Below are 72,089 nucleotides of genomic sequence, written 5' to 3'. Positions count from 1 at the left end.
GCTTTTATTGGCAAAATCTGTTAAGACTTGTGATTTTCCTTCAACACTGATGCCTACACACACACACACACACACACACACACACACACATTAACTGTCAATGAAGCCTTGTGTTCTCATTATTCTCACTGACGTGAAAAACATTACAGCATTACAGTTTAAAATTTACAGTTAGTTCCAATCAACTGAAAAGCACTTAACTTCACAGCATTCTGAGATAAGCTGTCATAGCAGTATAAGCTGACATAAGCTGACAAAGCAGTACACAGACACAGGTACACACACCACAATTTGGTATTGAAAATAAATTCACTGTTACAGAAATTGCTGACACAGTAAAAGACATATGATAACTTTAAAAACACATATCAATGGTACTGAGATATTGACAATGACGATGCAGTTAATTAATTAATTAATTTTATGTTTTTTTTGGAGAGGGAATATGAAAGACTGTTTTCGGTAATACGTTTTTAGGGGATGAGTTTGAGCTCTTACTGGAACCCCCTCCACATCCTCATTCGCTCACCTGACAGCTCAAAGTGCCGTGGGTGCTGGACTCCTGCTCTCTTGTGTCTTTAAGGCCGGGTCTGGAGAAGGGCCAATGGTAAATCTGTCACTGTGCACAAGTTGTTAAAGAAATTACTTAATCTCCAGGCAGGGGTGACTCAGTCAGCTATGAAAAAGTAAGATGATGTTGAAAACAAAGGGCTCTGGGTGGGATTAGGACGAGGCCCTCTCATGCTATGGAGCTGGGAGAATGTGCCACTACTGGTATAGAGGTCTCCAGCATGACTGGGGATTAGACAGGAAGACTAATGGCTTTAAAGTTTAGCCTGTAAGCAGGACAGCGCTTTTTTATACACCAGGTTTATGGTTAGTGCATCTCAGCAAGCTACACTTTCTCAATTAGACCTCAGCTCCCCCATGGGACGTCAGATCCCAGTCCACTGCAGTGATTACAGCACTTTGACTTTCATCCTCTTAGCACAACTGGTAGAATACATAGCTAAGCATGAGTCCGCTTTATTTCTCTTTCATCTGTTCCACTAATTTAATGTCAAACATTTCTCAGATCTTTATCTGTGTGTTTTCTGACATTTCTCCTGTAGTGAGAAATATGGGGTAAAGCAGTCAGAATTTGATTTTTATTAAGTGTCTTTCCTGCCTCCACTGTTCAACATATTGAGTCATAAGTGAAACATAATTGATAGCATATCTTACAGCCTAGTTGACTGTCAGGTCAGTAAGGACCAAGGCTCTAAAGACAGACCAGTGTCAGAATCAGCAATACAAATGGGAAGCAATTAAAATGTTTACAGGCTCATGGTTTCCTCTGAGATGTCTGCAGCCATATCCTATGGTCACTAAGATATCAGCCATGTGTTACTGAAAAATTACCTCATATTACAAACTTCATTAAATTAAAAACCATGTTGTTGTTCCAAACAGCACTCTAGCATGGTGATGAAAGCAGTTTGCCATTCCTTTCCATGGCAGCAGTTAGCCAGCTAGTCTCCATGGTTGTCAGAAATGCATGACAGGGAAAAACCACCTTTACTTTCAATGGCATTAGTGAGTGGATGCACACCAGTACCACAGAGAACACACAAGAACATATACACTGGAGTTTTAGTTGCATTAGGTCCATGAGTACCAGTCAATACTGCAAGAACATTTTTTAAAAAAACATCCTTTAAAAATTTGTCTGTCTTGCATGAACTTCCATAGAGTATAAAATGACACAAATTACATAAAAAATCTGTAATTCTGTTAAAAAAGGCGTGCCAGTCCTGACCAGCAAACAACTTTGTATCAGGCAGAGAAATAATACCCTGAAATTCATTTCATGATGAGGGGGAAGAGAAGGTAGACAGCCAAGCCATTGTGGAATCACAGACAGCTTTCCTCATTGAAAAAAAAGATTCCTTTGTGACTATTTTCATCCCAAAACAGTTCTGGACCAATACATTCGTGCTACTTTCTCTATCAATAGCAGATGGAGAGCAAAATAAACATCCCAACACAGAGAAACATATAAAAATAACTGAGCTTGCCAATCAGTTTCTGGTATTGCTAATCTTTTTCTGAGTTTTTAGTAAATGGATTTTTTTTCACAGATTTCACAGTAATCTAAAAGGCTGAAAATCTTAACTCAACCAAAAATGTGAATTTTTTTACCCATAAAGAATAATTTCTCTTCTCAGTTTTTATTTTGATGAGATGGAAATCGATACACAGTTATTCCTTGTTGTTCACTTGGTGTTTAATCAAGTCTTGTGGGTTTGAGGATATTTGTAACATTCAGATCTGGAGACAGTCCCTACTCATGCAAACTTTAACTCTCTCTAAGTGCCAACAGACAAACCTCTCAGTGAGAGTATGGCTTATTCTCAGCTTCATAATTACACATACATGTCATTTTCATATCCTCAAACCAGAAGTCAAGCCCACTGTTGTATGACATTTAAAGAGCTGGCACATGGAGATTCAGAAGGTGAGAGAGGCTATCCCTGATGCATCATATTGTCTTCTGAAATCTTATGAAAAACAGTACCATGTGCTGAGGATGCCTCTCATGCTAAAGGGTGCTGCAGAAGGACTAAAATACCAACATTGAAACTCTGCCTTGAGGGTTACAAAAAGCACAAAGCTTTCCATCAATCATTCCCTTGTTTTACCTCAGTTTACCACACCACATAACATGGACGTTTCATTGTGACACTCAGGCCTGTGAGAAAATTACGCTGGGTTTTCAAGTCAGCAGAGTAAAAATGGAATCAGATGCTCATATCAAAAGGATTTCATCGCTTTAGTGATTATTCAAGCCATTTGCAGCTCTAAACAAAACCATTTCTGTCAGTGGAAGACTGTTATGGATCAATCCTAAACCTGTTTTATGAGTTATTGTGGTATGCTCTAAGTGCATTCACTGGGCTATACGACAAGGGAAGCATCAGCTAAATCTTCTGTAAAATGAAAATGAGCCACAACCACATTACGAGCCCTGATTCATGAACAGACCTAAAGCTAAAGCCTTAAGAAAAAGAAAAAAAAACACTTTTTTGCCTATTAATCGTGGGTGACTGTATCCCGTGGAATGCTAAAACCTCAAGTTTTTGTGGAGTTCTGGGTGACTGCATTGACATGAAATGAGTCTGGGGTGGTCTCAAACTGTGTCCCGCTGAGAAGAACATCCTAAACACACCCCGCAGCACTTTTTCCTCTGAAAAAAAAAATTCATTTCAGACAAATCTGAAAGGAGTTACTTCCAGAGAGCAAACTAAAACCATTAGTCCACTGGCAAGAGAAACAGAGAGGTCATTGTGAAAGATGTGTGAGCCTAATTAATGAGACCAGGGAGTGTGGCACTGTGATCACTTTATGAACTACTGTTCATGTATTGCATGTCTTACGTCTCCACTGTAAATTCCATGGGCCTTTTTAGCGTACGTTTGATGTAATTGCCAGATGGATTTGTGATGGAGACTATTAAAAAAAAAAAAAAAAACAGAACATAAAAAGCCAAACATTTGTGCTGTAAAACGACAGCGAAAGAAAAAAGGCCAGATGTAGCGCAGAGGTTCTTGGTGAAAGTGGGGGAGTCAGTGTTTTTTAATGAGATGTGATTTCTGTAGGTTTTCTGCACTAATTACCCTGCCTACAACATATTCAATGCCTCCAAACATCCCCCTACTGCTTCATCTAACATGTTCAAATACCCAAAGAATTTGGATTGGCCGTCACTCTGATTGGGACATCTCCGCTAAAGGGAGGTCTATGGATAAGTGATATGCAATGTATTGAGAATCCCCAAAAGAGTAATACCCTTTTAAATGCAATAAAAAGAAATATCAAGTAACATTGAAAGTAATGTGTTCCAGCCTCATGAGCCAAGATTTTCTATCAAATTGCAGTATTTTTCACTGTATTTCCATTTTGGGATAAGTAGAACAATAGTTTGCTTCCTTCTTCACCCCTCCTCTCCCCATTCCAACCCCATCACATTTTTTTCACAGCCACTCCAGGGGAAAATTACAAATAACTAAATGGACATAATAGTTTATCTGAACCACAGCCACACAGCACACAGACTCAGTTATTGCAGAATGCCTAGACGTATGGGTTCAAATGAGGTGAGAATAATCAACTGTATAGGTGCACACACTTAAACCATATATTACAGGGATTGCTGTGCAGCCTGTCTGCAGATGTAAACAGATGTGTGGTTTTAGCTAAACGTGGGCATAGATGGATACATTAGTGAGATGACTGACTTCAAAATGAAGACTGCGCTTAAGATCAGAGGTCATTCTGGTACTTTAGGTGATTAAAATAATTGGGGTTTTATGAGCAGGCAAACATAACACTGGCTGCTGGTATCATCTGGAGTGCTCAAGACAGGTACATTTTGGATTTTGCATGTTTACAGACATCCAAAGACCTCTCAACAAAAAGACTCAGCTGCTTGTCTTCAGGGAGATCCACAAATGTGTGAAAAACCCACACATAAGAGGAGGCTCATTTAGCAGCATGACTGTCAAATTTTGTTTTTCAAAAAACAAACATTACCTAGACTTAGACAATTTACCAACACTGCATCTCAATCTAAACAGAAAATATTACAGGGCTTGTGAGTGAGCAGACGGTTATTCCGTCACAGTGCGTTTGCACCGTTCACCCTAAATTCCAGTAAGACTTTCCTATGTGTCACTGACGGATGAAATGAAACTTTGGCCGCTGAGAAGGGCTGCAAATCTAGGACAATAGGAAAGAGAACAAAATGTGAACAAAATATTATTATCTGGATTTCACACGAGCCATGTTTTTTGGACAATTTATGAAGATAAAATAGAAATAAAACCAAATGACAGATTTTTTTTTTTAAAACCACATCTTTAGAAGGTAGAGGTAAAAGTGTAATAAATCATGATGTCACTGTGAAGCAAAGAGTTATTTCAATAATATTTACAGTTTTATCCAGCTTTCTCTCCTGAAAAAGAACAGTCAGTTTCCACACACTCAAGTGTGACAGCTGCCAAGTCCCAGCTTACACTGAAGACACACACGGATGACCCAGGGTACCGACACACACAGATGACCCAGGGTACTAACAGTCACCCAGACCATGTGTGACCACAAGAGTCACATGAAATGTAGATTGACAACCCCCCCCCCCCCCCCCCCTCAAAATACCCCGCTTTTTCCTTCATTATTCTGATGGATAGAGTCATGAGTCATATGATAAGGACAGCTTGAATGTTCACACTTACCGTTAGTGTTATAACACCCATGTGCCATATGTGCTCCACATAAACATTAAACATTTACTCAATAATTTAGGTGAAAGAATGGACTGAAATACACACTAACTACTGAATACAGTTACATTGCACAAAGACAAGTTCACCTCGTACAAAAGTGTGAACACATAGATTGAGTGAATTGTTGTCTGCATAGGGGTTCTGGTATTTCTATCATTCTCTGGACTCGCAGGTGGTTTTGGAAAGGTATCCCGGTGGGAGGAAAAGCAGGAGACAGTACAGTAGCATTCCCATATAAACCACCAGTTTAAGCATGATAAGCCCCAAGGCCTGTGTGATCCAGGCTGCACTCTCCAATATTGCTGCCTTGTACTGGAAATCCTAGGTACCAAGAATACATTGGCAAGAGTTTGACTTTTATCTCCTGAACAAATAAGCTGGAAGAAATCAGTGTAATGTAGTAATTTCTGCGGGAATTCAGAGTCTTGTGTAGGAGGTTGCCAGCTGAATGACTGCAGAACTTTTTTCCCCATGACTAAATTAAGGCATGATTACTTAAAGGCAGAAGGGCAGTAAGAGAGCATTGGAGAGAGAGTGGCAGACAGACAGAGACAGAGGTAGAGGGAGAGAAACAGGGAGAGGGGAGAGAGGGGAAGAGAGAGAGTTAGGACCAGGAGTCTAAATTAATTTTAGGAGATGCTTCCCTTGTTAGCAGATTACTGCTGAAGGACAAGGTTAATCATTTTTGACCCTAGTGAATTTTAAGTAAGTAACTGAGGCATGACTTCCATTAGATGCTCTTGACCAGATGGGTTTGTCAATGAGAACATTTTAGCTCTGATGTTTAAGGAAGTGCTTTTATCAGGACTAATGTCTGTGCTGTGCTAGCAGTGAGAGTGCTATAGTTCAGAAGACAGTGATGCATTATTGTTTTTAATGCATTAGAGAGAGAGAGGAGAGCTCACTGAATCTCACTGAATCAGTGACACTCCATTTTATGCCTTTTCAGCCACACACCACACTGCTCTGAAGGAAGAACATGTATTGTTGGTATTGCCTGTTGCTCAAAAGCATGTCTTCATACAGAGAGTGTGTGAGATAATGTTGCCATACAGACCTGTAGATCATATCCTCATTACCTCTCAGAGGAAAAAAGAACAGCACGACAGAGAAAGGGACATAATTTAAGATTCCTGCCTGCTCCCAGAATACCTGTACTGACCACACACCGTAGGATAACAGCATTACAGTGCATGACCTTTAAGATGCAAGTTAAGACACTGCCATAATCTCTCAGTTCTTAATGTTTGCTTTTATTTTTTATTTTATAAACACATATAGGCACATCTTTCCTTTTGGGATCAATAATATCAGAAATCTCTCTTTGAAGATACCAAGGCTCTGAATTGACTTAAAAGGGAAGGAAACATTGGAGAGATGTGACTATGAAGCTGCAATAGCCATGTCTGGCCAAACTATAATGGTCTCCACAAACATTCAAAAACACTGTTATGATTCCATCTAAACCATTAAAGTGTGGTGCATGGCAGTTTACAAAATCTACTTTTACACTTATATTTCCACTTGGGAAACAAATTATTTTAATGATCGAAGATCGAGCTTGGAGAGGGCAGCAGAGCTGTTCAGATAACTCTGTACACATTCGACTGGGCAATCACCGTTCTGCATCCTCCACACTTCCACTGTCTTCATGGCCAGATTCATTCTGTGATTACCACTGTGCACAATTAACCCTATCTGAAGAGGGCAGGCACTTTCTGCTTGGTTTGTGCATCTGAACGAGACAAAAGGGGGCATGGGATTTTTTGCCTGGGAAAACGTGAAGAGCACACTGATTGTGAACTTGGACTTTGACACTAGTTCTTTTGAGGGCCTCCATCGCTGGCAGTTGTGCCAAAAAACAGGAATAAAAAGGTCTTTCTGCTCTCTGTGCACAGCCACTGAGTGTCCCTGTGCTTCCCAGGGTCCCTGTGCAGCCTGGCAAATCAGAGCACCACATTCTGTGACAAAAAAAGACAAAACTACACACTTATGCCCTGCTCAAAGAGATCCTAATACAGAGCCTAGCTTTAGCTCGGCTAAACTCTCAACACCTGAGAGAGGGCTAATGTGGTAATCATATCAAATAATCAGTCTTTTACAGAACACACTAATTTAAAGACCTACAGCAGTTTGAGCTTAGTAAAATGTATGAGGCTGCTCACTGCGTGATTGTATTAGCCTGTCCTGTGGAGAAACGCCAGGAGATGATGATTTGTCCTCCTGTTCCAGTCACCATTTCATTCATCACAGCTGGGCTATGACCTTTTCCAATGTTTGACTCGGCTCGATTAATTTGTGTCATACTTGCTAAAAACAAATAGGATGGTTTGTGTTTAAAATGGCGTGATCTATGACAGACTGGATTTGAGGAGTTCTAGGCCTTAGGTAAGGTGCTGTAAGAACAGACCGACATGTTTCCTCTAACTGAACTCAGCTGGAGTCTGGCCTCTGCCCGTCTCCCGCTGTTCTTTTTCACTCTGACAGAGACCTCAGAGAAATGTAGTTTTGTCCGCACATTAACATCCATAATGTTAAAATTATCTAATGTTTTCATATGATAAATGTGACTGTGGATAGTTGCTACTAGGCCTGGTATGAATCAACACTTAAAAAGCATTAAACGAACAATGCAAAGTCATCTTAAAGCTTGAAAACCAACACTGCTGTGATATAAACCTAAAGCAGTTCATGAGATGAGTATACTACAGTAGGGTAAGATGTGTTTTAAATTATACTCAAGGTATTGCAGTGTCCTCATCCGGCCTCTTTCATCAAAAGCAGTGAATTGTTTTTGCACAGTCCTGCCAAGCCTGGACGGCTTGACCCAACCCACCAGGCCAGATCAGAGAGGCCATTTAAGGTCATGTTGCTGCAGTCCAAACAATAGACTCTTCTGAACAGATACAAAACTCCACACGACTAACACAAATGAAGCTCTCCACCACCTGAGAACCACGTGATCCATCTGACCCTAACTCCTTTCTCTCTCTCTCTCTCTCTCTCTCTCTCTCACTCTCTTGTCTTTGTGCTGCCTTCCTTTAATGTTCACCCACAACCTCCTCTTCTTCTCCTGCCCCCCGCACCCCCCACCCCCACAACACCCACCCACCCTCTCCGTGCCTTCCACCCTCCTTTAACCCTCCTGCTGTTCTCTCATCCTCTTCCTAAACCCTCCTCTCCCTCTTTTTTCTCCCATTCTCTCTTGAAATCTTTATCCCATTCTCTCCCTCTCTGTCTCAGTGAGAGACAGGGCAGGTTGCTAACCTTGTGGGGTTGCTGAGGTGCAGTGGGAAAGAAATGTGTGAGGCTCCCATTGGTCCTGGGCTCTGCAGCGGCTTGTAAAGCCCTGTCCGCCGGACATGCCTTTCTGACTGCCATGCTAATTGAAAACAGCACCGTTCCCCAGTTCCTGGATTTTTGCCCCCTCTGAGAGTCCCAGAACACATGCCATAACGTGGCAACAGCTTGAAAATAGCATTGTTAGGTACGCAATAAAATTGTTCTTTATACCCAATTTAGCATTCTAATATATAGAGTCTTGGTGAATTCCCCCAGTTCACTATATACCAATAAACTCTAGCTCTATGTGACAGGGTGGGATAATGAATAAAGAGTCCGTCTGCCAGAGTCCCATTTCTTTTAATGGTCTGATTATTTGGTGTTTTGGCTTGAATACAGCTGCAGTCTGCGAGCACGTTGCACCTTTTACCCATCCAAACCGAAAAAGTGACACACGGCTTCCATTTTATTCTCATCTCCTGAAATAGCTATTACGCTGTACTAGAGCAATGCAGCAGACAGATGCAGTTGAGATAAACTGGCTGGTGGTTCCTGGGATGCCAAAGTAATACTGAAGAGATCCACGGGAATGAACCAACCCTGCCATGTAAATGAGCTCGGTCTGTAGCATCAGCACAGCTGAGAGCTTCATTAACACCACTGACAACACTGCCTTCCTTAACACCACTTCATTATCACCAATGACAACACTGCCGTCCTCCAGACACACGACCGCTGCTCAGCTGCTGTTCCTCCATGCATCTGTCTGCTCGACACAACACAAATATCTCACAGCCAGAGCTGTCAGGGCAGTAGGTGAGAGTCAAGGTCAATGAGAGCTTTAATGTAAGGAGGAAATGAAGACAGTGCAGCTTTAAATAGCTAGCTAAAGGTAGCAGCTAAGGTAGCAGCTAAAGTCTTGGAGACTTCATACGAAAACAGCGTAACCCAAAACAACATGCAGAATAAACATAAACAAGATAGAAACCCGATTGCTCCCCAGGATTCCCAACCTTAAATATTTCTTTTTTCTTCTGTTGGCACCTTTTGAGATTGCCATTTTAACTGACTTTTTTCCTGACACCAAGGGCACCACAAATAACATATACATAAGGTAACACAACAAAGCCTTGGACCTGAAGTCATGGACAATGTCATTTGTTAGCATAGCTAAATATGTCAGCTAACATTTTCTGATTGACAGGCATTTTGGCCTATGGTCTTGTGAATCAGTGTGTGTGGTTGCGCCCATTTATGTGTGTGGGTGGGTATTCATTGGCAGGGATTAAACATCATCAGTATTTAGACTTCCCATACAACTGTCCACTTGAAGGAAAATAATCAATTTTTAACCAATTTTACGATGTTATGATGCAGTCAAACTTCTTAAAGATTCATGAGCAGGCTTAAATTTAGTTAATTTTTTCATGGAGTGTCCATAAATCTATGCATGACTGGCAACCCTGCTGATCCCACCTTTGGCCTTCTGTTAGCTTGGAATTTAGAATGGAGGGAACAAAGCTTTGCAAGACCAAGGCTCAAGTCATGGTTATACAAACTGATACCTCATATACCTAATATATGCAACTTCATGTGTCTTTAGAACAGTCAAGCAGGTGTGTTAACAGTGACACACTGAGAAAAAGTAGGAGTGCCTTGCTGCAAAAATTCAGGTGTACTTTGCAACAAAGTGTGTTTTCTTACTCGGTTAACATGATGCTAGTCCTATAACTGTTTTCATTCCCTGACATTTCATTGAGCAACTGTACTCTTTTGAATCCTGCACCAGGCTTATACCTCTGATGAAACTGCTGCCACGTTGTTGTTCTGTGTTGGACACAGTAATTGTGGTTTTTGTCTCTGTGAGAAGCCAATGTTCTCTTGTTCTGTCCATTTGTATGATGACACATAGCCAAGGAGGTATCACTCTGAAGAGTCAACACTGACCACTGAAGCTGAAAGAACTGTAGAGCAAAATGGAAAAAAGAGAAAAAAAAGAAAAACGATGACTCATGAATCATGAAAGCGCAACAACTCGGACCTATTACAGTAATTGTTGAGTTCTGGTTCAGGCATATGAATGTATTAAACAGTGGTGTGCCGTGGTGGTAGCCACAAATATTCAATGAGCAGGGGCCCATGTCTGGGTCATATATATTTTATAATATTTATATAATTGAGAATGTATATATATATATATATATATATATATATATATATGTGTGTGTGTGTGTGTGTGTGTGTGTGTGTGCGTGCATACATACATATATATATATATATATATATATATATATATATATATATATATATATATATATGAGAGAGAGAAGAAGAAATAAAAATTGAATTGTAAATCAACATAGATAGATAGACATAGATGAGGGTATAAGTAGATATAGATGTATTCACTAAAAAATATATACATACAAATATATACAACTTCACTGTTAGTTTGGTCTGGAAAAGAAAATATATTGGCATTTGCACATACTGGCAAGTCAACTACGAACCAGATTTGGAAAAATGGAACTGAGGTGAATAAATTAATGGTCCTTGTTTGAATCCTGGTCACATGCTGTACATTTCTGTTGTTAATGGATCCATATAAACACAAGTTCACGATAAAGCAGTGTGTCTATAATTACATACTCCCTCTCAGTGTATGGGAGATTCTGGTTGTTTGTGTAATTAAGTCACTGGCAGCCAACAGCCTCTGCACCTTGGACATATAAGGATTCATTAAACAAAGCCATGGGTGTGTGAGTCACAGGCAAGCAAATAGCCTAGAACTTCTCAAATGATAAGGAAAATGGGAAAAGACGGAGAACCCATCAATAACAAGCTGCAGAATTCTTTGGCTTTGCCACATAAATGGTCATACTGTCCTAAGCAATCAGCAGTGTATCGGCAATGCTCTTTGGTGACTAACTGCCTTGATTTAAAATCTGAAACAATCTGAAATTATATCCAGTAACTTAAGCCTTCACACATGCCACTTCCCTGTGGGGACAGTTGTAGGTTTTCTCTGGGCAGATGATAACCAGCATTGGCTGAAGTGGCTCGTATCAGAGGACGCAAGCAGCAGTCCTTGCCCTTCCGGACTGATGCAGGCCATTCAACACTCAGAGAAAAAGGGGTAAAAATTAAAAAAAAAAAAAAAAAGAAAGAAAACATACATATTGTAACATTTGTGTGAGACCTTGCATTTAGACCATCTGTAGTTAGTATGACATGACACTAGCGCTCTTGTGTTTTCAGAGGCCATGAACATTCATAGCAGTCAAACTCAGCTCATCACATCTATTATAACAGCCAGAGCAACAACATTACAAGCATAAGACAAGGTCAGTTATGTCAGTTTGTCGGTAACCTGTGTCAGAATTTGCAGTACAAAAAGACAAGCTGATGTTTTCATATGTGAGTCAGGCACATGCTCATGGTGATAGCCAGTGAGTCCTTACATAAACCCTGGAGAATCCACTGACCAAATTTGGCCGCCTGTGCCATAATGCCCTATATCAAGAGCTCCAAAGCAGTGTTATTTGACAAGATATGTAATTTCAGCCTTGTGATCAGGAGGTGAAACCAATTGCTACACATTACACCTACAAATATCAATGATTTGGTCAAATTAAAACTAAATATCACGTTTGATTTGAGCTTTTTTAAGAGCCCAGATATATTTGCAGTTCTTTGCAAAATTGAAACTTTTGAGTGGTGGTTTTGTATGTCAGTGTTGTGGTTCTGAAACTATGACAGGACATAAAGGAGAAAAAAAGCCACCCCAGAGTCATTTCTGAGACAAAACCCCGCTATTCAAAGGCACAATAACTTTAACAGCAGGAACATGCGAATGACCTTGTGACAGCCAGAACACAAATCCAAATGGTTACTACCAATGAGTAATGAGTCTAAACACTGAGATTAACCAGTCTAAAACCAGTTTAATATCAGGTATTTACGTAGATCACATGTACTCAAAAAATGTCCCAAAATTGCTCCAAAATTAACCAAATACTGTTCAGTCCATTTGCCTCAAGGCCATGAATTTCAAATCCAAAACCAAAATGTGATTCAAACAAAACAGTTCTTCCAGAGAAACAATTCCAAAAAAAAAAGAAAAGGAAAATAGTCCCAGAAAAAGTCCAAAAGAAGAATTATCAAAATAAAGAGGAGCTCTAGCACAGAAAAACCCCAGTTCAGATGGATCTGACCAGAGAACCAGTCCTCTGGTTATGATCCACACACAAGCTTCTCTGGAAAGCTAATCCAGAACTATTTAAAGTTAGTAGATCACTGGAGTGCAAATAAGGGTTTCAAATAAGATGTTTCTTTAATATAAACATGCAAAAGATTTAAGATTTAGGCTGTAAACAGGTACAAAATTCTTTTATCTCCAGGCTCTCTGCACAATATTTTTTCCTTTCCTCTCTTCCTTTCTTCCTTTCTACTTGGCTGACTGCACTAAATACTGCTGACTACTCTCTATTAATTCTACAACGTGTCACAGCAGATGATAAAAGGTACAACAATGAATATCTAATTCAGTCAACCTATAAAAAGGATCCACAGTATAAATAGTTTTGAGGTAGCATTTACATTATGTCAATATAATGTATTAATATTATGTCACACTTTTGCACTGAAACAGGGCATACATTAGACATGAGATATCATCAGAACCTCAACAAACTTTCCATAAACTAGCACCATAAACTATGTCCCTCTGACAGTCAGCTAGGGAGGACCTGGGGGAAGACAGCTAGGGAAGACCTGGGTAAACTAAACACAGGTACGTTGTAGGGCTGATGCTGTTGTACATCTGAGGGAAGTTGCATGTTGGTATGTTGTGTTGTATGTACGTATTCGGAGTCATCTATTGGTGTTATACCTGACTTTTTTAGCTTTGGCTTTGCCTCCCTTACATGTCACCTTAACTTTCCCATGACTGAGTGCTATTCAGTCCTGATTTTCTGTCACAGCTATGCTCTCATAATAGGCCTTCCACACAGCCTGTCTGCACTGGCATGCTGACCAAGCACTGGAGGAAACTGGGGTTCATTCATCCAAGCTCCGCATTCAGCCCTCCACACCTCCCCTGGGAGAGCACTCTTGAGGAGGCCCAGAGTATGGCAGGAAATCCGGACACACTCCCTCACTCTCCCATGCTGGTCTGACCCAGCTGTCTGGGCCTGGTGGGGAACACAGGCAGGTCGGCAGGGCAGCCAGGCACCCGTCGAACACTGACATTCTGCAGCAGGAAAAATAATCTGCCATCAATTCCTGGTGCTGAGCAGCAGCCACGCTACAATCTCTAAAGAGCATCTCCTAATTGCCTGCAGACCTACACAGTGCCAGTGTAACAAGGAAGCAGTGTGCATTTAATGTTTAATATGCTGTTTGCTGACTTTTCCAACGCTCATAACTTTAGGAGAGTATTTTTATGAATGTATTTTGAGCATTTGCTGTCAGACAGTCACCCAGCCTGAATGCCATGTGTGTTAGGACAGAGGCTGGGTCTGGACGTGTACTGACTCATACTCCGACTGTTTTTAGCTTTTATATGGGTAAGTGGCCAGTGGGTGCCAGCGTGAAACTAGCATCTGATGGTCAGTCTGATGGACTGAAACGTCTTCCTGCCCAGTGATTCACCATCCATAAGAAAACACGTGTCAAGCCACACTCTGCTCACCCCAATGAACAGGAAGGGCTGGGAATGACAGGGCAGTCTGACAGGAAGTGGCTACCGCTAAATCATTAAAGGAAAGCTTCTGGTACAGCTCTTAAACTGCCCATGTTCTATGGTCTTATTTTACATGTAGAGGTAAAGCTACTGTGGAAGCCTGCAACAATAACAGCATACACACCACAGTATTCATATAAACAATCTGGAAATTATATAGTTCCTTCTCCATGTTTTTGCTTTTAACATTTAGAAACAGACATGAAAAAATAAAACTTTTTCTGTGAATACCAGATCGGTTACATAGAATGTGTAGAGTGAGGCCTTTTCTTTCAAGCTAACACAGGACAATTTGTTTTGACTGAAGCACCAATCCCCATCTGGAAGCCATCGGGCTGTACAGTATATTAGCATAGAGTTCTCACACAGCCATGCCTGCCTCAGAAATCACACCTTTCATTCGCTCCGAAGATCAGGCAAGCAGAACAGAAACCACACGTGGGTTAAACATATTCTCTCCCCCTACACCCCCTTTTACAGGAAGAGGAAGCGAAGAGCAAGAAAGGAGGGGCAGACAAAGGGAAAATCTTCCTTTTTTTTGAAGAATGACAGGAGACTAACACGTAGATCTCAGGGGAGCCACAAGACAGGCTGCCAGATACCAGTTATGCACAGCCCTTACACCTCAGAGACAGGGGCAGTGAGACAGAGACAAAGAGAGAAACAGGCAGAGTGAGGGGGGGAAGGGGGAGACAGAGAGAGAGACAGGCAGAGAAAGAAAGAAAGAAAGAAAGAAAGAAAGAAAGAAAGAAAGAAAGAAAGAAAGAAAGAAAGAAAGAGCAAGAGAGAGAAGGTGATTCTGTGCCTAAGCATGTTTGTGTTACATATTTTCTACTTGAGATCACTTTTAAATAAAAGCCTCAAAATAAACTGAAGTGTGTTAAATAAGCCTGGCAAAATATATCAGGGCTCAAACAATGACCAATTAGTAACTAACATACGCTATTTAAAGGTCAATGTGGAAAAAGCTCTTGAACGGCAAAAAAGAGAAAGTTAAATGGAGAATTCCAACACTAGTCATTTTCCCTTGACTAGGCTGGTAACACAGTGTGCTGTGAAGAGGTTTCCTGACTGTATGATCACAGTGTTCGGAACAGACGAGCTGCTAACTCATTCAAGACAGAGCCAAACTGAAAGCGCCCTCCACTGGTATCCCATTTAACTTCACATCAGGACAAGGTTATTCCAACATATAGGTTTCTCTTACGTGGACATTAATACAACTCAGTTACATTCACACCTACAGAGGAAACACTGACCAGTCAATATATATGGTGTTTCTCAATCTATTTGTACAAGAACTCTCTCTAACAAGAGACTCCAACTGGCTGTACTTGTTGGTTTGCTCTCTCACACAACACATCCTAACAGGGATGCTTTAGTACTGCTATGAACATCACATAAAATTATCAGAGGTTTAGAATTGATATGAAGGTCACATAAAGTTATTAGAGACTTGGTCCTGACATGAAAAGACATGAAAAGACTTTCCAAAGGGATAATCCACCTCTAAATTACTGTTGCTCCTTTCAAATCTTTACAAACACATATTCAAATCTCAACGAACACATATTCAAATGTCTACAAACACATATTCAGATCTCCACGAACACATATTCAAATCTACTAAAAAATGGGTAAAGTCCAAATGCTTATGAACACTGATATATGCTGAACACATTGTCTGAACACACTATGACCTGAACACCAGGTAGCCAATCATATCATGAAGATTCCCATGGCATCTGATGTATGCATCTGTGAGGCTGCTGAAGTCTAATCAGGGAATACTGTATGTGAATGCAGGTTTCTAGATATGACATAAATTTGAAAATCCCTGTATGGCCTGTAACATGCAGCCTTCTCTCTCCTGCATGTATTCAGCTCAGCCAAGTATGACTCTCCATAGCATCCTACAGATCAGTCAAATGAACTGTCACACTAAAATGGCTGTCCAATCACACACATCCAGAGTTAGTCTTTTTTCTTTATGTTAAAATACATTTGGTACGCATGACTGACTACTGAAACATAGCCCTTCGCTCTCTGCCAGCATGGCACACACACTGATCCTAATAAAAAGCATTTCCTTAAACATAAGAGCTAAAATGTTCTCACTGACAAACCCATCTGGCCAAGAGCATCTAATGGAAGTCATGCCTCAGTTATTTACGTAAAATTCACTAGGGTCAAAAATGATTAACCCTGTCCTTCAGCAGTAATCTGCTAACAAGGGAAACATTTCCTAAAATTAATTTAGACTCCTGGTCCCAACTCTCACTCTCATCTCTCTCTCTCTCTCTCTCTCTCTCTCTCTCTAAATCTTCCATAGCCAGAAACTCTTGGGCATTGCAACTTTTGCTTATTGCTTGGTTTATTGAAAGGAAATTGAAACTGAAATAGACCCTATTTTTAAAATCTATTTCATTAAGTGAAATACTGCCATTACAGGGTCATTCTGTTCATTTACACTATACTCAAACTGGTACACTGTCACTGCTCTACTTAGTCTCAGTTCTCCAGTGTAGCCTAACAGGAAGTTTTCCAGACAAACAATGTTCTAGAACAGGTCTATGGCCCATTAGCCTCTTAATGAGAAGTATATCACACAGTGGATGATGAATCAACAAACACAGCTCAGCACTGACCCTATCAGCCGGTTCAGAACTCATACAGACGTCAGAGATGTAAACGGAGCATTCTGCGCCTTCAGCAGCCTGTTCTAGCTCACTCGTCAGCCATGCAGCAAGACTGCCCCCAACGACCAAAAACACGGGAGTCACGTTTGTTTTCACTGAACATAGAGAGGAAGAGGGAGAGAGTTGACTGCTCCAGTTCACTGCCACACTATACGCCAGCAGCCCAGATGTTAGCACTTCCTGCTCTGAGCTGTACGACTGAATGGGGACCCACCACTATTAGCACAAAAGTCTGGAATAAACAGCGGCCAGCATCACTGATGGGAGCTCGGCCGCTGTTTGGTTGCAGCCCACTTAGCAGCACAATATGTGCTAAAATAGGAGAGGACACATGGTACGGATCACAGTGGAATTTTGTTTGCATTTCCTCACAGAAAGAGATGGAAAATTGTATTTGTTGGCACTTGACTTTGTCTCAGTTCAAAATCATGAGCAATGTTTCTTTTATGCCTCTTTATTTGCGTAGGGTTATGAGGTACAGATGAAAAATGGACTTTTTGTTTTCCACAGTTTGTGCGGCTATAATTGGCTTAATTCTCCCATGATCTGAGCATCCTGCCGTGAGAAGCAAAACTTGATTTTGAAAAAAAAAAAACAGAGAGAGAGAGAAAGAGGGGGGGGGGAAACTATTCATTCCTTTGGAGATCTTCCTGATGTTATTAAAGAACACGTGCTGAAAACAAGACACAACAAGCTCTCCCAACAATGTGTCAAACTCAGTTTGCTCACGTCAGACTGCTTCACCCTGAGTTTTTTTCCTGTTCAAACATAAGCCATCACTCGACCCATCTATCAATAAACTTCCTTTTGCATGAGAAGGCAGCCTGAGTGTCTGAGGTTTGTGTTGACTCCTCGCCACGCTAGATTCCAAGCTCTCTACACACAAGCTCCAATATCACATAATTAGTCCAGCAGACTGTATTTGTCAGAGGGACAGATGTTTAATTCATACATGCTGGCAAAGGGCCAGTGGCGCCGTTTCATTGAAGAATCCACTGCCAGGAGAGAGACAAACATAAAAACTAGTAACGATACATACACATTCATGCAAGGAGAAGAGAGATGTTTGAAACTGAGCAAAGCACAAAATGGCATTGTTCTGTAAGCCTGTCGTCACAAGAGAAAACCCACTGTTTTCAACACCATCAATAATCCTCCACTCAGCACACAGCAAAAGCAATGTCTTCCGTGTGGAGCTGGGGTGAGATGAAGGAGAAAACTGGCATAACCCAGCATACCAGTGTGAATGCCAGCAGTGCCGTAAACCATGTTTGTGTGTGTTCCATGATGATGGGTGTTCTGTGGTGAACGCTTGACCTCTCGCTCCCCTCTTCTCTGTTATAAGTGTGTATGAAGGAGCAATCCCCTCAAGGGGATGAGTCTCACGATCTGGTGCAATGGCTTTGCCAAAGGCAAACAGAGCTCATTTCGTCCTCTCATGCAATGCCCTGTGGAACATCTGTGTCTGGTGTCAGGCAGCAGAACCTGAAGGAGGAGAAAAATGAAAGTTTCCTTTGGCAAGGCGACCCCTCTGAGCAACATGCAAACAACCAGACAGGAGAGCTTGCCTGGCCTAGCCTAGCCTAGCCTGCCTCTTTACCAGGGCTGCACGTGTAAACATTTACATATCTGTCTGTACAAAACATGGTCAGAGAAATAAACAAGACAATTACACTTCACAGAACATTGTGCTCTGCTGCACATTCGTCCTTGTTTCCTGCATGGAGCGGGGGTGGACAGGCTGTCTGGGCTTTGCCACCCATAACCAGACCACCAGGACCCTGAATCCAGTTTAGCATACATCCCAGACCCCCTGACAACACACCTCAGCCAATCAGCTGCTCTAACTGTTTGATTAACCATCAGTGACAAGAAAAGATGCGGCAATGTATTGCTGTATCACCACAGAGTAAAAGCTCAAAGGACAAGAGTGCACGATGACTCAGTGAAAAGCAAGATGGAGCACATCACAGCTGAATGATGAATGAATTTTGTGCTAACAGAATTTGGTTTTTGGTCTCAAAAATCTGCCACTTGTATTTAGAACTTCTCTGTCATCTCACTCTAGTGTTGCTTAAGAGAGCATCTTCGCCTGATTTCTTTATTTTCTTTGGACAACTGCTTAACCAGAAACTCACTGGAACACTGGAACCTCACTGGAGGGTTCTAGATGTCTTAACAATCCAAAACAAAGAGGCAATGGGAACAGTGCACCACCCCAATTGAAAAGGCCAAAGGTTCACCTCATCAGTAAATCAGCTGACATGACAACTAATTGGAAGTGTTTACAGGTGGCCGAAACTACTGAAATAAAACTTTATGTATTCAGGAATCAACTTTATTGCACTAATACCTGTATGGGCAGTTTAGAAAAAGAGCATTCACTTTTTGGAGGGACAAATTTATCTCAGCTTTAATTCTTCCACAAGGCGGCAAGTAGTGCCTCCAACACCCAACATCTGCACAACACATGACAATGCAAAGTATTCCAACACCTCCAACAACACCACTTCTTTTAAAAGGCGAGAGAAAACACACTCTCAAAATTTGTTCTGGAAAGGAAAAATGTCTGAGGGTGTGCTGTCTCACGTCAAACTGTTCCCAGAACATTTAGCAGTCTGAAGGGGTTGCAAAGTGCATCCGCTCTCCTCTCTTAACTGTTTCACAGCTCTTAAGCTGAAAAAAGGAGACAGTGATGGAGCTGCTGTCATACAGGGTGAGTTTTCATTCAGCCTGTCACACTGAGGCCACGGCTAAACTTAGCCTGAGGGTGCCTTACACGAAGGTGAGACATGCCGTGCCTTCAGTGCAATGTGCAGGTATGTGTGACCGAGCACAGAGGCCAGGAAGAATGCAGCTGACTCTATTTCTATTGTGTTACACCATCAGACGCCACCCCGTGTCCTGAGAAGACTCCAGGACAAGGTAAATATTCTATGAAAAACAGGCGCGTGGGTTTGTAGCAATGCCACACACTCATAACACTATGCTGACCTGCAGTGAAGTGCCACTGTACTGAACATTTCTGGGAACATAAGTGAGCACAAACTCCCAACAAGAGACACATCAGATACTACAACTACAACATCTACATCTCCTTCCTTCACTGATCCCAAAGCACTGCTTACAGTATTCAGTCTTAAAAAAAGCCCAGTTATCTGGGGTGCCTACAGGTGACAACACATTTCAACCAACCTCAGTGCAATAACATCTACCAGTGCTTATAGTGGCCACTCCTGTTTGAGCGCTATGGTACAATGGCAGTTCTGAGTAAATGGGAAAAACAAACGAACAAGGTAATAGCCAAATGTATTTGACCACAGAAAAAAAGAGAAATTCTTTCATCTGCTGACTTATATTTTGTCCTAACATATAGGATGCTTAGCTTTATCATTCTAGGCAGGCCCTCTGCAGAACTTACTAAATATCCCGTCACATCCTCCTTAATGAAAAGCAGACTGTGTGTGTGGTTGATACCCAAACAGTGTTCTTAAATATGCAGGCAGCTCAGCTCCACTCACATCTGCAGGATGAAGAGGTCTGTGGGATGAAAATTGAGTAGAAGCTCATTATCCACTTATCCACTTACAAGGCTGCTATACATTATGGGCAAATTGATGTGATCCTAAAATAGAATCCTTGAGTTCTGTCCTTATAATAAGAGAAAACCAGTGTGTGTGAGGGCAAAAGACATAAAAAAAAGCCTAATTGCAAACACTGTGAGTGCTGTGTTTGTGCCCTGTGAGGTGACATATTGAAGAGGAAGGCCATGCCACAGATGATTAAAGGAGAGGTGCAAAAAAGGGGAAAAAAGAACAGATGGTCAACAGGCTGTCTGTCTGTGAGGGATTAGAACCAGAACCAAAAGCAAAGGCTTTCTGGGATGGCACGAAAGTCATAGGACATCTGAAAATATCTGCTCGTAGAACAAATATTAGCGATGATGTCAGGACACACAAACTTAGTCCACAAGGTTTTCATGAGCTCTAAGTCATTTGTATTCAGAGGGCTTATGTGTGATTCAAGCTCTCTTGCAGTTGCTAAGATCCTTTTTGTGGGATAGGAAGAGATGTTTATTGTACTGGATATGAGGAGGAAACCAAACCTATTTGGGCAAACTGTGATAGTCCAGGCACTGTGCTACTGATTTCATTTGAAAGAGGGTCTTAAAAGTGTCAGTTGCTTAAAGCAACTCTCTCTCCCTCTCCCTATCCCTCTCTCCCTCTCTCTTTAAAATGTTAGTTTGTGCCACCACTCACGCCTGCATGCCCCTCCACAGTGGAGTTGTGGAGTTGTCTCTCAAAGAGGTTGCCATGCTGGGCCTTATCACAAATACTCTGCAATGTTGCATTCTAAAACTGCAAAATTATGGTCTAAGCATACAGACAATGCAACAAATGTATCTTTGTTTTCCTTATATAAATGGTCATTTAAAGTTCTTCGAAACAAATGTCACCTTTTCATCCTTTTCACATTGTGTTCACTCATGTCCGGAACTCCCAAAACAGGTGAACTTCGGGCCTTTATGGCCCTGGATTCCCAGAAGGTCTTGGAGGGATGAAGGATTCCCATTCTTGGAGCGCAAGTCCTTGCACAAACACTGGCAGACATGACCAAACTCTAATTTCTTCTGGTTCACACTTTCCAAAGACCTCACTGGCCCCATTTACGTTCATGACCATGTGAGTCTGCTTAACATTTTTCCCCGGACACATTCCTCTTGACTCCCACCACGTGACGTGTCACAAGAGTTAATGGCCAATTTATTTAAGATTTACAATGATTTGTTCATCCTTCAGCTTTTAAAATATCCTTTATCTAAAAATAGTCTGACAGAGAGCACTATAGTCCACACTGAACCCACTTAACCCATTTGTTACTGGTTTCTTTCAGTACTGTCTTATGATGGTCCACGTCTCCTCATTTCAACTTTACAATACTCAGCAGAGTATGATACACATCAGATACAACTCTGCCGATATTCAGTACAAATGATCATCAGATACAACTCTGCCGATATTCAGTACAAATGATCATCAGATACAACTCTGAGGATATTCAGTACAAATGATCATCAGATACAACTCTGACGATATTCAGTACAAATGATCATCAGATACAGCTCTGATTATATTCAGTACTAATGATTATCAGACACAACTCTTTTTTTTTTTCTTTCTTTTTTTCTTTTGGCCCTCCACCACCCCCCCTCTTCGGAGGACAACTTTATTTATTTATTTTAAACAAGTGCAAATTCAGTACGTTCAGTGAAGTCGCTCGGCAATACACCCACCCACCCACCCTCCCTCCCTCCCTCCCTCCTAATTCCTAGATGGACAGACAGACGGACAGACAGGGCAGACCTACAGATAGAGGAATGATGGGACATAACAACAAAAGCAAAAGTACAGACAGGCACATAAAAACACAAGCATGACAAGACATGACAAGACTAAGTTGGCAGACAGACAGACAAATACACTAACAGACTGACATCACTGACACAACTCTTACGATATTCAGTACAAATGATCATTAACTCTTACGATATTCAATACAAATGATCATCAGATAAAACTCTGATGATATTCAGTACTAATGACTTCAGTACAGCACTGCATTTCACAACAGCAGCTCACCCACTCCTCCAGCTTCTCTGTCCATGACTTCAATATTTCAGTTAGCAATACTTTAAAAACAAGGTCAGGGGGACATTCATTTTTCATTTTCTTAAACATACTGATGGCCACTTACAACGTGCGCATGTGTATTCAGGCAGTCTGAAACCATGTCTTTTTTTTTCTTTTTCTTTTTTAACGCCTACCAGATTTTATGAGCTTTTGTGCTCTTGGAATGATATTCTCATGGCCCAAATAAAATGTTTTGCATGGCTCTCCCTCTGAGCTCTTTCTGGTTGGGGGGGGGGGGGGGGGGGCAGCGCAGTTTCTGTAGTGACACAGAGGTACTTCATTGATCTCTAATGAACGGGGTGTCACGACTGACCCCTACCTGGATAATCCAAAACATATAAACTTAATGCACAACCTTGAAAAACAAATCCCCATACCAGACCCATGCCTCTGTGGCGCACCAGTATAAACATTACCATCAATTGATACAAACCATTCATCCCAGTCAAAGCGTGCATACAGCTAGCATCAGGGGCAATATATGAATGGTCTGGACGTGTGCAACATCAGTGACCAACATCTTATCTGTGCACACAGTGCCTTTGACATACAAGCAGACCCTGGTCATGAAACCATCAACCTCAGTAAGACCACCCTCCAAACAGGCGGGAGCAGTGTCAACTTTCATCATCACCCCTGGGTATCATTAAGATATGACTAACACACAAACCTTTTTTGTCCTTTTTTTTAACATTTATTTTACAAAGGTCACTGAGTTGACATGCTGCACACTCCAGTGGTTAAGTAACGCTGAACCTTTTTTTTTTCATTTATTTATTTCAGCTGCCGCAAAGTGCCGGGACCACATGGATTTTACAGTATTTTTTGGCTCTGTCCAGCACAGTGGCTCAGCAGACCTTCTCCTGTTTCCCCACTGCCTTATCATCCCAGGGCATCTCCCCCGGGCTCCACAGCACCCAGCCAAACCACAAAGGGCCTCAAAAATTAAATGCTTATTTGAATCAAAAAGGAAACTGAACATAATATTTTGTCATTTGAATGACGAGGAGAAAAATCAGAGCTTTGGGAAGGCATGTGACTCTACAGGGGGGTGTAAGGATGAAATGAATGGAACGTCCAGGAACTTGGGAATGGGGGGATTAGGAATTCCCATATCCGTTTGACAGAATCAGGATGACATCTCCTAACAGGGCTGCTGAAGCAAGTGTGCATAATCCTAATTTAAAAAGTGATTGTGTTAAAGATCACTCAGAAGGACCATAAGTTTAATCAGGACAAGGGTAGCCTGCATTCTGCTTTACTAAGCTGATGTTTAAAAGACCCTCTCACAGTTGTAATTATATCCGTTTACTGAGAGCCAATCTTCAGCAAAAAGAGAGCCAACGTGGCTTAGCAACTCTTCTGTCCTCCATGTCATACTCAGACAATTCAGGTTCACTACATCCTTCCTGTAAAAGTGAAAATAAATCACTAAAAAGTGACTTCAATGATGGGAGATAAAGTAATATTGTTCTGTTTATGTTCACTGCCCTAATAATAGGCTTCTTCCATATAACCAACCATTTAAAATCAAGTTAGAACATTCAGTCCTATGTACTATCCAAACGCCAGGACGCTTGGATCGTATCTTTGTTCTCGAAGACCAGCTCTGTGCAAATGTGTGATGTTACAAATATTTGTGTTCAGTTTTTACTATTCAAGGAATAATGAACAAGCTTTTTAAATGTCCTTTTGTTCTGCTCAACATATCTGTATCCTTTTGAAAGAATTGGTAGAACATGTTGGCTCAACCTGCCAAGGTTAAATCCTAGTGTCTACTAATACACACACATACTATGTCATAAAACACCATGAGTATAGTAAAATTGATTCAGTGATTAGTCATCGAGCTATTCACAATTTTACAAGAGAACACCAGGTTCTTTTATTGGACTTACCTATTTTATTTGAGGCCAAAGTACCAGATTTGTACATTTGAGGCTTTATGTTTTCATATGTGGAATTTTGTGGAGGTGGGAGAGAACCACTAAAATGTGCTATTCTTGGTCTTGAATGCAAATCAGTTCAGTTACTAATATCAGCAAATTACCGTAAAGCACTACCTCAAAGCAATTAGACTGCTCATACGAGATGCCAGACCCATGTTCTGATAAATTCTTTATTAATGGTTTAACCACTTTAACATATTTTGGCTACTTCTCTTTGCTTTTATATTAATAAGGCTGACCTATTTAATGTCAAAATCATGAGTGAATTACCATTTGTCTAGCATCTTAATCAAGCACTTTGGCCGCACTGACCCTAAGCCATCTCTGGAGACTTACACATGTGAGATGTTTTCCATGCCAAATTACCCATGGCTTCCCACATGAGCATGAAAATTTAAACACAGATATGAATATTTAAACAAAGACATGAATATTTAAACATTTTAATAAATTGCCCTGATGCAGATTGCATTTGATATCTGCAAAATAGGGATTGATTTCATCATCTAACAGAAATTATGAAAAATGTTGAATATAATCTAGTCTGGTCCACATTGTAACGCATGGCTTTGGCGTGTTGGTACACTGTATGAATTATGTATGTATGTACTTATTTATTTATTTATACCAGATCGCTGCTCATTCAGCCATATTCACCTCAGAGGAATGTCACTGCCACTAGCTGTGTTAGGAGTGACAGCTGAGAGGGCAGTGTAGAGAAAGCTGAGCAGTATCAGAAGCAGGCAAACTCTCTCATTGAATTAAAGTACCTCTCTAAAGACTGAGCAACATTCCAGGCACGTCATAAAAAAGAGCGTTGGGATTTATTGCCCAAAAGATTTCTCTTTCCAGCCTTCACCTGACATACATGCTGTCATAAAGTTCAATCAAGGATGGAATCATGTCGGAAAGTTGCTTTTGTTCCCAGGATGAATTTTCCATTTCATACTGAATTTGTGTTATTATTATTATTTAATTTTGTGCTGTAAAAATCTGAACCACCTGCTGCAGAGGCCCTGGGGGAGGTATGAAGTCCATCTCCTCACAGGGCAGACTGATGCCTGTCTATCCTGTCAGCTCTAGACCTGACCCAGGCCTTCATGTCAAATGGTCTGCCCTGTTAATCATTTAGAATCCATACTAATAAACTCCGTATGTTTTCTGAGGCCTGTCAGGGGCCATGGAGTCTGCTATCTGTGTGGTCTGGTGAGACCAAAATGATTCCCTACATCAAGAGAGATAAACCAATCGTTCTACACCAAGAGACAACACTATAAACAAGATATACAACTTGTACTCTTCCGTACCCTTCTGTAAATTGCATAGATGGTCAATGAATTCTGAGCAGCTTATTTAATTTTTTTTAAACAACTTTAGGAGATGGGGAATGAATACAGAATTATCTCAGCCACATCCTTAATTCAGTGTAATTTAAGACAATTTTTCTGAATACTTGATTTGATCTAAATGTTCAGCATCTGTCTGCATCGCAAACATGGTTGGTCATCAACTTCTCTGGTCTGACCGCAGCTCAAACACGATTGGTTATCAATTTCTCTAAAATCAATTTGCTTAAAATCATATGTGGACTACATTATTGCTGTCATTCTCGTAAACTCATCTCTGATTGCTCCAGCATCACAGCAGATTTACACACTGACCTTTTAATGACCGCATCTTACAACAAACTGTTATCACCCCCAAGTCCATGTTATCCCCCCCAAGCTGTGAAGGTGTCAATCACACCAGCTCTGGAGCCAATACCATGTTCTCCTTTGGTAATCATCTCTATCCCTTTGGGCAATGCATTCCAGTGGCCAGCGTGCCAGGGCAAGCTGAGGTGCTATTGCCAGCTATTGGGAAAAATCAAAGATGCTTGGCCGTACTTCATAGGGAGTAGCGTTGTTGTCAGATTTTTGCAAATGTAAGTGGATATCTTGCTTCACAGGCTCGCGTGAAAAGAACAAAGGGCCTCGGAAAACTCTTCACAGCCTACTGCCACGTTTCAGATCCTGCGTGCTGATGACGACGGCAACACCAGAGCTCCATGCTGTTTTTGATGAGCGTCTCTCTGGCCTCAAACTCACGACAGCTTGGGCCCCCTGTGCAGTGGGTCCAGGATCAGTGCTGCTTTTGATGTGCAGTGGGTCCAGGATCAGGAATGTTTTTGATGTTGCAGGACACATTATGAAGGCATGTCACATTATGAAGGTTATTGTTCTCAGCTGAGTGGAACTCAAGCCCAGGCTATGCAGGGCAGTTCAAACATATTTGGTCACAAACTTATCAACATGGACTGGGGTGTTGACTCTGATGTAGAACATCTCTGGTGAGGCAAGGCAAAATACAGCCAAAAGATAACTACAAACACATCCAGAAGAGTTCAATTTACTTATCTTAGTTGAGAATCGACATTCTAATTAACAACAGCAGGCTGTTTCACATTCACAAATCATCTTCATTCAGGTGCACAGGATATGAATGTGATGTTCCTATGGTAATCTGGACTCTCTGTTTCTGACTGAAAATGAACATCATTCTCAGTCCACACCTGCAGCATGATGTAAAATGCTGTAATGATTAACTATGTGCAGTTGTTTTACAGTTCTTACATAAAATCCAATACGCTTTTATCACAGGACAACAATGAAATTTACAAAATGGTATTTAGGAATTGGAGCCAGCAATTTAAACTTATGCATTTAAATGTAAGGATTTTTTTCCTGTATGTTCTAATTTTGTCATGTGCATCTCTGCATGGAGTAACGTCATCACATGCACTATTTAGAACAATTTATGGTGTGTAAAAACACTGCAGTATGGAGAGCAAAACACTGCAGTATGGAGAGTCAAGACACTGCAATATGGTGGGTCAAGACACCGCAGTATGGTGGGTAAAGACAGTGTAGTATGGAGAGCAAAAACACTGCAGTACTGAGAGAAAAACACTGCAATATGGTGGGTAAAGACACTGCAGTATGGAGAGTAAAGACACTACAGTATGGTGGTTGAAAAGACACTGCAGTATGGAGAGCAAAAACACTGCAGTATTGAGAGAAAAACACTGCAATATGGTGGGTCAAGACAGTGCAGTATGGTGGGTAAAGACAGTGTAGTATGGAGAGTAAAGACACTTCAGTTTGGAGATTAAAGACACTTCAGTACAGTGGGTAAAGACACTGCAGGACAGTGGGTAAAGACACTGCAGGACAGTGGGTAAAGACACTGCAGTACAGAGAGTAAAGACACTGCAGTATGGTGGCTGAAAAGACACTGCAGTATGGAGAGCAAAAACACTGCAGTACTGAGAGAAAAACACTGCAATATGGTGGGTAAAGACACTGCAGTATGGACAGTAAAGACACTGCAATATGGTGGGTAAAAGACACTGCAGTGTGGAGATTAAAGACACTGCAGTATGGAGAGTAAAGACAGTGCAGTATGGTTGGTAAAGACACTGCAGTATGGTGGGTAAAGACACTGCAGTATGGTGGGTAAAGACACTGCAGTATAGAGAGTAAACACACTGCAGTATGGAGAGTAAAGACAGTGCAGTATGGTGGGTAAAGACACTGCAGTATGGAGAGTAAAGACACTGCACGAGAACTTTTGCATCACTCAGCCATGTAAGCATGCTAACACCAGTACAGAAACTCACATGGCCTGTTATCGCAAAGTGCTGGCATGTTTCTGGCTGTGATCAGAGAAACTTCATGTGAATACCCCCACTGTCAGTGTGAGACGTAGAACCATCTGGCCTAACCGAGGCCAACCGTATTCAAGAGACTGGCCTGAGTCTAGGTATGTGTCCTCAGCCCACTGTGTAAGTTTGGATGCACCCCAACCCCCCACCCCCTCTCACACAAACACACACATACATACATACACACACACATACATACACATACACCCCCAAGTCCCTTGCTTTATTTGCGCTCGAAAAAGGTTTTGGTCCCCACAACAAACAGTGATGGCTTTCTAACGATTGGCAAAAAGAGTGGCACACAGCAAAGCTGCCCAGAGGTGCCTTCATGCATGCTGAGAGAGTCTCCAACAGAGGGCCAAAGGAGCCAGTGCATTTCTGCAATGCTGATGGCTCGAGCTTAGCAACAGCTTTGTCCCCAGCAAAATTATACCAGTAAGAAACTTTTTCATGAATTAAACATGTGGTACACAAAGTGCTGGAAATGTCCTCACAGTATTTACGGATGCTGTGTTATATAACCAGAGACAAAGAAGCCCTCTAATGAGGTTGAATACCGGCCAGGTTGACACTGGCAAACAAACCCAGAAGCTTTGAAACTTTATTCTTTCCAGGAAAAAAACCCTTGTGCCTAACGTCATTTTAATCTGTTTAGCCTTAATAGCATCATGTAAGCAGGTTTGTTTTGCAGAGTAACCACACAATCAATACCGTATCAATAAGTGCATTAGTTACTTACAGAGCATGGATATTGTACGAAAAAGCAGTGTTCTTGGGGAACATAAACAGAGCAGCAGAACTAGTATCTCTCAGTGCCAGTGTTTTGGCTAATGTTAAGGGTTTACTACAGTGGTCTGGTAGATAAAAACATGAGTAGGAGCCGAAACACTGCACAGTTGTATATTGGACGTGATTCAACTGCACAAAAATAACAGAAATTCAAACACATATAAAAGGAATTTTCATGACAACATGCTGAATACTGTAAGCTTTATAGAAAAATTGGTCTTGCAGATCCTCTGCTCTCTCACCAAACACAACAGTCTCTCAGAACCTCTACTCCTCTACTATCACCAATCAAACCCAACAATACACACAAGTAAAGGGTGGAAGAAACTGGTACTTCCTATCTACACATGAACCAGTCACAGCTTCTCCTCTTTGTATGATTAGGAAAACTCTACTACAGACAAACTGTACATCACAGAATAAAAACATGACCAGAAGCCCAAACACCGCACAGTTGTATATTGGACCAACAATCCAATATACAAATGTCATGCCACGTGGTCAAGGATTTTGCTTCCTCAAACATAGTCCTCTATATTTTCAGTATGAACATTTCACAACATAAGCCTTAAGGAGTTGAGATAAGAGTGCTACCACACGGAATGTGTCAGTACAATTTCCACAATTGTTAGTTAAGCAGTTTCAAAATACTGAAAACAGTTCATTTTGAGCAGAGTGGGCATGTGAAATTATACAGCAATGGCAGAGAAAGAAACAAAAACTCCCTCTTTGTATACGGACCTCACTCACTCACTCATTATCTAAGCTGCTTATCCTAGTTAGGGTTACCGGGGGTGCTGGAGCCTATCCCAGCGCTCATAGGGCGAAAGGCGGGGAAATATCCTGGACAGGTCGCCAGTCCATCGCAGGGCAGACACACAGACAAACACACTCACACACACACATACTCAGAATAAATATATAAAAATACAAAAATCTCTCAAAATGAAGCAATTTTTCAGATTGCTGTACTTCTGTAAAAATACAGGAAAAATGACAGTATCAAAAGCATGTACAATCACAGCTTGACCTCTATACAGCTTTTTTTCTCAGTGGAGGCAGCTTTGATGTTCACCATGAGATGTTATGTGCTTTCACTGAAGCTGCTTTGAATTCCACTGTAGTATGCTACAGGAAATGAAAACTCAGGTACGCTCAAGACTGCACTGGTTTGGCTTGGACAGAATACAGTAACACCAAACAAAGGAAATGGGTAAACGTGTGTAAAACCTATTAGAACAGTCAGCTATTTCAACAGATATAGAATGCAGCGGGAAAAAAAATGTGGTTTGACAGCATTCCCTAGTAAGTCTCAAAGCTCGCCAAGCTGGACTGTTTAAACATGCAGATCATTTCTAAAGCACAGGGATGAGAACAGAGTATGTGTCTCATTGAGAGTCAGTGTGGTAACTCCTAATACAACTCTTCACTCATCTATAAAGATCAAAAGAGCCGGAGTCACAAGGAAAGATAGAATAGAATAGAATAGAATAAAATAGAATAGAATAGAATAGAATAGAATAGAATAGAATAGAATAGAATAGAATAGAAACCAGTGATCGCACACACACTGTGAACAGTGAGCAGTGATTTTGTCCTCTGCATTTAACCCATCCTTACACACCAGTGAGCACACACACACCAGACGCAGGAGCAGTGGGCAGCATTCCTTGCGCCCGGGAGGCATTGGGGGTTAAGTGTCTTGCTCAAGGGCACACAGCTGTGGATGTCAGCCCTGGGAATCGAACCAGTAACCCTCTAGACCAAGATCTAATGTTGTCTTTTTTCAATGCTCAATCTATCATCCAAACTCTTCATACTCCTAACAGTGAAAATCTGAGGCATGTATAACTGCCAACCAAGGGCTAGAATGTTTCTCTCTGTTGATTTCAGATATTAATGATAACAAGTTAACAGCTAATGCCCATCAAGCTTACATGTTCATGTAGATGTTTAAACTTCTGTTTACTAACACTCAGACTACAAACACAGTTTACCCATGAGTGAACAAAATCAGGACTGACGCTGTTCCTAGATCAGTGAAACAAGCAACTTAAAATCCTAAAAGTACTAGACCAGCTGCATTGGTCTAGAACCCAGAACATCACACAGAACCTTAATAAGGCAGCAAAAACTTCAGATATACCCATACACACAACGCCCTACACACACACCTGCACAAACACAAACACACAGACACAAACATACATGCATACACCTGCACAAATACACACATGCACGCGCACACACACACACACATAGAACCCTTATGCAGAAGCATGCAGACAGATATGTCACATGTCACAACAAAACTGATAAAAGAAGGACCCCTACTGGAAGCTTCTCACTGATGGCCAATAACTGCCAGCCCCCAGCCAAAAATCAGAAGATGCATTCCCAGAGCTGACTTACACTAAGGTGGTTTGACAAGGCTTGATCAGAAATCATAAATGATGCCTTTACAAAGCCATTCTGAAATCCAAACCAGGTGACACAGCTCACTCTGCTGTTTGTAAGACTTTAGTTTATCTTCCACAGACCTTTCTTTCAGCTGTTCCCACACCAGATCAAATAGTGACTTCTTTCACAAGCTTACCGCCTTTAGCTCCATTTGCACTGACAGCTTACTTTTATTTGGAAGCATATTTTAAGATATAATTAGAGCCACATTGGTTTTATTTCGCATAAATAAGAACACACAACCTGACTCCCTGGACCTCAGATGAAGATAACATTCAGCTGTTGGCTTATTCTCTCCAGCTCTGTTTCTCTCATTTGACAGGCATGAAGTTTGCCTGATGCTACGCTTCATGGGATGCAACCATCCCCAAACTCTGTTAAAGAGCCAGTGCTCTGACAGACTTTCAAAGGATCTTGTAGACAACAGCAAGACTTTCTCATAACAAATCTGAGTTGTTTTTGTTCTTCCCCTTCTCTGGCTCTTCCATAGAAGCATTCTACACAAAATAATCATTACTACAGTAAGACGTGTGTGTGAGTCAGCCTATGACCTAACCTGTTATTTTTTTTCAACCACAGACACAGTGATTACGACCTGAGAGATCTGTCTAAACTATGGAAGGACACCATACTCTGCCTAAAAGCACATCTTTCTTCACTTCACTTGGGATTTAGAATTTAGTGTGGTCTGGAAAAGCCATGTGTGGGGTTTCTCCACCATTTCAAAATTACAACTTAAATACATTTTGTCTCTTTAAGCTTTCAGCTAGCCCATACTTAAAATTCCCAGGCTGTTTACAGTCAATTATTTAACACAGCGGTTTCCCCTCGGAGATGGTCATTACGCTGTCTCTCCACTTCTAATAAAGAGATCCCTCTCTTTATTTAAGCTCATATCAGGAAGATTTCAGTAAAGAGGAACTTGTTATTAAAACGTACCAAAGCCATACGTGTTATTCTGACACATCACATTCAAGAAATGCATAGACATGCAAAGGAGGCACAAAAATATCCAAAATTATTTTCTTAATTTCAGAGAGAAGGCAGATGGTGTGTTTAATTCATGTTATCTGTGAGTAAGCCATGCTATCTGGAGCACTGTATGAGGTTGCTTGCATTCTTGTCAAGATTTAAAATAATCTTGTGCATGTGATGCATAGGTCCATGACAAAATCAAAACAGGAAATGTCTCTGTGCCCAGTCTGAGTTTACCTTTCAACAGCCGTGGAATGCAGCACCATGTCAGTGCACACCAGACAGAGAATACCATCTAACCTTCTCACAAAACCACAGATTATCACATCTAACCTTCTCACAAAACCACAGATTATCACATCTAATCTTCTCACAAAACCACAGATTCACATCTAATCTTCTAACAAAACCACAGATTATCACATCTAACCTTCTCACAAAACCACAGATTATCACATCTAATCTTCTCACAAGACCACAGATTATCACATCTAACCTTCTCACAAAACCACAGATTATCACATCTAATCTTCTCACAAAACCACAGATTCACATCTAATCTTCTAACAAAACCACAGATTATCACATCTAACCTTCTCACAAAACCACAGATTATCACATCTAATCTTCTCACAAGACCACAGATTATCACATCTAACCTTCTAACAAAACCACAGATTATCACATCTAACCTTCTCACAAGACCATAGATTATCACATCTAATCTTCTCACAAAACCACAGATTATTACATCTAATCTTCTCACAAAACCACAGATTATCACATCTAATCTTCTCACAAGACCACAAATTATCACATCTAACCTTCTAACAAAACCACAGATTATCACATCTAATCTTCTCACAAGAACACAGATTATCACATCTAACCTTCTCACAAAACCACAGATTATCACATCTAATCTTCTCACAAAACCACAGATTATCACATCTAACCTTCTCACAAAACCACAGATTATCACAGTCTTTACATATGTCCCTCAGCAGTTTCATCAAACAAAATGATATTTTCACTACATTTTTTTAATGAAATTGATCTGCTTGGTCTGTCAGACATTTATAAATGATCTTGGGATAGAAAGTCTATCAGGTTGCAGTCAAATACGAAGGCCAAAGTCATGAGGTTCACAATCCCACGTCAGTTCAGCCACAGTCTGGTCACGTGACTCTATAGGTTTTCTTGCCAGTGTTTACAATTTGATAAGTGCAGACCATTAAAGGGTCTATGTGCATGTTGGTATAAAACAAGCAGGCCACTTTCCTACCACACACAAAACTTAACAGGCACAGAGTGCTACTTTTGCCAGGAACATGCAATTACATGTAGTTTTCAGATCCTCACATTCCCTTTTTTACACATTTTCTTTTCCTCTTCGAGAATCCCTTTCGGAGGATAAGTAGTGCAATGGAAGTGTCTTAAATGTGGCCAAGGAAACACAGTAGATGGGAATGGATGGACCATTAAAATTCCACAGGGTTCATTCTGGGTACAATAAACAAGCGCTGTACATCCAGGCAACCTTAAAGCTGGGCCTAATTGTGTCTTGTTTTGAACCTTGAACCATGGGAACAAGACAGCCATAGTCATCTATTTAGCTATGCTGACACATTTTACAGTCCACAAAACTATTGAGAAGAGCATTTCATTACGTTACACCATGCAACAGCTTACCATACCATAGGTTTCCCCAAAACAAGAGTCTGGGTACTCAAAGTCTTCCCTCCTTAGTTGGTCAGATTGTTGTAAGACTTGTTGTTGGCTAGCTGTGTGTTTATCTTAAGGTTAGGCAGTTTTTACTAAGAATGCCAACAACTAATTTGCGCATGCAGTAAGTTAATAAGCTTGCAAGTGGTCTGTTAAAGACAACATAACAATTAATCAATTCAATAATCAATTATTACAGTAACTGCTGCCTTCTAAATGACGTGCTTGCGAGGGACATTTGACGCTGATCAGTACACAGCTACCTGGTATGAAGTAGAAAACCTACCACTTAAACATTTGAAAGTAAAAGTAAATTTCACAGATGAAGACATGTGTCTTGGTTTTAAGAATAAAGACTTTCATAAAGACCAGTGTTGGGGGTAACAAGTTACAAAGTAACGTATTTGTCACGCTGGTGGTGTGGTGCAGGACCCAAGTGCAAAGACACGATGGTTGACGGTGACGAAACAGAAGGCTTTACTTAAAATGAAGACCAAAATACAGTGCAAACTAATAACAAAAGCCGATAACAAAAAGGTGCAGTATGACAGTGCGCAAAATACACAAACAACGATAGACAAAGTACAAGGCAAACACTAGGACTTAAATAGAAGGAGAACTGAACAGGGCAACACAGGATTGGATAAAATTAACAAGGTAATAATGAGACAAAACAGGAACAGGTGAGGGGCGGAGACAGACAAAGAACAGGAGCACAAAGACATGGCAAACCAAAAGTCCAAAATGGCGGTGCAGGTTGTGACAGTATTACTGTAATTATATGACTTTCCTCCATAACGGAGTAAAGTAACGCATTACAGTTCAAATTTCAGTAATCACATTACAGTTACTGGATCATTAAAATGTCCTTTCCTGCATTACACATATACTGAATATTTAAATTTAACTAATAAAACGGATAGTTTCGGTCCTGGGGGCTAACTGGTCAATACAGTGTTCCAACGATGTTAAAATACATGATTACAGAAGCAGCTATGACACAACACACACCTGTTCACCTTAATTCTGTATCTATAAGATGACTACCTCGTCTCCTCCTGCAACGACTCCAGCCATTCAGAGATCTGCGTTGCCGGTCTACTAATCATTGGCCTGTCATCTCATCATCCCATTCACCTGTAATCACCTTGTTATATCTGATTCCCCTCTTTTTAGAAACCCCTTTGTTTCTGCACCTCCTTGCAAAGTCTTCACTTTCTATGTGATTTCTGAGCGCTACATTTTCTAAGCTAGATACTCCAGTATTTGTAGTCTAGTCTTACACAAACAGAGTGAATCCTGCCTGTCTCCTGTGCTCCTGTGTCTTCAAGTCTGATTTGTTTTCCAGCCTGTGTATTTTTTGCATTCATCGATTAAACACCTTGCTACTCCACATTTGTGTCCTGCTCTCTGGTGTGTTTCTGACAGACGCTAAGGAGAGATTGCATCCTTGACAGTGGCTCCCGTTAAATGGGACAAGACCAACAACTGGTTAGTCCGCTAGCGAGCAAGGTCTGCTACATTTGAGAATACCCGAAAATATGGTGTAGCCAACCACAACAATAATACAGAGAGCTTTAACATAACTTTTAATCACAAAATACAGAACGCAACTGTTGGCTGATGATACCAAAACATATTACTAGCTACCTCAGAAACTAACAACTGTATCTGATGTAGGCCTATCATTTTTGCTGTGTAGGCTATTCCAACCAGTATTGGCTACACTGTTTTCTAATTAAAAGCTGATAAATTATGCCTTTAACTGTGTTCATAGTTTGCACTAGGCTATTGCATTGAAAATAAAGTAATGGAAGGAGTATGATGTTTGTCCTTGTATTTTTATGTGGTAAATTAGGGAACTTGTAGTTTTAGAGAGTAACTCAAAAGTAAAGTAATGAGAAGTGCAATTACTTTTCAAAAGGAGTAACGAGTAAAGTAAACCCATTACAATTTAAAGAAGTAATTGGTAACTTATAACAAATTACTTTTTTTGAGTAACTACCCCAGCAACGATCAAGACATTTATTTATTAATAAATCTCTACATAATCTTTAGGGAATATCATGTCCAAACCAAACTTTATCCTACTGAGAACTGAATTCGAACAATATATTAATACCTTACACAATGAAAAGAAAAACACATTACGGAACCCTATGGTTTGTATAACTGATTTTAAATTCGACTGTAAACCCTTTCCCTTTTCTTAATGTCTTAATTTTATTCTGTAATTAGAGTTGTATACACATTAATGTAAAGTGTCACACTTTACTGATGTTATAAATAAAAGGTTAACATTGAAAAAGAAAATGAGAACACACCTCATTTGGTCAATCTGTTTAAGCGGAAGGTGAAATTTCAGCCCGAAGTCTGAACGTCTGCACAACAGTAACAGTAGTGCTGTAACAGTTTACCACTGCACGTGCTTTCCACTGATTGTACTTACAGATGAACAAAATTACTGGAGCAAACAGTTATATTAGTATATCAGAGGGACAGCAGATGACTGCACCAAAACAACAGAAGTACCCTGGGATATTGCTGTCTTGACCTTTAGCTCTCCATGAAAGTTACTACAATATTAACTACAAAAAAGCAGGTGGAAAGCAGACTCTCAGCTTTGCATCTGCTCTTTAATTATGGTGACGTCTTCTTGTGGCAATTGCTTCCATCTTTATGTGATGAGTGTAAGGTTGCCCCTCCCTTCCCAGAACCGTTACACAATTTGAGCAATTACACTGTTAATAATTATGGTCACAGATTGTTAATCTAATTAAAGCTCAAATACATCTATTTGCCTGACACTGACTCATGTTGTCACTCTGCCCACTCCTTAACATGTCCAGTCTACAATAACCTAATCTTCCAAAGGAATGTCTGAAATTTTATACTAATTCTAGTACTAGTTCTAGTCTAAGATCCACAAATGTCTAATTTAAGAAGAGAAAACATCACCATCTTAGCGAATCCGTTCCCATGATTTTTGTTACTTCCCACAGATTTACACCCTTTAAATGCCACCCTTTAAATGCCAGACTAATGCAGGATAATACCACAGTGGCCTGTGAGGTCCTATAAATCATTATCAATTCCATGATGCTCAAGGTTTGTTTGGATTCCAGATTTATGGAATCAGATATTCACATACTGGGAGAATTACTTACTATGGATATACACTGGATATACACCTTTAGAAAAGACTGATATTTAAGTTTTAAAATTGTATCAATTCAATGTCATGAATGTCATTTAAGATTGCCACACTGGCTTTAAATGTCACTGTCACTTTGGCTTTTGTGTTCAGATAATGAGCAGACATTGTTCACTTCTCTGACAGCCCAAAGACAAGTCATTAAGCCTACAGTGAAGTGCACTTGCTGGAGCACAGAAGTCACCCTCTTCTGCAGAGCTGAAAGGCTGAAGGGTGGATGTGTGCTGAATGAGTAAGTGACTTGACAGACGAGTAGTGGGAGAGACTAAGCCAGACAAAGGATGAACTGCGTTACTGAGAGCAAGGAGAACTGAAACTGAACTCACTGATGAACTGGGCAAGACAAACTGTCGGCTGATAAAGAAAAGAGAAGCAGGAAGGACTATTATAATAATGGATATTGTGTAAAACATACATGTGGAAGATCATGGTTATGAGAATATGCAGCTTGGCAATAAGCGTGATGTTGTTTAGCCAGCAGAGAGGACAGAAGTGGCCACATTGTGCAGATCTGAACAAAGGGGTTTTTTAAAGGTGTGAAATGCACAAGGCCCAAGATCCATATGTGTTAGCCTAAGAGCTAATGCTAACAGCTGTTTCAGGGAACCCTGCGTTGGGTTAAAAAAAAAAGCTGAAACAGGCATGCCCAAGGCTAAGCACATGAAAAGCCTTCTGTCACTGTATCTGTATCCTTCACTATATCTTTCCAAGCACACAGAAAGTGCCTGAGAAAATCTGCAGTCTCACTCTATCACGTATTTCACAACAGGGGCAAGAAAAACTTCTATCAAGCACACAATGAAAACCATTATTTACACAACCCACAGCACTGTCTGCATTTGATATCATTGAAAAGTTACATCGTACAATTTGGTTAATTTGAGATTTTGTTGCCTGTTGGATGATAAAAAATGCTCCATGCCAAATTTAACTGCAAATACTACATAACAGTTATGGAGCCTGTCCAAAAAAAAGATAAAAAGATAACTTTTGAGTGTTGGTTATTACTAGAAGTAGTTCATGTGTTTGTTTGCTGACTAGCCTGTATCTGGTAACTGTTTTACCTGTGTGTCTAACAGTATAAAGTACACACTGATTGTTTCCAGGAGAGCTGCTTTTAAAAGAGGAAATAATTGTAATGAAACTGGCATCTCAGGGAGAGCTAGATGTGATCATGTGACCCTTGGGCTGGGATTCAGTGGTGAATACAGTTAAACCAGGGAAGTGTGTCTTCACTTATTGTCTTTACATGTCCAGTCTGTGAGAAGAGCTTATTTTCTTTACATGTCCAGCACCTGAGAGGAACTTTGTCATGTCACTTGTCTTCTCCTCTGTGATAAAATACATTATGACATATCGACCATCTCTACGATACACTGGCTGTCATTTTGTCCTGATAACTGGACATGAAAATGTTTTAAGTGATAGATTCTGCTTGAATCTAACGAGGGATGAGCCCGATAGCATGAACACAATCAGAACTAAATTTTTCTACCTCATTTTTGTATGTAAATCCTAGTTGGCACCATAACTCCACATGTGGAGGACAGTGACCCTGGAGGACAGTGACCTTGGAGGACAGCCGGGCTGAGGTTCATCCATAAAATGATTGACCAAATATTACAGAGGGTGTGGTTTGTTGTCAGATAGGAGCTAAAAAAACAGCTGAAAAAGCCTTAGGACAGAAAGGGGTGTGGACAGGGAAAGACAACTGACACTGCCATGGATGGACTTATCACAGCTGACCGGATGATGCATACTCTGTGGAAGACTGAGAAGCGTCCATCACACTGATTTTGACATGTGTCAGAGGGAAAGGGCTGTAATTAAATATGAATTTGGTCTGGAGAGAGAGAGGTATTTGTGATGTACACCTAAGAAAACCTGGATAGGAGCTGGTAGTGTAATAAACCTGCTGAGAATGAGAAAGTCCAGTGCCTGAAAACTCAATCTGAACCCTTTTGACTAGATTTGCAGCTGGCCTCCACACAAATACTTCACAAACAAAGACAAAAAGACAGTAAAGATTCTGAAACAGAGAAACCATGTGCTTTCACAGCCTTGTTTTTTGTAGGGGGTTGGTGTGCAGGGGGGTGGGGAGTTGGGGGAGGGGTGGGGATGGGGTTGGTAAGTTTTGAGTTAAAAGAGCTGTGAGTAAGTTGCCCTTTCACTGAGCTGCCTTATTGCGTTTTACAGTGTCTACCCGCATTATGTCTCACAGACTGTAGTAGGTACGTGTCCAGTGTGATTGCTTTAGCAATGAGCTGCTTGTCTTAATGTTCATATTCCAAACAAAGGAGGTCAAACAGATGTCATATCTCTGTGTCTATGTCATAATTTGCAAAAGCCAGACATGATGAAAACAAAAACGTGTCAAAACTCAAGGAGCATGACATCGCTCCATGATATTAGACTTGTGTAAGTAATGACTTATCTAATAAAGGCTTTGGTTTCAGTAACTGTGTAATTGCACTCCAGTCCATGAAATTGGATGGGAAAGAATAGGACTAGAATGAAACAATTAAGGTCACAAATTTCTGAGCAAATAAGTTTGAGTGGAATTCTGAGAACACACAACTGTTCATAGTTTGGTCTGTGGTCTGTCTGGGATGTTCTGGTGGTTACAAGATGTACTGAGTTGCCTGTTCCCAAGCCTTTACAGCCTCTGAGTTTATGGAAAAGTGCTGAATATGCATTAAGACACAACGGGAGACTAGAGGCTGGCATCATCAAATGCTTGCATCTGAATTCAGTCTTTGTAGTACACCTCTGACTGAAGAGAAGATGCAGATCACATCCCCATAACCACAATGAGAAACACCTGGAAAGGTACCATGTGGCGCATGGCACGCTGGACTTCTTTTCTCTGAAGTGGCATGCTCTCCGCTCTGTCCAATTACTATTTCACTCTCACTATATTCCCTTACTATTCCACTCTCACTATATTCCCTCACTATTCCACTCTCACTATATTCCCTTACTATTCCACTCTCACTATATTCCCTCACTATTCCACTCTCACTATATTCCCCTACTATTCCACTCTCACTATATTCCCCTACTATTCCACTCTCACTATATTCCCTTACTATTCCACTCTCACTATATTCCCTTACTATTCCACTCTCACTATATTCCCTCACTATTCCACTCTCACTATATTCCCCTACTATTCCACTCTCACTATATTCCCCTACTATTCCACTCTCACTATATTCCCTTACTATTCCACTCTCACTATATTCCCTTACTATTCCACTCTCACTATATTCCCTTACTATTCCACTCTCACTATATTCCCTTACTATTCCACTCTCACTATATTCCCTTACTATTCCACTATCACTATATTCCCTTACTATTTGTATGTCAGTTCTTCTGTGTGAACTGGAAATATAAACGAGGACTAAGTAACATATCTACATAGTTTAATGAAAGTGCAGTAATTGTTTCCTAAAGCATACAATACAAGAGAAAGTTAATATCAGAGTACATAACTATTTAGGCCAGATGGCCCTGAGAATCTGGCTTCTTTCATTATTTATTTATTTACTTTTTTTTTATTACATTTGGCAAAGCAGAATGCAAGCTTTGCCGTGGAATGAAATGGGGTAAACATAGGCCAAATTGCTTCATTCTTTAATTAGCATGGCAGTCAGTCAGGGAAGAACTGTGTGAGAAAAATGGAAAGGAGGAATTACACAGAGAGAGGGCTTTCAGACATATAGACCATAAAACCTGGCAGATTTGGAATAAAGTTCTCAGATTTAGGGTGTATGTTATGTAATGGTTTGCATCTGCGATTGTAACAGAATAAAGGCCAGATGTGACAGTCCTGCTTTGATATTTCAGCCATGCTAATGGTGGGGGGGTGCTTTTGCATATTGGCATGATGCAATATCTTTTGAGTGATGTCACTCCTCTGAGAGACAGTGTCGTTGTAGGTGAAACAATGTCATCAGATACAGATGGTGGGAAAACAGAAACACTCAAATTCCTATAACCTGAACAAAAAACAGATGCTCACCTGTATTAGTGTCTGTCTCAATTTATGAAATACACACTGTCTGAAAGAGGGAGAAAAATGCTCCACGTGATAAAACAAGAACACTCCCAACCTATCCATTTTCATTTTAGGACGAATGACAAAGAGTTCCACTTTAAAACAGTCACAACTGAGACAACACATGAACCCTGACAAAATGACTGAAAATATTTACCTCACTTTTCCTTGACACAGTACACCTACAGAGAGTAAACAATTCCATCATTGCAGTGAAATCTCACAGTGGTAAACACGGAACTGACTTTTATCTCACCTGGAGAAAACAGTCTCCATAATCCCCAAAAAGCAACTGCTTTTCTCAAGCTCAGTGCCCTGAACACAAATGCAAAATGTGCAAACATATCCTTTATTATGCTCTGGCTGATATATTCCTCCACATCCACTTCCAAATCTCATTGAACTAAAAGAAAAGAAGTGAATTTGATGATCTCTTACAAAAGAATTTCCTCAGAGTGAATGAGAACAGGGAGGAGGGTGTCTGTCTCAGTGCTATTGTTATGCTTTAACACATGGCCCTAGAGCATAGCTGCCCCATGTCTTTGCTGAGATCAAAAGATTTCCATTTGTGTGGCATAATTTAGAAACCCAGCAGCAGTTAACAGAGTCAGGCAGAGTCAGACATACCCCTTCAGTGTGTGACTTAATCAAAGTCATTTTAAACGACTGTAAAAATGGACTCTTTGGCAGTGCAAATTACAATTCAACCCACAAAGCGTAATCGAAACATATCTGGTGCTGAGATCAGCACCAATATATTTTTCTGCTTAATTTTTGTTCTTGTGGACTTCAGATTAATCGAATAATGAGAGAGAACAACAACAATAAAATGAGGGTCCAAGTTCTACATCCAATGGAAAATACCAATTCATTCCAGCCTTTTCGTTCCAACTTTTCTGCAAAAAAAGAAAGAAAGAAAGAAAGAAAGAAAGAAAGAAAGAAAGAAAGAAAGAAAGAAAGAAAGAAAGTATCCAACCAGTACCTGAACAGCCTGGTGCCTATCCAAGGACTGGGCATTGTTAAAGAATGCTTTCGTTAGTTTGAACATTCAGTGATTTAGTTCCCTCTGAAACATTATTTAGCTCACACTAATGTGTACAGTACACAGACAGTCCATGTTAGGACTTTAACTTCAACTAATCTGCTGCACTGAGCGTACTGAACACAGACTCCACTAAGGACAATAAAAACTGGTGCATTTCTAAAGCCATTGCACTTCTGAGATGGGCTGTTTAATGTTACTGATGCTTTAAGTCACATTGACTCCAGCCCAGTGGGACCTCACAGGGCTAAATGAGAATGAGTAGTGTATGTAAATGTCTTATGTAAACACCCTGCCTCACTGCATGGTGAGTTTAAAAACACCTCTCACAGCCTTCACTGTGTCTGCATCTCACTGCCAAACACAGAACAGTAAATACTGTCTGACCATCATTAGGCAGAACATGGGCTGCACTGCAGTGTTAGGCAGATAAAAGACTGTGGGCATACTGATACCATGACGCCATCTCAGTGCTGATCTGAATAGAAAAGTGAAACCTGTAAACCAAAATCAGCACTTTTTAGTGTTATGTCACATTAATGAAATACATTCACTACTTACAGTTGCACTTTTGAATTCAGCAGTTTGGATCACACTGGATTACATGGCTGGGAGGTTTGCACTCATGTCCATGTTCTGTGCAATAACAAAAACAATAATAACAACAATTATGATGAGGATGATGCTACTACTACTACTACTACTACAACTACTATACTACTATTACTCAATAATAATAATAATAATAATAATAATAATAATAATAATAATAATAAAGCCTAAAACAGAACATCACCTGTCCTACTTTAATTTACTGTGATCTCTGTAGTCTCCATAATCTCTCTGTCTAAGATTCAAAGAATGTCCTAATTACAGCCATTTAAGAGGGCTCCATGACGTCTTTTGATGTAATATTACAGTCGATCCCAATTAGCTGTGCACTCGTCAACCCCGTTTTTCTGTTCTGCTCACCTCTGTGCAGCACACACTCACACTGCCGTGGAGTGAAACATCACAGAGGAAAACACCAGTCCAATCTCTCAAATTTTCATAAAAATCTTTGTGATTTCCTGTTAAATTTCTGTTTGGTGAGAGAAACAAGCAAAGGGTAAAAAATAAAATAAAATCTCATTACTAGCAGTGAAATATTCCTGATTTTTGTTTCATGACGCTGCAAAGGGAAGACTGGTCATTCAGACGGTGAAGGAAAATGGTTTCACTTAACCCCTCAACCCCTTTTTATGGCTTTTTCCACAGCGCCTATCAATGCCTAAAGTTTCCTGCCTTTTCAACTCAGTTAATTCAGGGTGTCAGTACTGTACTGTTGATGACTGGATAAAGATGAAAACATATTTGTATTTTAAACACATATTAATCACTGTTCCCTTTATCAGAATGTTTCACATTCATTTCAAAGTGTTAGAAGATGGTACAATCCCAAGCATTCTATACAATATTATCATTAATTTCCTACACTGGGCAATACTGTAGATTTATCAACAAGTCATTTGTATTGTCATGATCAAGTGCAATATGTATGAATAACCATATGAAGAAGTAATTTTTCACCATTAGACATACGATTTCTCAGAAAGACTTCTCATTGGCCAGTAAGGCCCTTACTGAATGGGCACTAGCACTATACAACGCTGACCTCCAGTGTTGGTTTAGGGTACTGCAAATGTTAACATTCAACAACCCCTCTGAAATCTTTTAGTTAAGAATCTTGAAAGAAATGAAAAATTACAAAGTAAAATCAGCATACACCATGTACTGTTTGGGCGAGATATTTCTGTAGAGAATCAAAACATTTCCTATAATACCCAAAATAAGCAACCAGACAGGCTGAGACCATATGTTCTTCAGGCAACACTTGACTCTTGTTTTAACCCTTGCAATGAACAAGACTATATGCAATATAATATAACAGCTAGGAAACATTAGCTGCTTGATTTACAGTAATTCCTCAGGTACACAGGGCTGCCCTATAATGAAATGATTCATATGAAACTCGTCCTGAAATACTGACTCCAAAATTAAGGCTTTTCCATTGTTTGCTAGACGAGATCACCCATGCTATGTACAATCTTGAGTCAGTGTCACAGAATAAATTTGTTGGCCCACATTAATTTGTGGATTTGGTCATTGGAGAACCCCAAGAATGGTCCATGCCTGGAGGTATATTTCCATTCCATATGAACAATGATTCAAACTCCAGCCCACAGAGCAACCAAACTCCACAGAGTATCCACAGAGTGTCCCAGTCTGCTCTCATTATGTCTCTTTGAACAGCCACTCAACACTGAATACCCCATGGCCTCAGAGCCTGCAGTAATGGGTAGGAAACCCTAGACTCTTTCTTCAGTTCCAGAGAGTTCTTCAAAGCAGTCAAATGTGCTGAAGTCACACCCACCTAACTGTCAGAAACTTCTAAGAGTCTCTAAATTTTCACAAAACATGCCTAAAAATAATTGTGATTCTTACTTGGTCAGACGGCAAGTAACAGAAAACTTAAACAAAAGAAGTCAACAACTCATAACAAAACATACAAATCATCTAGTAGGCATCACACACACACACCCACACACACACACACACACAGTGTTCAGACGTCATCAGAAGTATCCTATCAGTATTTGAAACTGATGAGACACAATGCAAATGCTACAGCTGACATCCCACACAACCACAAATATAGCACATGCGAGCAGAAGAGTCTATGTGGGAATGTGTATATCAGAATGTCGCACTGTATGCCAAAAACCTGACATGGTCCAGCTGCTGACATCAGACAGAACGTCATGACCAAACTAACTACTGTCAGCCATCACACTGGGCTTCACAGACATTTGGGAAAGCTGCCTCCAGACGGTATACCTGCAGATATGAATGCAGCACTATGCACTCTCCTGACCACCAGTATGACTGACACTAACTGGATGATATAAGCATCAGCAGCACTGATTCTATAGATGTTAGAGGCAAACCATCCTGAAAACTAAGACTGATCTACAGAAGGACATAACAATCCAGGACAGTTACTGTCTACTGAAGAAGTACAATGGCATGTCTATAACAGAGGTCCTGGAGCCTGTTAAACAATGGCTAACAGCACAGGCAAACTAGGCTGCAGAGATACATAAAAGAAGCAGAGGCTAAGAGAATAACTGCTCTCTTCTCTGAAAAAAAAAAAAAAAATTCAAAGTATGCTCTCAGCTGCAGTCCAATGAACACCCGACCACAGATCCACTGCACAGAGAGCCGCAACTGAAACAATACTGAGGGAGCATATGGGAGAAAGAGTCATCACATAGCACCAGTGCTCAGTGACTAAGAGACCTGAAAACAGAGCTGCTATGTCCCAGAGCAGGAACTAGTCATCATCACATCATCAGATGTCCAACAAATTGGTCTCAAACACGAAGAACTGGGCAGCACCAGGGCCTGTCATGATCCATGCCCACTGACCAAGAAACTAACAGCTCAGTGTACCTGCCTGCCTGCAGAAATGAACCAAAGGCCCCCATCCTAACTGGCTATGCCAGTGTAGGACAATACAGGTCATAGAAGACCCTGAAAAAGACCAGCAGCAACCAACTGCCAGCCAGTAACCTGCCTCTCCACAGCATGGAAGTTTCTATAAGGCATCATGGATATTAGGCTGAATTAACATATGTTTAATGTTTGTGTGTGTGTGTGTGTGTGTGTGTGTGTGTGTGTGTGTGTGTGTGTGCGTGTGTGTGTATACACATACATACATCCTGCTATTCTGGTTCTACAGAAATATCAACTAGCAACTGGCTTAACTCAGTCTATGTGACAATGCTTTGAGAATAACTTCTTGTTCTGTGTTGCACTCCAAATGCTGTGGTATCATTTTCATACATTGACACAGCCGTGTCCTTCCACAGATCTAACTATACAGTAATAGTAGGTTTCTGTTTTACAATCTCTTCAGCAAATACTTGTTCGTTCTTGGAAAACACCACTGTGAAATAGCCTAATTTGCGGTGCCTTTGGTATGGTAAATGTGTCTGTAGCAGTTGCAGCTGAAGACTACTTTAATTATTACTTCACAATTCATATCAGGTTACTACAGTAAAATAGTTTTTTGTAGGTGACAGATATAATTCATTCACCCATTTCGTCTAGCAAATGTTATTTCCATATATGCACATTTAACGTATGATGCGAGGAAAAGCTAAAAGGAAAATACCTCCAGCAATGGGTGTGTTTTGCTCTAGCCACCGAACTACCCAATGAGAGCGATGTTGACTCGCATTATGTTACACGTGAGGAAACTTACGTAAGGTTGTAGTGGACCAATCAAAATCTATATATCGAAGAGGAAGTTGTATATTTACGTCCTTATTTTCATTGGCGCTCGTGTTTCGTCTGACTGAAGATAGTAGCCAAATAAGCCTTGTATGCTTTAAAACGTTTTATACCGGTAAAATGAAACACAATTCCAGTGTTCCCGCATTCCTTACCAAGCTTTGGACGCTGGTCGAGGATTCCAATACCAATGAATTCATTTGCTGGAGTCAGGTACACTGAAAAAGCTACTGCTTATTGCTCTGTGCTAGAGTTTAGCCATCATTAGCTTATGGCTAAGGTTGCTAGATTAATGAATCAGGCATTAGCATGCTAGCGAAGTGAGAATGGTTAGAAAAACTAACAAAAGACAGACAAATGGAGAAAAGTAATGTTTAAGAATTTACAACGCTGTTTTTGCATCAGTTTTTATGATACATGATACACGTATTCACATTACCTATATAAAATGCATCGTCACCATCGATACAGAATTTTATGTTTGTAAAGTTTTAGATGACTCTAGTACTTGAGCATTTATGGCGAATCTTTAATACTCTCAACCCGTTTAATGATCCGTACTACACATGCCAGAGCTTACGACGGGGTACGGTTCTCTTGACCACTTTAAAATGTTCCCACATAATTGTTGACCAGCTGTTACCTTTAACTATTGTTTGATGCATGTCTCTTGTTGCCATCTTTTAATCTTTTCTACCCTGACATTTGACCGACGATGTAATCATTTGCTTGCTCCACAGAAATCTGTGACGTAGTTTGAATGGTGATTAGGTATACACAAAAAAAACCTGTGTTTCAAGTGTTGGGATGTGTCTGTAATTAACTACTCTCCAGGGCTTTTATTCTTTTGACTCTGTGTCTTTGTTAAAGGAGGGCAACAGCTTCCTGGTGTTGGATGAACAACGCTTTGCTAAAGAAATCCTCCCCAAGTTTTTCAAGCATAACAACATGGCCAGCTTTGTCCGGCAGCTCAACATGTGTGAGTAATTTGTACCTCCATGTAGCAGCAGCAGCAGCAGCATGTCTACCTGAGTGCTGTTCAGCCTTCTGACCTGGTAACCACCTCCCCCTACAGATGGCTTCCGTAAGGTCATGCACATTGACACAGGCATTGTTAAGCAGGAGCGGGATGGACCAGTGGAGTTCCAGCATCCTTATTTTAAGCATGGGAAAGATGACCTACTGGAACACATTAAGCGGAAGGTGAAGATGATTATTCTCATTAAACCCCATAGTTTGCTTTTCCTGCCCTACATTCACTTCATAAGCAGTAGTTTTCACTGACTGTAGCATTTTCCATTAAAAATTATTCGTCTGTAGTTTTTAAACAAGTTTAAGGGTTGTTGATGCACCTGGCACATAGGCAGCATTCAGTCTTTATGGGTGGAGCGTCTCTGGTCCTTAATGCGTACCAAAACACTGTTATACTAACTCCCAGCTTGTGCTTTTGAACCCAGTCTGGCAACCCTGTACAAAAGTTCTGTATCAGAAATCTGCAGTGCTTATCCATTAGCATTAGCCTAAGCTATATACCTACACAGTTATAACATCATACAGTTTCACTGTGAAAAGTTTTGCCTCAGTGCACGATTTTGATGCTTGTATCCCATACCCTGGGAATGTTTACATCATACTGATATTTGTGTTAGAGCTGATACTAAGATGTTGTCTCTCAGCAGAAAACACCTGTGTAGAACTGTGGAAAGCACAGTCTGAAGTATGGCATTGCCTGTTAATCTTTGACTGATTTTTGTAGGTGTCCAATGCCCGTCCTGAGGACAGTAAAATCAGACAAGAGGATTTATCAAAACTTCTGTCTAGTGTTCAGAGTGTTCACGACAAACAGGAGAACATGGATGCCAGGCTTGCCACGCTAAAGAGGTACTGTCTATTTCACCTTCCTGACAGACTGTTAATAATTCACCTGTCTCCTTATGCTTTCAGTCTGTTGACATGTTTGATACAGACTGAATTCATCAAGCCATTACCAAAGTAAGACAACCTCGATTAACCGAGGAATCTGCCTCTTGTTGTTGTTGATGTTATTATTTGTTCAGAGAGAATGAAGCTCTGTGGAGAGAAATGTCTGATCTGAGGCAGAAACATGCCCAACAGCAGCAAGTTATTAAAGAGGTATAGTATATTATATTATTACATACCAACTGTTCACCATGGTATTACAATCAAATATTACACGCCAACTGTTTACTGTAGTATTGTTGTCAAATATTAATCACCAAATTTGTCTGCTGTCTTTTTAACATTTGTGTTTTAGAGATGAAGGGAGGAATGCTACCAGCTTGTAGTGCGTTGAGTTATTCTAATAAATTAGTTAGTGATACATTGTTTACATAAACACACTTTGTGTAATCACATGACTAAACAGTAGTGAATGAATAGCTGTTAGCCTGGATTTTTTCACACACTCACCTATTCCCTCATTACAATTGTAACACCAAAACCTTGTTTGGTTTGGGGTTTTTTTTGTTTGATTGGTTGTTTGTTTATTGGTCTACATGTTTTGCATCTTTTACAGTTAGTACAGTTCATCATTACTCTAGTGCAGAACAACCGTGTGTTAAACTTGAAGCGCAAACGGTAAGGTGTCTGTCCTTTTTTATCACAACAAAAACTGTAATATTTGTGCAAGGTGAGTGAGAGCGTAACGGATCCTTTCCTCTCTCCTGTCCTGTGTGTCCAGGCCCCTGTTGCTCAACAGCAATGGAAAGAAACCAAAATACATCCATCAACTCTACGAGGAGCCCGTGGACCACAGCAAAGTATGTCGGAATCAATGGGGAGTGCGTGTGTAACGTCCGAGTGCTGACCTTGTTTGCATTGAGTGAAATTGGTTGCTTTGGACTATTGCTTTTTGATGATGTTGCATTCCATTTTCTCTTGGTGAGATCTGAGGCAGGGTTCACTTTGTGTGAAAAGTGAAGCCTTGCCCCTGGAAATGCCTTAAAATGTGCGAATCTCCGTTTTTTTAACAGTGGTGGGGACTGATCTTGTTGATTTTACATTATTCATACCTAACTGATATTAATAGCTCATTAAATGTGAAAGTGGGCATGTTCTGATGATTTGGTGGGTATGCGCTTTAGGGCACAGTCAATGGACTCAACGGTCTGAAGAGCAATTCTGACATCACCGATGATATCATCTGTGACATCACCGATGAGGAAGTGGAAGTCGCAGAGGACTCATCCAGAGTACTAGATCAAGGGTAAGAGTGCGCGCGCATGTGTGTGTGGTTTTAAGGGGACATTGTATTCATGTTACTGTTTTCTTTTTTTGTTCTGGTGCTTTGTTTGAAGGGACATTGAAATAGTGGAGGTAAACTATGAAGGCACTGCGGTGTCTGAGAAGGAAAGCACAAAAGGCCCAGATGCTGAACAGGATGATGTGATGACTACCGTCAGTACTCTGGCAGCCAGCAGTGCTCTTCAGCCAAATAAGCTCGTAGGCCTCAGTCAGGAAGACCCCGTCAAGATGATGGACTCCATCCTCAATGAGAATGGAGCCATCTCACAGAATATCAGTCTCCTGGGAAAGTAAGTGTGGTCCACAGGAAAGACAACGCACGCACACTAGCACAGTTAAATGTGCTTTATATGTACTCACTGTTAAATATAATGTAGCGTAACCTGCTGGTGCTCTGGCAAAAATGACTGATGTGCCATAACTGAAGAAATGAATGGTGATTAGTGGGTATTTGTGTAGGTATGAGTTGGCTTAGTGAGTTGTTTGTGTGCTCTCTCACCCAGGGTGGAGCTAATGGACTACCTGGACAGCATTGATTGCAGTTTAGAGGACTTCCAGGCTATGTTGTATGGGAAACAGTTCAGCACAGATGCTGATATAGTCGAGGTACTGTGCTAAAGTGCTCTGTCCTTGTGAGCCTGGGGTTAGCCTGGAACCCTCATGTCCTCATCTGGTCTCAGGATTTACTCTCCTTTCAGCCAATCAGAGAGACCGTTTGCTGTTTGAAATGGAAGCCAGCCTGTCTAGCACTCCATGAGTGGATTTGTTGTTGATTTACAGGACTCGTAATCACTTTGTTAGTTTCTGTTTCCTTGAATCCACTGCCTCTCCATAGCCATTTTCACATATGCACTACGCACTATAACTGTAGAATCAGGTTCGCATTATGTCCGAAGTTGCCCTTTCACACATGCAGCACACAGCATCAGGTAGTCCGAGTCAGATGCATTCACACATACTCGAAGTACTCCGTTTGGTTTAGGCGTGGGGTGGCGCCTGGGTAGAGCGTGCAGGAGGCAGGACATGATGCCAAAAGTACTCTGCGAAAATTGCAGATCACATCGGAAAAGGCAGACAAGGCTACTGACTTTTGTCTGACAATGTCAGCGTTGGCCCTTACCAAGAAAAGTTTTCAAATCTGGTCGTCTCTCCAGTTAGACATTTTCCTTAGCGTCTTCATGTAAATGACCCGTCTTCACCCTCGGATGTTTGTTTTCGTCCAGTTTTGCGCCAGTCGCATGTTAGAAACAACAGCAATCTGCCCACTTGCTCACTGTCTAGACTCCAGAGTATAATCCGCTCTATTCACACATGGACCCAAACAAAGAAAAAATGGAGTTTGAACTGGGGGCTGGTAGAATCAAGTCCGTTTAGAATCTGAGTCGACTGATTCAGACATTTTTGTTCACACATACAGTCCCTCTGCTTAGAATACCAATTATTTTAGGGGTTGTGGTGCATGTGTGAAAGGGGCTCATGTCATACAGTCCAATAAACTATCATGACTGGACTGGTCATTTGATGAAGTCCAATCCACTGAATCACATCACCTAACCTCTCTATAAGTTCTAATTCTTGTGTCATGTATTTATTTTGGTATGTGTAATAAGGTGTGTTTGTTGTTGACAGGAGCCTGACAATTCAAAGGGAAACTCAGAGTCGTTTTGCACAGAGAAAACTGATAATGCAGGTAATGTTATTACGCCACCATTTGTGTAACAGAGCAAAACTCTGCATATCAGACAGTGGGTTCACAGTTAGGATTGGACTTGTTCATCTTCCCCTCACAGACAAACAACTGATTCAGTACACCAGCTGCCCCCTGCTGGCCTTCCTGGATGGTTGCGCCCCCCTGGGGTCGGGTCCAGAGGCTCGCAGTGATAATCTGAGCCAAGATCTGCTGGAACAGAGCCCAGAGGAGCCGGCTGACCTGCTGGAGTCGGCCCTGGAGAAGGAGGAGACCCCACGCAGCTCTCTCATTCGCCTGGAGCCCCTGACCGAGGCTGAGGCCAGCCAGGCCACGCTCTTCTACCTGTGTGAACTCAACTCAGACAGTGGCAGCATCGACCCGCCGCCACTGGATGTGTAAAGGGGGGCCCACCAGGCTGAAGTAGGGGTTCAAACCTTTGTACATATTCATCAAAGTGATGATCTATTTATTTGCCAGAATCTTTTGGTACAATTTTTTTGGTTTTGTTTCTTATCATTCTTAAGTTGTGACTCTGACACTCCGTCATTCCGCCAGTGTACAGTACTGATGACTTGCTGTATTTGTCCAGCAGAGGCACGTGGCTGTGCTTATCTTACAGTGTCACACTATAATTTTGTTTAAAGGAACACAAGCTCTGTTTGAACACGCTGTTCTGTATCGCTGTGTAGTTCTGCACCCTTAATCTGTAACGATACAGATTATTTGTTGATTAGTTACCCCTGACTAATCTATAACGATACAGATTATATGTGAATTACAGTTACTCCTAATCTGTAACGGTACAGAAGTGCCTGTAGTCATCTGTCTCTCTGTAAATATCCCTGTGTTCTGAATGAGTTAGTCTGGGTATATAATTTCTTCCAAAATGTACTGAAACTTCTTGTGGTTTTGTCTTTACAGTGAGCTTTTGACCACAATCCCTTGCTTAGCAATAAACACAGAGGAAATGCAGTGAGTGTGTTTTGCATGTATACAGAGACACTTTTAGACAGACACGTGTACAACCGAGACACTTTTACACAGGCGCACGTGTACGCCGAGACACTTTTACACAAGCACACTGAACATGGCAGTCAGGTGTGGTTTTGTGACCTTTATTGAGATTTTAGGAAGGTAGAATACAATGCCTTTGTCAGAAAGCCAAAAAGAAGAAAGTCACAGGCCTAGCCTAAGAAGCTGTTAGAATCATTTCAGTGGGAAGAAGACTTGCGCAGCGTCTACTGCAAGACAGCTAGAAATACTACTGCACACTCATCTCCAGAGGGAGACAGGACACTCAGACCAGATAATTACTTCTTACCATTTAACACCAGGATTTTCCAGGGTTTTTTGTTTTTTTTTTTTGTCAAATTCAGTGCAAAAAAATAACACACAAAAAAAACACTGACATGAACACACAAAGGCTACCTGGAATTTTACAAAAGTGAATTACAGCACTCCTACAGCCTGTGCAAGCTGAAAACAGGTTAGCAATGCAACAGTCCTATTGCTCCAGCTTTTGTGCTAAATGATTAAAAATGAAAGGCATGCCAACTCTGGGTCTAGTCTAGGGATGGTAATAGTTACCATGCCAACGCTACAACTGCTCATGCTCACACTATGGGAAAATCAGTCTGCTGATTAACAGAGGCTAACAAACTAACCTGCACTGTACCTAGAGACACATTTACAAATATTTTCTACATGAATAAACTTATTTAGATTTACCCTTTTTGTATCAGAACAACACTACTCATTCTTTCAAACACCTTCTCTGTGAGAGAGTCACTGACCACTTCACTATCTGTGGTGCAGACATGTCAGTTAGCTTTGTGCATCTGCTCCAAAACCACTTGGCTTCTCCTAACTTTTCATCTCTGAAGACAGTACATAAAACGCCACTTGAAAGCATGCAGCTGTTTTAAAAACAAATATTTTGGGGTTAACCACTGGGAATGCACAGGCTTGTCATATTTACAGATGTAACACTGCGGGGGGGGGGGGGGGGGGGGGGGTGCGTGTGCACGTGCAGCAGACTTCCTCAGTCAAAGTCCCGGTTGGTGAGCACAAGTGGAGCCACCAGGGTCCAGACGTAGAGGGCGATACACAGCCAGCTCGAGCACATCTTAACCCACACAGACGGCCACTTGCTGGTCATCGTCTCATAGCTAGAGTCAGGGCTGAGGACACAGGAGACAAGAACTCATCAAAAAAACTGTTCTCTTCATTTTACAGTAAAGTAAAAAAAAAAAAAAACTCTGGCCATTATGTTACAGTGAAGTGAAAACTACTGTGCTCTTCCTGCAGTGTGTGTTTCAGTGCTGGGCTCACAGATCAAGGCTTTACCTGTACCAGTTGGTCAAAGTCATCATGATGTAGAGAGAGGCCAGGAACAGCATGAAGTGGAAGAAGGAGTAACTGTACTTGACTCCGTCCTTCTCGTTGTCAATGGCGCGGTTCGAGTTGTCGGACTCCTCAAAGTTCTCCGGGGCGGGGCCGTCCTCAATCAGAGCAGACTCATCTCCACTCAGTGTCAGTTTGTTCACCTGCGTGTTGGATGAGTTGCGAATACTAGACAAAAGAAAAGAAGAAATATCTAAATATATGTAGCTCTGTTTGGAGAAATAATCTGACAAACACAAACACGCAGACTGGCCCAGCTCCAGCCTGGTTCTCTCATGGTCTATAGAAATTATTCTCTCACCTGGAGTACAGCACACACATCAGGAACAAGATCAATCCCACAATGCCCTGGGCATCCCACCACTGAACCACGTTGTCCTGGCCAGCAGGTCGTGTGCTGTTCAGACCAATGATGCCTAGAAGGCTGGGATTGCACTTCCTGTCTGCAGAACACAAGAGTCAACAGTCTTATTACAATCTTCATTCACAATCTCATTAAGAACTGGCTGTTAACTCTCACTCTAACATCATTTTTCACCACTCATATAACTCTGCATTCTTAGAAATGTCTGGACAGTGAGCTCATAAAATGAAAAGGCTTCATTATGACCACGTGTTGATGCAGTCTGTTATGACCACGTGTTGATGCAGTCTGTTATGATTACGTGTTGATGCAGTCTGTTATGACCACGTGTTGATGCAGTCTGTTATGATTACGTGTTGATGCAGTCTGTTATGATTACGTGTTGATGCAGTCTGTTATGACCACGTGTTGATGCAGTCTGTTATGATTACGTGTTGATGCAGTCTGTTATGACCACGTGTTGATGCAGTCTGTTATGATTACGTGTTGATGCAGTCTGTTATGACCACGTGTTGATGCAGTCTGTTATGACCACGTGTTTATGCAGTCTGTTATGATTACGTGTTGATGCAGTCTGTTATGACCACGTGTTGATGCAGTCTGTTATGACCACGTGTTGATGCAGTCTGTTATGATTACGTGTTGATGCAGTCTGTTATGACCACGTGTTGATGCAGTCTGTTATGATTACGTGTTGATGCAGTCTGTTATGATTACGTGTTGATGAAGTCTGTTATGACCACGTGTTGATGCAGTCTGTTATGATTATGTGTTGATGAAGTCTTTTATGAAAAACTGTGATTTGGCATGAAGCTGTTGAATCAGAGCAGTGGAGTAGTTTACGGCTCTAACCTGGCTCATTCGTCATGGCTGACCAGGTCAGGTACATGGTGTAGAGAGTTACCAGGGAAGACTGCAGCAGTCCAGACCGTGGCTGGGACTCCTGGAAACAGGCAATGATTACAATGTTTACATCCACACTCTACACACAACCTGATCGGAGTGAACCAATCTGACGCACTGACAGTGGAAGCGTGTGACGTGCGTGACAATGGAGGTGTGCGATGTATGTGTGACAGTGGAAGCGTGTGGCGTGTGTGTGACAGTGGAAGTGTGTGGCGTGTGTGTGACAGTGGAAGTGTGTGGCATATGTGTGACCGGTGTGTGACAATGAAAGTGTGTGTGACGTGTGTGCGACAGTGGAGATGCGGCTGGGGAGCCAAGCCGGCTGACTGACCTGGATTTTGGGCAGGATAGACATGATGGAGGCACCCACACACAGGAGCATATTAACACTGATGAAGGCCTTGTTCTCAGTGCAGCCATCAGCGATGGTGTAGTAGACATAAAACAGGACCAGAGACAGCAGGGACAGGGCATAGTTGATGGTGGTAGCAGAGAGCAGAGCTGTGGACCATTCACACATTTTATCACTCTGCTCTGTCTTAGATTAAAGTTCTTCATTTCCTTATGTTCATCTTTTGTAAGATTATCAGAGCATTTGTTGTTTTAGTATTTTTGAAATATTATTTTGAAGCTACTATTTGAAACCTATTTTCCACAACTCCTTTGGCTTTTGTTCGTGTTCTAACTTCTATCATCCAGTCTTGTGTACAGAAAACACTCCAAACATGAAACCGTGGAAATAACAACATTCAATGAAAAACATCTAAAAACAAGACTCCTTCAGGCCATACCTGCATACCAGCAACGGGAGTTCCCCTCCTCCATCCTCTCCACCCATGACTCATTCCAGGAGTGGGCAAAGTCAATCAGCAACACCAGCTGGATCAGGATGAAGCAGAAGGCTCCAGCCATGCCAACATAGAACCAGACTGGGGGGGGGGGGGGGGGGGGGGAGAGAGAGAGAGATCAGGTCAACTGGTTAATTATACCATAAACATTCACTTTCCACCAACCCAAACAGGACATAAGGCAACCTAATCTCCAGGCAAAATTAGCCTGACCTCTTCTATACTGCACATGCTTGTGTTTGAGCAATAACATGTTTACGTTCTGGGTTGAGCTTGTGTGCTCACTCTGTGGGTTTATTACAGGTTTTTTATGCAGACTGCCAGCTTTCCCTGTTTTCAGTACAAAGCTCCCCTCTGCACTGGCACAGACACGAGAGAGGAGAGCCTGATGAGGCGTGCTTGGCTGAAGTGTGTACCTGTTGTGAAGGGACCCTCTGGAATAAAAAAGGCTCCAACAGTAATAGCGGTGGCAGCAGCAAACTTAAAGAACCAGAACCTGATGAAGAACAGCAAACATTTCAAAAATTAATCTGATATCTCCCAAGATAAAAATCTGTAAATCTGAATTCCTCTTTCCTTTAACTATCTTGTCTTAAGATGGTGAATTCTGGTCTCCATCTGTGGTCTTTTTTTGTTTGTCCTATGATCTTCCGCTGATGTGTACGTGTCACTGACCCGTTGTGCACTGCAGCTCGAGGATCCTGGCTGCTCTTCACTTTAATCATGAGGAGAGAGAAAAGCAGGAAGAACATGGCCATGCCAAAGCAGACACGGTACACAGCCTTATAGCCAACCAGCACATCACAGTTCACATGGCCCTCCACACCTGGGATAGATGAACCCATTCCTCCCTCACAAAAGCCAGGAATCTACCACCACACAAACACACAGAGAGAGCATGAACAGCATGTTTCAGCTGGAGTCCTCAGAAAACATAATACAGATAACAGGCAGAACCAAACCTGACACAGACTATGCTGACTCAAGACTCTCCATGTAAAACAGGTCACTTTGAAGACTTCTATCTATCAAAGCATGAGCCTAAAACTTATTACTCACACTGGTATAATGCAATTTAGGATACATCAAAGTGTATACATCACATGACAATACGAGATCACCAATAAAGTGAATTTGTGTCAGAGTACGTCAGAACAGAAATAGTGAGGTGAAGAAAAACACTGGTGGCTTGTCACCTTCTTGAGCTGGGTCTCCATTCCAGGCATTAGCATGATGCAGGCTATCCCCACACCCAGGAGGAGGAGGAAGGCATAGATGAGCCGAGTGACTGTGGAGTTGTTTCCACTGGGGCAGCACATGCACAGCAGGCAGGGAGCATTACCACACAGACAGGGAATCTATAGGAGCGACAGGGCAAAGAGAGGGACAAATAAATACGTTAGTACAACCATGATAACCTTAAACATAAATGACAGTTCCCACTTGCACATGTAGACCCATTTAGGACCAGCGTTTCTTTTATTCTATTACATATAACGTGTAAAGTATAACGTATAACATATACCGTATAACAGGTATAGACAGTCGGGAAGCCACAGAATAGGCTGCACCCTAAATGACATACATACTACAAAAACAACATGGCGGTTTTATGACCTGTGGTTATGACAAAGACTCTGCCCTGCTGTTTATCGGTAAACGAACTCGTCTCTCTCATCACCCATTATAAATCGACTGAGAAATTAACCTCAGTCCGCCTGGGTTTATGTAACTCGCACAGCCTGTCTATGGTTAGTCCCAGTAATTTGTCACCATTGGCAGTCAAATCCTTACTAATCTACATCCGCTGACAGAAATCGGTGCCTTCAAATAGCCAATCAAGATTAATCCTACTATCAAACATTCATCGAGCCAAGATTCCTCTACAAATAATTATGTGTGTAACAGGTTTTACTTTGCTAAGCCGGGCAAAAGTGTAACCGTGTCACAGACTTAGTAGCTAACTTTATCATGTTACCTGATATTTGATGCGTGTTCTAGTCGAACTCGATGTGGCGCAACAGTCCTATACAACTGACTTCAGCACATCATAAACAAATCTTCTCGACGCAGCGAGCCAAGGTGGCTTGCTCAAATGCGGTTTATTACGTTTGCCACAAACTTTAGTACCTTACTGGCAACATATTATGGTTAGGTACTAAGAACAACACACAAATTTGCCAGACAGCAAGAAATAAAAATGTAAACTTGAGGAGTACAGTCTCGTCGCTTATCTGTTGTCGTTTTGAATAACGTTGTCATTATATCGTGATGCTAGCTCGCTCGTCCAACTCTACGTCAGTTAGTTGTTGTCGAATTCCTCTACGATTCAGCTGTTATTGTTAAAATTCATACTCATACTGAGAAGTGACAACACTAATTCTCATGCATTAGCGAGGTTTAAAAAGATCGACTGTGACACACAGCTATTATCTTTCTGATGTTACGGCAGCTAGTGCTGGGAACCACCCTGTCTGAACATCGAAACTACTGCTAAATACTAAACGTCAGGGTAGGTCGCGCTGAACGCGATCCTGACCGCGTACGTTATTTTTCCATAGTTTAGGTCATATATTAAGGTAGCTTAACCCACACGTTAACCTAGCTTCACGATTCCGTTAATGTTAGTTCCGTTAGCAATAAGACTAAGCTAAAATTAGGCTGGATGACTGTTCCTGATAACTAGCCATAACAATTGGGGCTATTTTACCTAATACCAAACAATAAATGGTTTAGCGAGCAGTGATTAACAGTCAAAGAAAGACATCACTAAGCGTTTTAGTGAGTGCTTCAGCAAAAAACAAAAATAAAAGGCACGATAGTTAGGATTGTACACAGAATTGGACACCATTTTAAGACATTCTTTGTCGTCACATCGCATGACTGCGGTTAGCACAACTTGCTAGCAGATCAGTTCATACGCTAACAAACATAACAAGGCTTTAATAATAATAAAAATCTTGCTTGTCAGGCCTTTTGTATATAAAACTCAGTTAAAGCTGAACACACTAAATCCGAATCACTCACCCAGCTCGCCATGGAGCATAACCCGAGAACAGCCCCCATGCTGATGCCGCGTCTTTCAGATAAAAACTAAAGATGGACGAGACCTGACAGTGTTTACAAAATCTCTGTGTATGTGAAGCCAGAAACCATAACGCGCTTATTCTGTTAAATAGTATTTCCCTTCCGCGTCCTTCCAAGTAAGTCCCTTAATTTTGAGGACGAATACAACAAAAAGTGTAATCAGCTCCCGATGTATGTTTCAAAAAGGCTGCATAATTTCCTTTACACTGTTATTTATCAAAAGTGAACAGGAATTTCTGTGCATTCTTAAAAATTCTCAAACTGCGCAATCTCACCACACAATTCTAGGAACTACGAATTAATTTACGATCAAGTATTTTATGTTCATTATCTTGAAACAGAACTAATGAAAACTGACGTAAATTTTTGTGGGACAATAAATGCCAATTTTTTGCATGTAATTTCTGCCATGGCACGGACAAACAGCTTATTAAACATTTTTTGTACTGCTGGAGTACAGTACAGTAAAATCAAAGTACAGTGTAGTGGTAAAGAGTGGATAGAGTGGCATATAGTATATAAGATAGCACATACAGGTTTTGTTTCTTTTTTTCTTTTTCTTTTTTCCTGTTCAGATTCAAGTTTGGCAAGGATGAGATCAGGGTCAAAGTAACAAGTTTCTGGTTTTTAGGTTGGGAACAGCTTTTGTACTACATTCAAATGCAGCCCAAACTGGTATTGAAAAGCATGATTCCATTTTTAGCTATTTTCTCTACAAACATCTGATTTGTTTCATATAACTACATTTAAAAAAAACACATCAGTTCAGTTTTACTTTACACAATCTTTAGGTACTCTATCAGGCCCTTTTGGGGAACTTCTGTAATCCGAAAACTTTTATTTTGAAAAACAGTTTTTGAAAAACAGTTCTTTTCCATGCTTCCAAACCACCATTAGGTGGAGCAAAAGCTCATGTTTACATCACTTCTCTCTTCTCACTGTGAGTAGGCTCTGTGTAGAGGGCAGTGAGTAGGCCCTGTGTAGAAGACAGTCAGTAGGGTCTGTGTAGAGGACAGTGAGAAGGGTCTGTGTAGAGGGCAGTGAGTAGGGTCTGTGTAGAGGACAGTGAGTAGGGTCTGTGTAGAGGGCTTGTCTTGGTGTTTTCATGTAAAGGCAGAAGTGAATCTGAAGCTGTTTTTCTGGCATTCCCTTTGATTATCTTATCTCTCAGGAAACTGAGCCTCAGTAAAACATTGAATACATTGATTTTTGTGTAATAGACTCTTGCAGACAAATCTTTAAACTGTCTTCTGTTAAGGGTGTAGAGAGAAATACCCACTGATTTCCCAGACAACTCGTCACTGATAATCATTTATATTTTTCTTTATGAGGAAAATCATGATTATCTTTGAGCAAACCATTCTCTAAACAAAGCAAAAAGAGATTTCTCAAGTCAAAAAATAACAGGGAGAGTGAAAAAGAAAAACTGCAGAAAATTATGAAAGTGTATTTGTTTTGGTGGTCTAACCTCCGAAAAACATTTCAAAACTGTGGATAATCAGCAATAATACTCAGGATAAATTGCAATTTTTCAACAGAGCCTTAAAAATGAACAAATCAGCCTCTTCTGGTCAAAGAATTTGTTCTGGCAATTATCTGCCTTACGTCCCAGACCCCACTGGATTAACACTCAACCAAACAGACGATGTGTTGAAGACCCAGCCTGTGGTAGGATGTCAACACCTGAAAAAGGCTGCCATGGTCTCTCCTTTGAAAATCTGTCTGCAAGAATTGAGAGCACTGGAGAAGTGATAACAAGTCCACAGTCTCTGTGTCAACACACGGTCATCTCCAGAAATCTGCTGTTTATAGAGCCGAGCCACTATCAGGGGGGAAAATGAGAGGCAAGTGACCTGTGGACAATATCTTTCTTTTCAGTGTTGTGGTACTCGAGATCAGCCTTGGTCTCGAGACCAGTCTCAAGAGCACTTTTTGAAGGTCGCGGTCTCGTCTCGGAATCGACCGCATTTTTACTCGGTCTTGTTTCGGTCTCAGACACAGGGGACTCGGGATCTTATTTCAAGACCAGTCAAGACCATAACTGCTGGGATAACCGCGGTGAAATTATCTTGAAATTAGACATTCGCCTGACATTCACCACATAGCTAAATCTCTATCTCATTAAAAGTTGTGTAAACTACTTACACATTATGTTATGCTGCCTTATATTCAGTTGTGAAATTATGAATAATATTCGAACATGACATTAAATGCAAATGAATAACAATTTAGGCAGGTTGCTGCATCCTACGGTTTATCCCACCGTTCATCTCGCCCAGAGATTGCGTTTCAAAATAAAAGTCCCTCGAAAGTTCATGCATGCTGAAAGGTAATTTGTGTGTTGCAAGTAGAATAGGATGTATAAGGCCAGGCATGGTCAACAAATTCTGAATTACTCATGATTCTCCTCTGAATAATAACAATAACTTTTGAAAACATATTTTGGGACTTTTCTGTTCAAAGGTTCGACTTAGTTCTAGTGACCAACCAGGCGTCTAGATATTTTATTTCAACTTAGATTTCAATAACTTACTAGTATTGATGAAATGATCATAAAAGCATGATTGTGAAATTTCTCAAAAAAAAGTGAAATTGGAATATATATCTAAAATGAGTCTGGGTCAACTTCAAAGGTCAGGTCTGGTCCTAGTGACTAATGGATGTAGACATGTCATTTCATCTTAAATATCAATAACACCCTGGTACTGATGAAATAAACACATAAGTACAACTTTGAAACTTCTCAGAAATTTGAGAAATCATGTAACATGTGAAAAAAGTTTTTTTTAGGGTCAGCTGTACAGGTCAGGCTAAGTCCTAGTTACCAACCAAAGGATGCAGACATTTCATTTCATCTTATCTTATATGTCAATGACACGCTAGCAATGATAAAATAAACAAATAATGCAGTTGTGAAAGATGTCAGAGATTTGTGAAATCAGAAAACATGTGAGGTCAGAAAATATCTTGCACAGAAAATTGTATTGTGTTAGCTGGATGGTAAAACATTGAAAAGGAGTGTTGAACAAAGATGGTTAAATTGATTTCAGCTTAGTATTTGTTTGTATTTGGGTGTTTTTATGGGAATGTGGATCTTTCAGATCAATTTGAAAAGTGCCTATGGTTTGCATGTAAGTGTGTCATGCAGTGTGGGACTGACACTGGTCTGGTCCTGGTCTTGACTTGGTCTCAACCCCTCAAAGTCTTGGTCTTGTCTTGGTCTCGATACCCTCTGGTATTGGATATGACTTGGTCTCGATTTAGGTGGTCTTGACTACAACACCGTTTCTTTTAAACTGTGACATCTGAGCACATCACCCCCTCACTAAAGGAAGTAAGCCAAGCATCTGATGATGTGTGGAATCACAGAGGGCTTGAATCTTTGTTAGTTTACGTTAACACCCCAGTCAATGTACCTGCAGATGAAACGATAAAATATGACCAGCTACTGTTCTTTCATTCCCATGTTTTTTTGTTTTGTTTTGTTTTTTCCAGTGTAGTTCATCGTAATTGTATTAATGGATCTGAGAGCAGATTAGGACACATCAGCCTAATTCTTCTAAAGAGCCTTATGCATCATGCATACTGTGGAGCCATAGAGTGTAAGCATTTAATTCTATACACCAAAAGCAACACCACAAGCAAAGTGTACTCTGCGCTGTGCCAAAACACTGCCCCGTTTCAACCAATGGCATTAATTAAACTCCTGCTATGTCTCCTGAGTCAGGCCCTGTCAATGTGTGATTTAATGAGGTTCACTCCATTTCAGTTCATGGGGTGATTAAAAGCCTGGAATATCTGGTTCAACTCATCTGGTCTAAGAGAGAATCAGCTATGGGATTTTTATTATAGATGACAGACACCCTGCGATCAGTTGAACAGGCAAAGCTACTAAGATGTCGGTTGTAAAATACGGAGTGGAGCAACTCCATTTTGTTCATTTATTAGCAAAGGACCACCACACTAATAAATAAATAAAGGTACATTTCACAAACACTAGCCCCGCAAGGCTAATCTGTCATCATTGTTTACTTCCCTTTTTCCTTTTTTCTACCCCTCAAAATGGTGAATCAGCTGATATCGTGGTCTTTATTAATGCATGGCTGGACTCAGTAGTACATCTGCACAGTATAGGCCTATCTCAAAACACGACTGTATATCAAGGACGAGAAACATGTCAACACATTCATATGTGCATTGTCTCTCCGTAAGTGCTGTAGTTAAATGTTTTATAGTGGTACTTATTCAAAGAATGTGAGCCAGCGTTCTTTGCTCTTTTTTTTATTTTGAGTCGGAAGGTAGCCAGAATATCAAATAGGCTGGTGTCCACTCGCACTCTGTGCGCGTTCCCGTGAATAATGAGCGTGCATGTGTGATGTCACTGCCGCGGGGGTAGTTCTGTTCGCACTGGAATTAGTGTCAGAGAAAAGAGAGAATCACGACGAAGATGGTCCGTGAACTCGGAGTTTCCTCGGACGACAGTGGATGTGTCTGCTGATCTCGAGTGTACGTTGGTTGTCCAGTTCCAGCAGCTATTCTTTACAATATGTAAGTAAGACATGTTTGCGTCCATCTGACACACAAACAGTTGTGTGGTGGTGTAATCTGACAGCTGCGTCTATAAAGAACCATAATTTGTGCTTTGAAGTTTTTCAGCGCTGCTGAATCCAGATGGTTAATGTCACGGCAGCACACTACATAGATTCATCCATCTTTAACCTAGATCTAACAAAGAGACGACAAGGATGCACGTGTGGATGAGCTTTAGGTTTACAATGTCTGTATTGTCTCATCTCAGTGATAACAACATCCCATTGTTTCCATTGCTTCGTGCACCACCCAAATCCATATGTTCTCTGATCCGTACATGGACTGTAATGAACCGTGCACATTTTAAAAAGTGCAATTCAAATAAGGCTTAAAGAATCTGATCACTTTTAGATGATATCTCAGCACTGATAGAAATCTATGTATGTATATGCTTATCTTTGTTATTCGTGTGGTCTCTCTCGTGTTTGTGAGATAAAATAGCAACAAAACCGAATTAGTCAATGGCCTAAGGAAGAAATTAGTCTACAGGCTAGACCAGCTTCGCTTTGCATAGTAAGTTATGCTGTTCTGCGTCTACACCTGTAGTGAGAACAATGCACCTGTTCGTCAAAGCAAAAGAACGCCGACAGTTCGTTTTCAAAAATGCATCCTTCTGAAAAACAATTTATAACTTAAACACTGTGTTTTCAGTTAAACAGCTACATTTGTCGCAGAAATCCAAAAAGCTTGAAAACGCGTTGCTGCCACGCCGACCTTGGGGTGACGTTGAAGATGACTGTCTTTTCCATCCTCATCAGACGTGGTTGTTTTAAATTTACACCAGATGGGTCACTGCTAGAATATTTGGTGTATGGACCATGTTCCTGTTCTGCACTGGGCAATGTCAAAATATTATAAACTCTCGTTTGGCTATGGTTTGGAACTCTTAATTTCTAATGAGCCTTTTACACGGTTATGTCTATGCTGTCTGTAAGAAAGAATAACTTCCATCATACTCCTGCTTTATCTTTGTAGGTTATTCCATGGGACCTTCCACTCTTAGTGCCATGACAAATACTTTGGCACATGAGAACTATCCATTTTATCTGTATTCATACCTATGCTCTTTTTCTAGCAAAAGTACCGTTTGTTAAACTTCTCCACAGAACATGCTAAAAGCAGACAGGCTGTTGACACATATGCAGTGTGACAGTGGCTGTTGCCGTGGACACACAGCAATCTGTTGGCCTCTGTCTCCCCTCGGCAGCATTTCACAAATAGATGCAACACCACCCCTTCCACCTCCATCACCCCTTCTTCTGTCTCCATCACTAGTTCATCAGGTACTTCATGGATGTGCATATCTTAATAAGGCCACAGTCTTTCCATCACATCACTGTGACATCACCCTCACAGTGGCCAGGCTGCGTCTGGTGTACATACACAACAAGAGTCAAAGAAGAAATGCAGACAGTGTTTTCAGTAGGTCATTTTATAAGTTAGTATTTTCATTGGTGTGTTAATTGAGGCTTAAGTGTGTAAAATGTTGTGTTTAATGACTTTAGCTGAGTTCTTTTAAGGGCCCAGTGGATGTGGTGTATGTGCTTGTGTTTCGTTCAGCTAAGACGAGACATGATCTGTCAGGTTTATTTTGGAATCCCTCTTTAACAGGACTTGTTTTGGCCTCTGGTCAGAGTCTTTTGACTTTATTCATGAACTGGAGAGGTGTTCCAGAAGCGGGGTTTCTTAGTCAGCCAGAGGAGCTGAATCAAAATCAAGACTGTCCGTTAGGAGTGTCTCTTAGCTGTTCTCTTATTTGATAATTGTGGCGTTTGGCACCAGTTATCTGGCTCACCAAGAAACCATGTCTCAAGGAACACAGTCTCACCCCAAATCAGTGTTTGAGTGAATGTAAAATTAGAAATCTCAGAATGGTGTTTTGAAAGTAGAGAGAATTAACAAATTATTTGTGCATCCTGATCTTATAAATATTCTAGCCTGTAAAAATCAGGGACATGGTTATGCATTGATTAGGTGTTGGTAACACACTGACTATGTTATGGGCTCTGCATGTGGAAATAATCATAATCAAAACATGTTCATGTGTATATCCGGAATGTTCAATTCAGACATTGAAGTTAAAGGTCAATGCACTACATTACATTCTCATAAAATTCAATTTCAGCTGGCATGTTTTGTGATAATTTGTGGAAACGTGGTCCTAAGAACTTGGTACTGGAGTGTTTTGTTTTGGGGTTTTTGTTGTGAATATAGTGTGTAATGGTGAATTGACACTGGTGTTTAATAGGATAATGGAGCGGTCAGAGACACATACACAGAGTCACAGCCCCTCGCTGTGGGCCTAGATGAGTGTCTCCCGCCAAACGCCGCTCACTGAGGAAGCTTTTTAATTGGCTTTGCTGATGACACAAACTTTCTAATGGCAGGTGTCTTCTAGTCTCTGCTGTTAATTGTACTCAGGGGAATGAGCTGCATCATTTGGCACAGTTAATGAAACCTGCAACTGTATTTGTTCCATGTTTTCACTCATGCACCTTCTGCCCAATGAATATTACAGGCGTTTGCACATGTTCTGTCACAATTCATAAGTTAAAATTCACATTATAATGTGTCTTACAGTATGCCATCTTTGTCAACAAACACAATCTTTATGGTGTAATGGGTTAACATTTTATTCAGCTCACCACTGATTATTGTTATATTACATTAACTGTTGTGCTAGAATACATTACATGTACATTTTGGACTTAATCTGTAGTGAAGGAAAGTTTACATGAGAAAATATGGCTTGACTTTGTATAACCAATGATTCAACTGCTTTGAGTTACACTGCAGGAATGTACTCATATGTTAATCACATTACACATTACCATTTTAAAACCTAAAGTATACCCACTTTCACTCAGCACACAAAAAGGCACAGCGTATGCAGTAGAGAGAATGAATAAGCTCACAGAACACCAAGACATTCACAACATTCATTTCAACATTTAGAAAGCCTCCAACCACAGTTTCTCTCTCTCTCTCTCTCTCTCTCTCTCTCTCTCTCTTTCTCTCTCTCTCCCCTTCTCTCTCTCTCTCACTTTCTCTGTCTATCTCTTCTAACAGTTGATACTCGGTCTGTTTTAGGTTTTCTCAGAGTGGCAGCAGGGAGCTGCTGAGAGTCTCTGACAGCTTGTATGTGCTGGTATTTCACTGGCAGGGCCCCAAGAGGGCTCCTCAAATGCACGCCCCCTCTCAACTCATCTTCCCTCTAATTGGTCAATGCATTGCTGCAGCAGCAGACATTCTATAGCACTCAACTGAAATGTGCATATGCTATCAGCATATAGACAACTGATGGATTCCAAGTGTGTTTTTTTTGTTGTTGGGTTTTTTTTTTTTTTTTCGCTCTGAATGTGGGCAGCACTGGCTACAGCCTCTGGGTTTCCTGAGTCTGAGACAGAAAGATGACAAACAGAGTTCTCACTGCTGTGTAAAATATAAAAGCATTGCTGTTACCAGTGAATTGCAGTGTTGATACCACAGGTCATGTGCTTAGCAATTGACATTTTAAGGGATATTTTGGTCCAAGTGCCAGGTCTGTGGGTGAGAGCCAGCGCATGCTGGAAGGCAGGTGGGTCTCACTGTACTGTGGGCTGTGTCAGCCTCCCCGTTGTGTTTTATTATGTGCGCCCCCCCACCCCCATCAGGCTTTCTTAGAATTTGTGTAATAAAGAGACACGCTTCCCACGGTACTATCTTAAATCGCTGGATTTTAGCACAAATCATCAGCTGAGCTAAAAATAGAGGGCAGTCAATCTGGCCATGTAAGGACGACTCAACCCCTCACAGCCAAAACACTCAATACGACAGGGACTGAGCTAATTTCACACACGGACTCATTTTATTGATATCAACGGAGGTGCGCAGAGACAGAAAATATGGTCTTACTTCACACACACTGACTTACACACACACACACACACACACTCACACACAGGGCCTTTTTTTATATAATTTTGTATGTGTGTACATTGATTAGTGTGTGTGGTGGCTCAGACAACGTCATGAGTGCTGGAGTAATGTTAAGGCATAGAATAGTAGAATAATGTTAACAGAGAAATGGATTAATGTTAACAGAGAGATGGACTCATTTTAACGGAGAGATGGAGTAATGTTAACATAGTGTCAGGTTAACAGAGAGATGTAATCATTTTAGCAGAGAGATGGAGTAATGTTGACAGAAAAATGGAGTGATTCTAATGGAGAGATGGAGTAATTTTAACAGAGAGATGGAGTAATGTTAACAGGAAGATGGAGTAAAATTAACAGAGAGATGGAGTAATGTTAACAGGAAGATGGAGTAAGATTAACAGGGAGATGGAGTAATGTTAACAGGAAGATGAAGTAAGATTAACAGGGAGTGTTAAGACAGAGTATTGGAATGATGTTAAGACAGAGCACTGTTGTAAAGCAGAGACCCTCTCAGATGGTAAAGCCATGAATTATTTATCTAAGGCTCTCAACTTCACAGAGACTGAATGTGCATAGTCTTACACAGTCTTTACTCCACTGTAATATCCCTTAAACAGTCTTCACTCTAATATGATGACACTTTCCACAGTCTTCACTCTAATATAATGACACTTTCCACAGTCTTCACTCTAATATGATGACACTTTCCACAGCTGTTAACATGATGACACTTTACTCAATCTTTACTTTAATACACCGACACATTACGCAGTCTTTAATATAATGGCACAATACACAGTTTTTAATATAATGACACTTTACACAGTCTTTACTGAAATATAATGACACTTTACACAGTCCATAGTATAATGACAATTGCACAGTCTTTACTCTAATATAATGGCACTTAACACAGTCTTTAATATGATGACACTTTACACAGTCTTTACTCTAATATAATGGAACTTTACATAATCTTTAGTGTAGTGACAGTTTACACAGTCTTTAATATAATGACACTTCACACAGTCTTCAATATAATGGCTTTTCACACAGTCTTTACTCTAATATAATGACACTTTACACAGTCTTCTCTCTAATATAATGAGCGTTATATGAAGTAGCAATGCAGTAAAATAGCCAGCAAAAAATCAGTGTTTCCACAAAGATTGAAACATTGTGTTTAGCTGTATTTTGTGTTTGATGGACTCAAACACAAGGCCAAACCAAATGTGTGTCAGTTTTTAAAATGCTCAGTGTTGCTTTGCAGATTATACACATAGCATTACCCTCCCTATCAATATATCAAACCCAGATTATACACATAGCATTACCCTCTCTATTAATATATCAAACCCAGATTATACACATAGCATTACCCTCTCTATTAATATATCAAACCCAGATTATACACATAGCATTACCCTCCCTATCAATATATCAAACCCAGATTATACACATAGCATTATCCTCTCTATTAATGTATCAAACCCATATTATACTCATAGCATTACCTTCTCTATTAATATATCAAACCCAGATTAACCTTCAGGGTGTGTATGTGACCTTTTGATGGCAATGTGGTTGAGAGCATGTTGTGTCTTGTTGTTGGCTTAGTGGAGTTATCACTGTCAATGTGCAGCCATTCTGATGCGGATCCACTGTTTGCTTTATTAAAACAACATAAAAAAAAAATGCTGTCTGAATGAATCAGTTCGGTCCCTCACATTTTGAGTTTACATGTACAAAAACCTCCAGCAATTATCCTTTGGACCTTAACCACCAATGTGCAAATGTTATTATCCGAGTGCAAGGAACATACTCCACTGAAAATAAGAGTAAACAGCTTCTCTAATGACCCTGACCTAATGTGTATGTGTGTGTGAGTCCGTGTGTGTGTGTGTGGGCACTGCCACCTCCCACCTCAAGTGTCTCTGATCTCAGCTTGGGTTCCTGTGCCCCCTCGACACACACACACACGCACACACACTCCTCCATAAAACTGCATATAAACCAAGGTGATATTTCATGGTAGTGTGTGGGAGGCTGTGTCAGGGGCCCAGCCTGGAGCTGACAATAAAGAGCATTTTAGAGTCCCAGTGCATCGCTGATAAGACCCAACGACAACAGGAGGATAGGACCCAATGACAACAGGAGGATAGGACCCAATGACAACAGGAGGATAGGACCCAATGACAACAGGAGGATATGACTGAGAACACCAGTCCTGTCTCTGTTAGCACTGTACACAGATTCTGAGACATGTAGCATATTCGCTCACTGCTGTGTGGAAACAGTATGTCTTTGGCTGGGTTTCTTTCTTTTAAATATCTGGGGCTTTTCATTTCAAAATGAGTCAGTTTTAATGTTGCATTAATTTGTTGCATGCGGATCATGTCCAGTGTTGTGTTGCAGTATCATTCAAAAGCTTTATTCACTTCAAAGCTAAGCAAGGTGTCCAATCATCAATGGTCTTGTTTAGCCACAGCTGTGTGTGTTTAAAACTAGTTTTGTTCTGGTAAAGAAACGGATAAAAAAAATTGGAATATTTCTTTGTGCTTTGGATACACAAGCATTGACATTTTTCTGATTCCTTGCCATTTTGTTTTTTTATGAAATTCTTCATCAGTGCAGAGGAACATCATATAAACCACTCACTGCCTCAGGTAGCTGAAGATGCGTGATCAGAATCCCAGACCGCACCGGGTGTGCCATGCCGGTCGACCATGACCAAACATCCAGGGGAATTCCGTTGGTTTGTTGTGTCATTCAGTGTCTCTCTCACCCTCTCAGCGTTGGTCACTGGCAGGCAGGCATCTGTGGAGTTGCAGACATCATTGAGCAGTAGTGAAGAGGTCCGTGGTGCTTGCTGTGTTAAAAGAAACACCGGCTGGTTTCACTCGTCTAGAGGAAGATGCATCAGAGCTCAAGGGTAATTGAACATTCCAAATTTAGCTGAAAATGGGGGAAAAATAGACTTTGATGCTTCTTCTTAGAGGCTGGTTTAATTAGACCAGCACTGAAGTGAGACGGGGAAATATGACACATTGGCTTCAGTGGTCTTCTCTTTGCTGTAATAATCATTTGTTTGAAACTTTGACAGCAATGACAGTTTCATCCAAAATGTGGGACAGAATCACAGACCATGAAGTCCTGTACTTCAGAGTACAGCTGCTGACCTCTATGTGTGATTTCTGAGGTGTCTGTAAGAGTGGTATTCACAGTATTCATGTATGGACTGATTGCAATTACAGTCCAAACTAATCAACAGTGACTGCAATCAGTCACGATTGAAACACACATCCTGGGAAGCCAGGGGAAGCCAGATTGCTAATGAATTCGTCTCATTAGACTCAACTGTGACATATGATCAGTGTGATACGATCAGTGATGTCACACACACACACACACACAGACAACAGGTTAGGCATTTAGTTAGGCACAAACACTAGGATATATTCACTCAAATGAAACATGAATCTGTTATGGGTATGATTACTGAATGTAATTCAGTATATGTTTTCAGTAGGCTGATGTTCCTAAGCACTCTTTTTGGTTGTCAGTTGTGAGACTTCCACAGTCAGAGGGATGCTGTATTCAGGTAACCATCAGTTGTCCATACTGGGACCTGTACAATCCGCTTGGATGCCATTGATGCACTTTTCCTGTTTTTGGTCATTATAACAACATCTGTTGTTTTCTCTCAGTTACTGAGTCCTTTCATGTTTGTTTGGGGAGGCACACAGCCAATGAGAATGACTTTCTCAGGGGATTGGCTGCATGTGGAGAAATAGGCATACCTTTCAAACCCAAACAAGTGGATGAATTCCACCTAATCAGGGTTTTCTTCCTGCATCTCGCTGACGTGTGTGGCTTTATCCTGTTCCCTCCAATCAACCGATTTCTACTATAAAAAAGCAAAGATTAAAACCTTTATATCTAACCTGGACTAACCTGTATGTCACCTTGTTATCTAACCTGGAATAACCTGTATTTAACCTTTATATCTAACCTGGGTTTACCTGT

The 72,089-nt window shown here is 40.9% G+C and overlaps 2 protein-coding genes across 3 annotated transcripts; one reads left to right on the top strand and one right to left on the bottom strand.

Annotated features, from left to right (window-relative positions):
* Positions 1–47,058: 47,058 nt before the first annotated feature.
* hsf2 (heat shock transcription factor 2) lies at positions 47,059–52,889 on the top strand. Its single transcript, XM_030771663.1, has 12 exons — positions 47,059–47,206; positions 47,864–47,972; positions 48,069–48,196; positions 48,750–48,874; positions 49,051–49,126; positions 49,530–49,591; positions 49,695–49,773; positions 50,098–50,219; positions 50,311–50,547; positions 50,761–50,863; positions 51,887–51,947; positions 52,048–52,889. The coding sequence occupies exons 1-12, from the start codon at positions 47,114–47,116 to the stop codon at positions 52,344–52,346; spliced, it is 1,494 nt and encodes a 497-aa protein (XP_030627523.1). The 5' UTR covers positions 47,059–47,113; the 3' UTR covers positions 52,347–52,889.
* Positions 52,890–53,048: 159 nt separating this feature from the next.
* On the bottom strand, positions 53,049–59,582 carry serinc1 (serine incorporator 1). Of its 2 annotated transcripts, none has more exons than XM_030770807.1 (10): positions 59,496–59,582; positions 57,665–57,826; positions 57,144–57,337; positions 56,885–56,964; positions 56,412–56,549; positions 55,952–56,121; positions 55,567–55,657; positions 54,652–54,793; positions 54,294–54,518; positions 53,049–54,127 (listed from the first exon to the last, which is right to left on the bottom strand). In XM_030770807.1, exons 1-10 carry the CDS (start codon positions 59,532–59,534, stop codon positions 53,989–53,991), a joined length of 1,380 nt encoding a protein of 459 aa, XP_030626667.1. In that variant the 5' UTR covers positions 59,535–59,582; the 3' UTR covers positions 53,049–53,988. The 2 variants fall into 2 exon arrangements, with proteins under 2 accessions (XP_030626667.1, XP_030626668.1); XM_030770808.1 differs by having other exon boundaries at positions 53,049–54,115.
* Positions 59,583–72,089: the final 12,507 nt, after the last annotated feature.

The sequence above is a fragment of the Chanos chanos genome, chromosome 4 (assembly GCF_902362185.1).
Source record: "Chanos chanos chromosome 4, fChaCha1.1, whole genome shotgun sequence".
NCBI classification, from domain to species: domain Eukaryota; kingdom Metazoa; phylum Chordata; class Actinopteri; order Gonorynchiformes; family Chanidae; genus Chanos; species Chanos chanos.
This window is presented reverse-complemented; position numbering and strand designations above follow the sequence as displayed.

Excerpts from the sequence above, each read along its gene's own strand:
- hsf2 (XM_030771663.1), top strand. The coding sequence starts at position 47,114 with ATGAAACACAATTCCAGTGTTCCCGCATTCCTTACCAAGCTTTGGACG. Across the intron at positions 48,875-49,050 it reads AGGCTTGCCACGCTAAAGAG|AGAGAATGAAGCTCTGTGGA; the intron begins GTACTGTCTATT and ends TTATTTGTTCAG. Across the intron at positions 49,127-49,529 it reads AGCAGCAAGTTATTAAAGAG|TTAGTACAGTTCATCATTAC; the intron begins GTATAGTATATT and ends CATCTTTTACAG.
- serinc1 (XM_030770807.1), bottom strand. The coding sequence starts at position 59,534 with ATGGGGGCTGTTCTCGGGTTATGCTCCATGGCGAGCTGG. Across the intron at positions 57,338-57,664 it reads TGGAGACCCAGCTCAAGAAG|ATTCCTGGCTTTTGTGAGGG; the intron begins GTGACAAGCCAC and ends GTGTGGTGGTAG. Across the intron at positions 54,128-54,293 it reads ACTTTGACCAACTGGTACAG|CCCTGACTCTAGCTATGAGA; the intron begins GTAAAGCCTTGA and ends CTGTGTCCTCAG.